This window comes from Mercenaria mercenaria, unplaced genomic scaffold (assembly GCF_021730395.1).
Source record: "Mercenaria mercenaria strain notata unplaced genomic scaffold, MADL_Memer_1 contig_149, whole genome shotgun sequence".
NCBI lineage: Eukaryota > Metazoa > Mollusca > Bivalvia > Venerida > Veneridae > Mercenaria > Mercenaria mercenaria.
Window position 1 is genome coordinate 1 of NW_026459468.1, and position 72,089 is coordinate 72,089.

The 72,089-nt window shown below is 36.4% G+C and overlaps 3 protein-coding genes across 3 annotated transcripts in view; all 3 read right to left on the minus strand.

Annotated features, from left to right (window-relative positions):
* Positions 1-28: 28 nt before the first annotated feature.
* LOC123528040 (alpha-(1,3)-fucosyltransferase fut-5-like) lies at positions 29-8,850 on the minus strand. Its single transcript, XM_045307782.2, has 2 exons — positions 7,673-8,850; positions 29-790 (listed from the first exon to the last, which is right to left on the minus strand). Exons 1-2 carry the CDS (start codon positions 8,834-8,836, stop codon positions 716-718), a joined length of 1,239 nt encoding a protein of 412 aa, XP_045163717.2. The 5' UTR covers positions 8,837-8,850; the 3' UTR covers positions 29-715.
* Positions 8,851-20,456: 11,606 nt separating this feature from the next.
* LOC128551663 (alpha-(1,3)-fucosyltransferase fut-3-like) lies at positions 20,457-27,844 on the minus strand. Its single transcript, XM_053532561.1, has 2 exons — positions 26,652-27,844; positions 20,457-20,846 (listed from the first exon to the last, which is right to left on the minus strand). The coding sequence occupies exons 1-2, from the start codon at positions 27,786-27,788 to the stop codon at positions 20,772-20,774; spliced, it is 1,212 nt and encodes a 403-aa protein (XP_053388536.1). The 5' UTR covers positions 27,789-27,844; the 3' UTR covers positions 20,457-20,771.
* Positions 27,845-63,583: 35,739 nt separating this feature from the next.
* LOC123526540 (interferon-induced protein 44-like) overlaps positions 63,584-72,089 on the minus strand; it is a gene marked incomplete at its 5' end in the record, with an annotated part of 13,906 nt that continues 5,400 nt past the window's right edge. Inside the window, 3 exons of the mRNA XM_053532560.1 lie at positions 63,584-64,320; positions 65,542-65,713; positions 66,003-66,143. Coding sequence (XP_053388535.1) covers positions 64,049-64,320; positions 65,542-65,713; positions 66,003-66,143 — 585 coding nt within the window. The remainder of the gene's footprint in view (positions 64,321-65,541; positions 65,714-66,002; positions 66,144-72,089) is intronic.

Below are 72,089 nucleotides of genomic sequence, written 5' to 3' on the forward strand. Positions count from 1 at the left end.
AATCTTTATTATGCATTAAATCTTATAAGATCTATGAGCATAGCATGATAAATACATGTATCCAGTTTATCTAAAAATCAAAAATCGTGGCAAGATTGCAAGACATTTCCTATTTAATATCCTGTAAATTCAGACTCCAAAATCAGTTAGTTTCATTTTATATCTCGGGCAGGATATACTAACATTTTATCGTAATGTCAGGAAAACAAAATCGCAATTCTCCAAAATCGGCGTTTTTCACGCTTGAGTAGTTTCGAACATGTCACTAGCGATTTCAGCATTGTTTGAACGCTGATTGCACTGGACATTAAGGTCAAGCTTATACGGCATACGTTTGCATGTAACAATAGAAAGAATTGCACAAGGAATATGAATTATTGTTACATCTATCATCATGAAATGGACGCGTCTTTGCGCAGGAATCACGTTATCATTATGGATTAGAATAAGTAACGGCAATCAAAACCAAATATTAGTATTGACTTATTCAGTCAATGAAGGAGACACTGAGAGCCCCTTTTGGCATAATTTCAGTTACGGGCGGTCAAATGGCTTCCTCAAGCATGCTGGATGGCTTCTCCATATGCCGACATGAACAAGACGTAAATGGCAAGTGCATTAAAGTCAACGATCTGAATCACTCCGCTTTAGTAAATAGGTGACCACACTATATGCTCTACATCAACTGCACGTGTATCATCTATATACCGGCTAGCTACAAGAACGATATATCTATCCCAAGTTTCTGAAACAACCACCAGTTTCCTTGTTTTTTTATATTGTTCACAACCTGAAAAGGATAATATTAAATAGTGCGAAACATATACAACCTAAATAAGATTAAATGGCATTTGTTTTACCAATATGATTTCCCGAATTATTACTGAAGCATGTTTTGCTTGAAGAAAATTACTTTATTTATGGATCTTTGCTAGGAACATGCAGGTGTTTAATGCTAATAATTTACACAAGAGGAATTGTCATTCGCTCAGGATAACAATTCGTTTAAGTGTAAGATATCTGTAACTGAGTTAACAAGAGATACACATTAAAATGGTTTAACCGTATATATTACTAGTTTTACCAGCGCAACGTAATGCTCCTGTAAAAACGAAATGTACATCTTAGTCTTAATGGAAGTATATTTTTTACCAGTAATGAGGAAACTCGAATGAAAAGTATTATTTTATATCACAATGTAGATCCACTGAAACCGCTCCGATTTAGTCGTACATTAATTTTATAAGATAATTTATGAGACCCACTCACTGGCGCCAGATCAGAAAGAAAATGCCTCTACCCTAGGTATTCTATAAGAACCATGGTCATGAACGGGAAAAATACTAACCCGTTTCAATCGTGTTTCTCAACTTAAACGCGCAGTTCGGTGAATGGGTGCCTAGTATATTGAACAAGCGATAATTTATCTTCCATCGTGCACCAGTTACCTTATCTCAATATTCCATATTGCAGAGATTATCAACATATTTTATGCTTTCGTCAACGTTACAGAAAAAACTTGCTTGACCTTCCCTAATGAACACCCGGTCTAGAGGTCACGGCAGTGTGCACATGTTTGGCGAAATGTAAACAAACAAAAACAGTATTAAAAAAAAAACAATTTTACACTAAAACTGGAAATGATGAATGAAATTCATCTTGTATATGATCTTTAATTTGAAATCGTACATTGGTCTGCATCTGTTCTTTTTATTTTACTCATTTTGAACATTTGTGCTGCATTTTCACATTTTAGCGAACACGTGTAGTAACATGACGATTGACATACATTTTCACAACAGCCAATCAGAATGGTTTTGTAATCTAGAATGGAACTTCACCAGGGAAGGTCAAGCAAGTTTATTGTATAACGTTGAAATAAATATAAACTACGCGTTGTTTTTCTAAGATAAGAAGTATTGAAGAAATGTTACCGGGACACAATGGAAGATAATTCACCACATGTTTGATATCCATAGTACACATTTACCGAACTGCTTGTTTTAAGTATGAAATGCGCGACTGAAACGGGTTAGTAAATTTTCCCCTTCATGACCATGGTTCTTTTAGAAAACCTGGGGGGTTGGAATTACATGTACAGAGGCATTTTCTTTCTGTTCTGGTGCCAGTGGACCCACTGAAACATTCTTTACTGGCGATGACAATTTATGACAATTTACTTTCAACTTTTAATATTTCAGGGCGATTATTTGTTCTTCAACATAGTATTGCATTTTGATTGACGCACAGTTACAAAAAAAACTTAATGCTTATTTTGTTTAATTTTTGCTACTTTTTATTTACATGTATTATCTTCATTAAACCCGCTAGTTTTTGTTTGTTCAAATTTACTGTAGTCTACACTGTCAGACCTTTAAAGCTATACACATATATATACACGATCTTCAAAACTGTGTGCAGGGTAAGATGGACTCAGATAAAAATGCCAATTTTGAGGTAAATGTGCCAATACACAACAAGCATATAACAGGTGTTAGTTGGGTGATACCTTTGAAAATACCTGGACAGATAGAAACAGTAGGAAAAGAAAGAAGAAAAATAAGGGCGAAGGCAGTGAAGAGTTCTTAAAACTGTCCAGATGAAAAAAAAAACTTGCAATACTTTATGAAACCATTAATCAAATTTAACAAAACTTGAGTCACTGTAGAAGAAACAAGAATCATACTTTGGAGATTATACGCCAGTATTTGGCAAATTCAGCCCATATTTATACGCGCCTTACAAAAATGAAAAGTGTCTTAAATTGCTACATAAACTAGTTTACCTAATCTTAAAGTTAAAGTATGTTAAGATTAAATATAATTACTAGTTTTTTTTGTAAATAAATACGATGCCATGGCAAAATAAAATTAACTAGAGATACTAATATGAAACATCATATTTCTACCTATATATTCGTTTTGAAATAGTTAAAATCATTTTTAAGAAAAATAAGCAAAAGTTGCAATGGCAAAATGACGAATTTTCTTGCCATGGCAAGATGGCAATAGACCGCTTTGCCATGGCCAAATCAGTTTTAAACGCGTTTAAACCCCCAGTTTCCTTTATATAGGTTACGTGCCGTTCCAAGGCCGTGCCCCTATTTTCAACTGGTTTTCTGTCTGTCTTGTATTGTCTGTTGCGTATGTTTTCTTGTTTGTTGTATGCGTTTTTTCCTCCTCCGTACATCCCTATTGCCCCCCTCCTTTCCCCTTGCATTTGCGCTATTTTTTGCATTCCTCCCCCTTTACTTTGAGTTAGTTTTCGTGGCTCCCCTTTATTCAGGCTGACGGAATCCTAAAAGAGGTACACACTTGTTTTTTCCTGCTTATATGGGTGCGTTTGTGTGATTGTGAGTCTAAGACGGTGCCCTACTGTCTTCTATGTTATTTAGTTGGGTATGATTGTGTGTTTGATAGTGGTACACGAGTGTCTGCGCTTCACGTTGTAGTGTGACTGTTATTAAGGAACGTAACATTCCTTTTGTATTTTCTTCCTTGTTCTTCTTTCCTATTCCAATTCCTCCACCCCACCCCCCCCCCCTCCACCCCACGATTTACAACTTCCTCACCCTCTATCTATATTTCACATAAAGTAATATGTACAATTGTTAGATGTTTGAAGCAACGCTGAAATATTTTTTCCATTACAGCTTCTTTTTGTTGTTGGTCTACATTGCTAATGCGTGGCTCTGAGGCTGTGTTTAGGTGCTCTGTGCTCAGAAATCTACCCTTACCTATTATCTTTTGCCATGGCAAATTCAATTTTCTCGTACTGATTTACAAAAAACTAGTATTATATTTAATAATATTTAATATTTAATTTTCAGTTTTGTAAAGCGCATATAAATATGGACTGAATTTACCAAATACCGGCGTGGCAAAAAGAAACCGGCGGCTATTATAAACAGAAACATGCACTGATATGCAAAATAAAGAATAATAAAAAAGCGTTGACATCGACGATGTCACGTGATATTTTATGGCTTGACAGATAAAATAAATTTTTATGACAAACAGGTAGTGAAGTAAAGTTTTATAAGTGATAAATTCAGATTGTATTCCACAAATGGTTACGGTATTTTTTTTGACGAGTTCCTCGATTTTAGAATTACAGAGTAGCCCGAACTTTAAAGAAAATGCAAAACGCTCAATAATTGTACGATTTATAAATTATATAGACACAGTAAATATTTGTTTGTTCTGTCTTTTTGTGGTTAAACGTCACATCGAAACAATTACAGGACTCACACTTCGACTTTACAGCTATTCGTGGTGGAGGATGAGCCCTTATGCATCTCCGGGCATTATTCCATCACTGGCGGAAACTTGGGAAGAACCCCTGACCTTCCGTAAGCCAGAAATTATACCTAGTCAAGTGTATAAGCTAAAAGATACCAACGACAGAAATTGCAGAGGCAATACAAATCGGATAAGAGAAGCAGGAGTGTCGGAAAAGCCTTTCAAGATTGAACAGAGATTTGAACGCGTAATATTGTCATAATTGCATGCTTGATATATTATCTGAAAGTTGATAAATACCACTGTCGTGAACATCCCGATAGAACCAGCACTGTTAAATTCATTTCAAGTATTAATTGACAGGTTTGTCTCTAATGGTTATAACACATTAAATAATTGTTGTTCTTTATTCTATATAAAATTGACCTATTTCCAATGACCGCAGCACACATCAGGACCCATTTTAAATGTCTGTAACCTACATTTTTTTTGGAAAAATATTGTCACTGCTAACTAAAAATAAAAAGAAAAGTGGGGGTCATGTTTGGTGCAAGAAAAATAATTTCAGTCAAACACACAAACTGTAAAATCAGCTAAAAAATGAGACCCCAAATTATACTTGTGGTGTATGATCTAAGTTTCCATGAAAAATTTTGTCATGATGTTATTTCATTATGAAAGTGCTACCTACATGTCAAGCATAGATGTGATTTTAGCGGAAAATTGCAAAGAAAATAAGGAAAATAGCTCTACAGAGCAAAAAAAAAAAAAACAAACTGAGGACTATTTGTATCCACCATTATGCGACTACCAATTTTTTTTCGCGCCAGTTTTCTATTTAGTGTCTTTATGCCTAATCTGTCAAATGCCATGCGCAAATGACACTAGTCATGACAACTGACATTCAGGTTTCTATGAAATATTGAAAACTGACGTATAATGTTATAGAGACTGTACCTAAAAAATTTCAAATTCGGTTTTTCTTTTTATTAATGAGGAAGTTAGCTAAGTGCACTAATTTTCTAAGTATGTATATTCTTATCAAAACAAAAATATCTGACACTTCAGAAATGTGCGTATAAGAGTACCTAAAGCAAAATGTGCAACTCTGTATTTCATTGATATTGCGAGTTCACTAATAGATGCTTATACATGCACAAAATATCACATTAAATCGACATAAATTAGACAAGTTAACAAAGCTGTGAAATTCTCTGTTCTGGTATCGTTGTAAAATATGTAATTTTAATATGCGGTAATGATTATGACAAGTGTCCTTATTTCTTTACTATTGTAAATGCTAATTTTGTTAGTAACCATGGTAACTATCACTACTAAATGTCCAGCCTACAATAGTTGCCTGATAAATATTGCAAAAAACAGACAAACCGGGAATTATCTATTATAGTTTTATCAAAAGTTTTCATAAATTGTAAGCCAAGTGTACTTCAAACACCTTGACAGAGTCTACATTGAAATTTATTTTGTCTTTTGGTAAAATTTCGAACACAAGACAAGCTAAGATTTTAAATCTAATAAAAGTATGAGTAAAAGAAAATCACATACATGCTCTTTACTTGGATCTTACAAAAACAACATACCAACATTAACCTGAAAGAAGTTATTAAAGATATTATAATGTATAAAAACCTGTACACCATTTTACCTTCAGTATATTTCAACATACAAGAATGCATTTTTTAACTGAAGAATGCACTCAAAGCAGCTAGCTGAAACTTGTTTAAAGGATTGTCTGCATAATGAGAGCCCCAACCCATCCCACATCTCCAAGCCACCTACCCCCGCCAAGAAAATATCTTATTTTTAAACTATGTAAATAGAGAACAAGTGCCTGGTGCTTAAGAGTTTGAATATGTTGTGATATTTATTAAACTTCCTGGCAGGAGAATCAAGACAACTGATAAAATAGCGTGTAAGTCTAAACATGATAAAACTGTGCATGTTCTGTACAGATGGCAAGCATTTTAATTTTGTATGACTGATCAGTAGCTGTGAAAAGAGTCTATTTATTTTGTTTCTTTCACCTTTGATCACTGCTGTTGGCTTCAATTTATTGATTAATTCAGAAGAGTCTTACCCCCTAAATAATATTTTTCCTACTTGGACAAAATCAAACTGTCTAACTAAACATGTTTTCCGAAATACGTTTCTTTTACGTGTTTATTCCGCCAAAAATAAACCATACTTATATTGAAGCGGCATGACTCCAGATCGTTCGACAAAAACAACATATATATTTTTAGATATCTTGAAATAAATGCTATATTTCTTAAGAAGGCTTTAAAACTTAATTACTGACAAACTTTATGTTACGGAAACACATGAGAATTTGCTGTTTTTACTACTTTTTACCATGAAAATCGAAAAGCGTTTGTCACGCCTTTACTCCAGGTAAACTGTCTCGATTATAAATATCTATATTTTGAAGTCATTATTCACTACTTCAGCTATAGCGCTATTGGTTACAACGACGGGAAAATGTCTTTATTGCCGCGGCGGTCCGGGGTTCGATTCCCGATGCGGTCATCTTTTTTTCTTGACTTGGAATTTTTAAAATATTTTAGAAACAAAAATTCATATTCTAATATTCATAATATGACCAAAACTTCAATTTGAAAGAAAAACTATTTTTAGCCAAATCTGGAGGCATGCTGCTTTAAAGCGGCCATCGTGGATTTTATCAATACCGTTACATTTGCATATTATAATTTCAGGCAGGTTTATACAGGGTTATTATTCTTGATAAGATAAAAAAGTCAAACACAGCTGACTCAGCTTGTTTTTCTGTATTTTGCATGCTAAGTACAGGACACCCAAATAAGAAAAGCTCGCGCGGGAAGGGTCGCGCAAGATCATGTAGCGTACATCACTTGAAGTCTATTCTGTTATTAATTTCCCAGCACTAGCAGTGCTTGGTCTCCAAATATTACGACACACTACGACATATTACATTGTAATGCAATAGTAATCAGTTGTATATAGAGTTGTTCCATGTTTAGCTCTATTCAATCCAGAGTAAAATGTTCAAGTGTGAGGAAGATATATCTTTTACACCCTTATTGTTTTATATAACTTATTTATCAAATATATTCTATCTGCATGTACGATTTGCACAAATGTATTATGAACATACGTTGCACAAAGGTCGCGAAGCGCATTGTCGCGCAGCTCGTAGTTGTGTAAACATTTTGCTGTACACCGTTTAAAGATCGCACAGCGCAGTCAATCTAACATGTTTGCACACCACAGTATTGTACAAAAGTAAGGCAAAACAGCTGAGAATGCTTTTCATTTCATTACAAAGGATGGTGTGTTCTGATTTGCTATTCTGAGAGTTGCTGATGTTAGTTTTGTATGACCAACATAGGAGAATTTACGTATTATGGAAAAAGTAACGTAACAATACTTACGGTTACTTTTGGACATATATCGTCCTTGATCCAGTTGGCGAAGTCAGAGTAAACCTGCCTCTGATAGCTGTTGCGACTGAGTAACTGACACAGTTGAAAGGTTATGCACGTCCCTTTGTCTTTGTATTTAGTCTTCCACTGAAAATAACTATTATATAAAGTTGCATTTGAACTCACTTTTTTCACATATTTTGTCAAAGATTTTATGTCTTTGTAGTCGTAAACATTTATATACGACTTAGGTATGACGATATTTTCACTTATATTCTTCCAGTTAACTACAGGAATCTGTTCCCGCTTTAAAGCATTCCAGTATTTTTCTGTAACATAATCTTTACACAAAGAGTTTTCAAAAGCCAGGTAGAATTTATATTGTTTTAGAATCCCATCACAACTTTTGTTCTCGGATTTCCTGACACTTTCACAAGGTCTATCATAGCATCCACCGTACATATCTACAGTTACATATTTTTGCATTTTATGAACTAGTTTATACCTTTCAGCTTGATCTTTACAATTAGATATCATCCCAGCTACTTCTCTTGTTTTCTCTTGATGAAAATTTGTGTTTCCGAATAGTTCCCTGGCATCATTGCTTTCTGAACGATTCAGTGTGTACTTGTGGCCATACAGCCACATTAGAGTAGCATCTTGTCTATACCATGCAGTCCAGTTGAACACTCCATTTAAGATCGCCGGATCCCAGAACATATTGCTTGGTGGTTCCATGTTAAAAAGAATCCAGACTTGATCAGGCCGACGATAAGTCGGAAATGATATTGTTGTTTTTGTTCCAATTTCCCAATTAACTGATCTTGGAAAAAGATCATAATTTTGAAATATAACGGCATCTGCTGTAGTAATTTCACTCTTATTTACTGTAAAAGTACACTTGCATGTATCTTTACAGTTTGACTGGCATTTTTCAAAATATTCTATAATAGTGTCCGACAAGAAAGGTGTCCAAATTAGAATTTTCTTTGAAACGTTTTTGTTAACATTTCTTTCCAAGAAATAAGTAACAGACGGCTTATTTTCATCACTGGAAAACATAAATATCCGTAATATATATAAAAAACAAAATGAGAACAGACACACAGAGATGCATTTGAAACCACTTTTATGTCTTCTGTAAGACCACATTGCAAAAACGTTTCCTATCATTTCTATGTCGTACCATTTAGAATGCATTTTATCAAACTATTACCTCTCACATTGAATATGTTACTGTGTTTTTTCTCAAGATCAATAACATTATGCAGTAGCGTAGCCGCCGTATCTTTTAAGTTGTTACAATAAGTTCCTATATGTAGATAAAGACAATAATTATCATGTAATAAAAGTTTAGAGAATTAAAGATAAAGTCAAAGTTGTTAATTTTAAAGCAGTCTTTGTGGACATGTGTCTCATCACCACAGGTAAATTTACACTATTTATAGTTAACCGGAAGGAGAAAGTAGTGACCTATTTCAGTATTACGGTAGTAGTCCTTACATGGAGGAGGTAGTTTTTAGCACAGGTTTGACACCACATCAGTGTTTCGAAGCTGTTTCTTGTGAATTTGTCATTGAGCGTATATTGTAAAATGATATGAAAAAACTTTCATACATATGCAAATATGTGCTCTGCATAAATGTATAACTATCAGTCAGTAAGTTCAAAGAAATACACATAAATCTAGTTGTATTACGACTTTAGCTTTTGATTCAGTTCAAAACTATAGGATATCTTTGAATCTTCATAATGGCTTGACCATTCAATATTTCTATCAGAAATGTAAACTACGATTATTGTAAGAGTACTTGATTTGAAAACTTGATCTCTAATGTTGAATTCGACTCTATTGGATTTTTTCAGGCCTGGATCCGCTGAGTTTCCGGTTACATATTGTCCCTGGTTCGCTGATTTTGCTTTTTTCCCGCGTTACAACCGGCACAAATATTTACCCTTGGTGGAAAATCGCGATGATTTTTTTTTTAAATTGAACCACTACTTTAGATGGTGATACATGTGAATAGCGGTGCTTTTGTAAGACCCGATCTGCTTTAGATAAAATGTCCACAGAGATTCGCGATGAAAAATCTCAGTCGGTCGCGGGGCAATGTCTTTGGTATATAATAAATTGATCTGTGTAAAGAATCTATTATACAGGTATTTTCCAGCTATATTGGGACATTTATCAGCCAGATCTGCACCTGAATCAAAGTGTTTTTGCAGGTATTCGAAATGGCTCTTTTCAGATAACAAACTTTTGAGAAACATTGGTAATCTATTTTCTCCTAAAATTTTATCATGTGCCTCATGATAACAAGAACAAACATAAATAATATGCTATAAAACCTAATTTCAGTCCGAAGAATGAAAATACTTTTGTCTAGGAATTTGTCAAGGTCTGTTTGATAATGTAAGCCGACATACTGACAACGCGTATTATATAAGTAAAAATAAATAAAACATGCTGTAATGAACATGCAAAGTATGTATGAAAATGTGCAGCACTATTTATATTGTTCATTAGACTTATTCTAAAACTGTTGAAATAGAATGTAACAGGCATCATTATTTATGTGCTTCTTAAATGTGAGTGGCATCATTTTTTGTCTTTAGAGTAATATTGGTATTAAGGAGGTAGGTTACCTTGTTACCAGGGTAAATTCAAATTAGTTGAACCGCAGCGATTTCTTGTATTTCGAGTAATTTAATGTTTTGACTACTACAATCCCAGTTCTGTTTATCTCTGCCCCTTCAAGTATAATTTTTATTCAGGTTTAAATTACATGACCCTCCAAAGGTATTTTATATTGAAATAAGAAGGAAAATACGGATATTTAACACTTTTCACTGTATTTTAGTTTCATTGTTATCCGTAGAAGTCTGTATAAATTGATAATTTTACTAGTATGCGCGTTAGCTTTCTAATATAAACTTAAAATGTATATGTCGCGGGGCTCGTGTTTCCGTGGTAACGAATTTTCTCTCATCTTTAAACAACTATGTATGAAAACGGGGTTTTCGACGGCTTCTGTGCCATTCTGTAAATGATCAACATGGAATATTTTTGGGTAATATAATTAGCAAAATATTAAGCACTTTACATGGTACCCTATTTTTCTTAAAGTTTAAAGTAACCATGGCAACAGATATGTTTAACATAGCTTATATCTTGCCTTTTATCGTAATTTCTTATAAAAAATATTAAATAAAATTATCTTAAAAAGACTAGTTAATGTAGCTTTAAAACATCTAACGTAAGTAATATTTTCATGTTATTTGCATTTATTTAACAAATTTTACAGCTTAAAATACTTACAGCAGTACCCCTCATCTGATATTTTTTATGGAAAAATCGTTCTGCATGCTGTTATTATTCTCATGAATATTATTGAAATGCAAATAAAAAGCCGAAGTTGTGTTCCTTAAATAGATCGGTGTCAACGCTTTTGAATTTTACATTTAGATATAGAGGTCACGGACTCCGTTTCCATGGTAACATGAATTTAAATCAAGGAACCACAATTTTCTACTGAAATTTGAACAATTTAGAGCTTAGTTTTAGTATATTTATAACAAATTATCAACGGAAACTGGAAAACAGGTATTACAAATCAAACTGCCCAATGTTTATTTGAAAATGGCCGTAATAAGTAACCTTTCACCCAGCTATATTCCCAATAACATCAGTAACCATTGTCCATTTTCTTACATTCCGCAAAACATTTCAATATAACTCCATAAAAGAAGCAAAATATTGATAATTATTCAGAACGAAAGACTCATAAATATATTTCAGCAAATAATGGCTGTTTAAAAATAGTTCAAAAAAGAAAATGCTCAGAATTACGTATTTTTAAAATAAAAGCTATTAATTTTGCGCGGTAACTGACACGTAACGTCATGACGTCAATGACGTCATTTTAAGGCAACAATGTTTTGAAGCGTTTCTGAGGCAAATTATTCATTATTTCTGCATTATTAAACCATTAAGCATCAGATTGGAGGCAGGTTCATGATTTTATTTCAGAGGAATGGATATACAAACACATTTAGCTTGTCGTGAACGTCGTCGTAAATCATCACGTTAGTTTCCGGTTAGACATGCGCACATACAAATATTAAGGTAACCTACCTCCTTATGTTTCCGTCAAAAACCGAAACAAAAAAGAAATAGAAAACCACAGGTCGCCCAACACCACATAAATGAAAATGTTGCCATCTTTATATCCTCAGAGTGTAAATGTAGTTATATCAAGCACGCTAAAACCGAATTTGAAAATCTTTATTCATAAATGATAATGTACCTAGCTTTCTGAACGAAGATATAGAGTATTTAACATTATATTCAGCGTTGGACGCGACTTAGAACAAGGTAATGTCTAAACAAAGGTATGTACGTATGGTTGAAATGTTTTGTGATAAGCAGGGTCTAGTCGGTTCGCGATTCCAAAGGTCTTGTTGCAAAACGGTTGAACATGCAATGTATCACATTCAAATCGGGTTAAATTCAATGCAAGTGATATCTGCCATGTCCTTGACAAGGATAAATATATTTACGACTGAAGAGAGCAAAAGCGAAAGCAAACTTTCATGATCCAAGGTCGCGTAAAGTATGTACATACCCTTGAAAATGCGCTCTTAAATACTACAATGTTAAAATGAAAGTGTACACTGGTAAGGTAATGGCAATTTCAAAACGCCTATCATAATCTAACGTAATAAAAAAAATGTTTTATCTGTTTAAAACACACCATAGATAATTTGTGGGAAAAGGGTAATACCAAATTTTATGTTTATATGAGTTACGTTTAATTTGTTTAGGCTGTAAACAAGTGGTTGCAACACTTGTACTGGCGGTTGATTTGGTCTTTTGGCATAGATATATCGTTATGATCATATATATACTGTATTTTTATAATTAAATATTGTTGGAAAGGCATGTGAAGTCATTTTATTTATTTTATTTATAGACTTCCATCTTACGCCGAGTCTTTTCATTGTCAAGTATATATATATATATATATAGTTTTACAAGGACATTTTAATCGTACATAATTTTAACCTACCGGTGACAGGTAACAGATACGCAGTAGTGTGCCATCATCACCTGTTGTCTAGTGTGTACTGTATCATTACTTGGAAGATTTCTTTAAATCATATCTTTGAAGTATTCTTAACATTACTTGCATTTTTTTGTTGTAAAAAAGGGTAGAAGAAGCAGAAAGAGGTTAAAATAGGCTAAAGGTAAAGAACAGGAATAAAACTAACGAAGGATGTGACTTGGACCATCATTGATAGAAGATGTGTAATTAATCAATTACTGTCCAAAACGTTTTGTATGGTTTATGTAATTTTGTTATCTAATAAATAGTTTTTCATTTTCATCTAGTAAAACCTCATTATTTCCGAAAATTTGTTTACGAATACCAAACTCTTTAAAACGTTGATCATTGAAATTTGAATAACCTCTTGTTCTTTCATGCTAAACGTATTTCAACAAGTAATTGATTTTTCTTTAATGCATAAGGATGATAAAATCTGAATAATACAAATTGTTTGTTTGTGCCATTTTTTCATCTTGGCTTAAAGTTAACTTGATAATGTTAGGTGATATATTCTAACATGATCCGCAGCAGCCATATAGCGAAAGCGCATATACATGAATCTACGATAAAATATAGCTGTTCCATTCCACCCTACGATTGTAACATGACTGTGAGATTCTACTCTGCTTCCGTTGTATGCCGACTAAATACTCGACTTTTTCAGTGCTTAGTAGTAGTAATAAAAAGTACATCAACTTTTCTGAAACAAACAATTTCTAGCTGATGAAATTATTTGTTTATATTTTTACCGTAAGAAAATGTTTCAGCCAGTCTACACAGTACCGGTAAGTTTCAACTGCAACATCAGTGGACCTGTATCTAGTCGTGTACGTAGTTTACAATTTCTGCGTTGTAAGCACCACAAATGTCAACTAGATTCTACTTTGACAGCAAATAAATTATAATTCATGCTCTAGTCTTCTAAGACTCAAGTATGTACGTGTTTATATGCCGCAATGTTCTGGTGTGTATGTTGCAGTGTCATCATAGCTAGGTGACGTGTACTATTTTTAGAAACTGCAAAGATAAGCTTCAAATAAAGTAATTATTTCTGATCTTTTCCGACCTAACATGTTATTGAAAATAGCATTTTCACAGCAGTAACTACTCATTAAACTATCTAAAATTAAATTTACTGAATATCGAAAGATTCCGTTATGCAACGCTTTTCAATCGTGGGGAGGTTTCTATAATAGCATATGACCAGCCGAATGACGTATCAAGCGAAAATGTAGTGCTGTAAAATGCGAAGAATTTACAAGTTCCCCAGAGTTGGTCAAACGAAGAAATAAATTTGAAAAGAAAAAAAATTAAGTTTAACGCTTCCTGCGCAGACTGAGGGTATTGTGTTTCTTCCAGCAAGCACGGACTGAGCCACCCTTCGAGTTGTTGAACTTGTGACCCTTTCCGAGACCACGAGACGACTTTCCGGCGGATGTCAGACCACGTACTTCCACGCATAATAAGTATGTTCCAATAATTTTATGCGTAAATAAAATATGGGCAGTGTCAGGATACGAGTTATATGGCCCAGGGAAGTGCCTACGTCTTAAGTATCTTGAGCAATGAAATGGATCGAATCGCTAAGGTGACTATGTCTTAGACTAGCTAACAAGCGATGTAGAATGTTCTTTGTTAAAACGTATAGTTGGTGAGATCTCGTTTATAAATTTTCCTTCTATTTACCTTGCCTAAATGATTCGTATACCAATGATTCGTAAATGATTTCAATTATGAGCTAGATAATTTCAGGGATCAGGCAAACTATTCTTGACTGGTCTTTGTGTCCAAGTTCCCGTCAGACAATGTATTTGAACAACAACGTACGTGTCCTATCGCATAGATGCTCAGCCTGTTCTCTTAATTAAAGATGCAACTCAGTTAGATTGCCCTGACTCCTGGATACTCAGCGCCTATATGCTATCACTTATAGCATTTAACTATCATATAGGTATAACCCTGATGCTTTGGCTGTACTTCGCCAATAACGCTGAACCTCGTCTATAAGCTGGAACTCTCCTATTTTCTGCAACTCTTCCTTAGTCTATGAACTTCAAACGTTTTCTTTTTAATAATTTATCCGCCCTGACAGTAGTTGCAATAACTTCCTTATCAAGGTACTGGGATAAATAATTACTTGAATCCCCGATGTGTCTTCTTCTATCGCTGGATACAGAATGATCTCTCTGTCACCCATCTGCCTATTTATACTTTAGCAGACGTGAGCTTTGATTGGTGCTATTTATAGAACTTGTTTCTGCTTGATCTAAATCTGTACATACTATTTCAGAACGGTTACTTGCTCTAACAAATATCTGATTCCCTTGAACTATTGTATATGACATAATGTGTGATGCTGGGATTATGAACCCAAATCAGCCACAAATGACCCAAATCCTATTATTAACAGCAATTCCACAATAATTATAGCAATGAAACCATGAAAAGAAAAGGGAGTCAAGCACTATCTGTGCTTATGTGTAACGTTATCAATATATCAAACATACAAATCATTCTGACAGGCAGTCGTTCGGATGCGAATATTAAATCACTCGTGCTACGCACTCGTGATTTAATTATTACGCATCCGAACTCCTGCCCATATTTTATTAACTGATAAAATCTAAGTATACAAATTGACATTTTAAATGTTTATATTTACACTTACTAAGAAAAAAGAATATATAATAATATTATATAATTCATAACACTCGTTTAATTTGAACCATATCCTAATTTACAATACATACGCCGCTATTACCTCCTGTTATTCGTTTTTCGGCTATTCTTATTGAGTTGAATATGAAATTCCGGGGGTTACATTAAATAAGAGATTATAACATACTTTTAATATTCTTAACTTTATGTTTAAAACAGATAAAGCAACTATCCAAATAGATATTACGTACAATTCCGTGTTCAGAATATCCCTACTTTCAATATTACACATGAACTTATCCAGTTAGAGCAATACAGGGAGGTAACCATAAACAATGGATTCAATAATAGTTTCTACTGTATTAGTCAGTATTCAAACCTTTTGCATTCCAATGAATGGCTATATTGGCTACTTTGAAAATTGAAATAATTTAAAAAGTGTCCAGTCAAAATGGTTTAATATCATATATCGTGATACTGACATTATCCTTGTGACATTTAAGCGGACCTACCCTGATATAAAATGCAGTGATACTGTACACGCATGAAAGATAAATCGTGGAAAACTTTATATTAGGAACACTTGTCCGATTCCTTCCCTTTCAACATTTTGTTACTGAATTTTATATTAATTCAGTTATGTTTAGTTGTGTACATTTTAAGAGTGCTTGCAAGATACAAAGGGCAGAATGAAGCTTATTGTATCACACCGTTTGCGATACTGAGCTACCACTTTATTTTAGTAAACACACAACCATCATTACATTCTGTTGTAAGTTTAGTTCGCAATATATTAGAAAATAGGTGCAAAGACTGAGATCCCGCCATTTATCTCTGCAATGGCAATGTTATACTAGACATTAGGTAAAAACGTTAAGAACGTAGAAAGGGTAGAGAAAGTTGCAAATAGAAATAACTCTTGTATTTACATTCATCTCTCAGTCACAGCATATGTTTTGTAGTTGAATATCTCCTGAAATTCAGTATGGGGCTAATTCACTGTTGGTCACAAAAATTCTTTACATTTATTTCAGCTCTAAGCACCAACAACTTAATGAATATCCATCATTTTCTTATTGTATACGTCAGATGGTCTCTAATCTCCACCGAAATGCCTTTTACTTTATACTATACATGAATAATCTATTTCATTTTATTCCATGGTCATCTGCTCAATTTGTGAACAAGCCAAATATTAACATCAGCATAATGATACGACTTTGGTCCGTGTTACATGGCTTATTTACAGTAACTTATGACCTGTTTTGTCTATCATGGTTATACCTTATTGAATAACAGCGTGTATCTCTACCAATTATATAAATATATTTATTTTGTATCTGTATCTACGTGTTTTCCTTTGCCGCCACCGGTAACTCATATTGGCGATTCTCCAAAAGAATGTTTAACTTTAGTGTGAGGCTAGTGCAAGATACAGAAGACGTACCGATTTCAGAAGTGTCCTTGATTTAAGCGTGCCGGGTATAAAGCACCCATACACAGGACCTTCGTGCTACTGTTAGAAGGAGGAGCCTTTATTTGAACTTAGACTCCTGATTTCGTAGTCCTTCATGTAACCACTGTACCACTGCGTCCAAATAGTAGATGAAATCGTTGTGTTTTTTCAGGAAAATACTACGTCTGTTGCTCGTTACTCATGCAAAACCACCCTTTTAAAATCACTAATGTATATGGTTTATTAATACTAATTATAGCTTATTCCTTCGAAATTTGGTTAACGCAAAGGAACAGAACAGGCAGTTCGCTGAACAAAAATGAAGAATACTACACTTGTGGCCGCACAAAATAAATGTTCCAAACCTAAAACAAATTAGTGAATTAGAAGCATGGATTTGTTTATGTCAACATCTGTTGCTTCTTGCTTTGTCTTTCGGGTTACTGAAAAACTGTACTTACATAAAACAACATCTTTACATTCTCTATCCTCGTACCGTCTACAAACACCAAAACCTAAGTATACAAGAACTGAACGGCGCGAAATTAATATGTTTTACTGACAATCATGTGGAAAAGCGGCGCGAAACCAATGTATGACCGGTGATACAGTTATTAAAAAGGGTTGACAGGTACTATGTAATCATTTATAAACACCCATTATGTTGCATCTGGTTAATGAATTGCAAACTGTTTATCTTGTGCGGTTGACGCGCTCTAAGTTATATAACTTTAACAACTAAGATGTAATATAGCTTAATTAAACTCCTGTATTGACTCACAATACAGATACATACTATACACAAAGTGTTAATTCCTGGGAAACGTCATAATCTCGCATCCTAACGTGGTAAACAATTAATCATGCAAAAATGTCAGTACTTTACATTGCATCTCTATGTATCTCATAACACTCTGAACATCGAGTTTACTTTTTTTCTATTTATCGTTCGAAGGTTTTGACAGAATATGAAATAAACCAAGAGCTCTCGGAGGACACCAACGCTTGACTATTCAAAAAGCCTTGTCAAATGAATAAAATAAATATGAAAAAGGGCATAATGTTGTGAAAATGCATAACAGCATAACAGCGTTATGGACCCTCCTGCATGTCCACAGTGAACAAGGTGTGGAATTTCAATCAATTCCCCTTAGTTGGTACTGCGATACCAGCTTACATACAAAAGCTGAAGCCGAAAGCAAAATTTTGTGTAACAGCAAAACAGAGTCAGGGAACCTAGGCAGTTTTAGTCAGTTTATTACAGTGAATTAATCTGTGAAGCTAGAATCCGACCCCATGGACGGTTATCAGGTTACATACAAAAACATACACAGTATGCGGTGATGGCCCTAACGGGACACCATAATTTTCTCATATAGAAGCTGGATGTACAGACTGAAAATTTAGACGCAAGATATTCCACATTCTAAATTAAGAAAATGTCACAAACAATCTTATGTTTGCAGAATTTGGTACAATAGAAATATTTCTAGAACGCAGATCTTTAGAAATCATGATGAGTTATTTGTTATACAGTCCAAAAAGTGACGAAGGATCAAAGAATCAGTGTTCTATGCCTCCATTACAGCTCAATGTCGCAATATAATGGCATTGTACTAAAAAGTCAACGTTGCTACAATGAAAAATCCTGCAGTTTATCTTTGCACCTCTTTGACACCAGTTAAAAGTTACAATGAAATATTTGTATAGTTAAGAATAAAACATTTTATTACAGACGTACCTACGGTAATGTAAAATGATGAACGGAAATTCAAATTTTTTTCGAGAAATAAGATTTAACAGCAACTGACGATTTCCCATAACCTTACAGAAATATATAGAATTTCGTTAACTGGGCTATCATCGAGCAGGATATACTAAAATTTTACAGTTATGTGACGAAAACAACATCGCAATTCTTCAACATCAGCGTTTTTCACAGCTTTAGTTTTTCGGAAATGTCACTAGCGATTTCAGCATCGTTTGAACGCTGGTTGCACTGGACATTAAGATCAAGCTTTTACGGCATAAGTTTGTATGTAACAAAAGCAAAAGGTGTCTAATACAATCAAACACTCAAATATCGTCTTGGATACTTGTTAGCATATAATTGTAGAGAGGTTGCATGCATTGTAATGTATTGTCGTTAGAAATAAAGGGACTTTGTACAAAAGAATCAGCTCGAGTGGCATTATTTGTAGTATGTACTATATAATAATGGCCCTGGAATCTCATTGTCAGCGTTCACTTCCATGAAACATTTGGTATCATATAAGTAAGAAAGGCGGATAATGGCGAGACGAGTATACCTTGGATGGATTTTACCATCTCCTTTGTTCCTATATCCGTCAGCATTGTTGGCCCCGTGAATAGTTTTGTGCATTTGCTCTGTATTTTGACACAAAAGTCAACAAGGTCTCAGCAATACCGTAGTTTTTGTCTTTTGTTACAATTAGGATTCATTCTATAACACATACGTGGTACATTTGGTCTGTAGTAGGTTTTGTAAAGAAGTTATTATAGCATTCGAATTAGTGGTCAACTTTGAGAAATTATACATAAATCAAAGTTATGTTATATTACCAATTTCCAAAATGTAAAATTTTACGAACATAGCATAATGTACCGTTTTTCAGAATACATAACTCATGTTTATATGTTAATATATAAAACAGTCTGAGAACGAATCATTTTATATGTCTATATACTTGAATGATTTGACTACGCATATACAATCACAATCAGACATAACTGAGATATATTTGCTGAACACTTTATAGTTCATATGTTATTAGTTTTTTATTTGCAATACACAAAAATACCTGCCAAAGAAATAAAATGTGCGTTTTATTTAACCTCTGGTGAATTGAATCTGCTGTTTGCTTATATGCGTTCTGTATTTCCAAAAGGATTTTCTTACAGATTATATCTTCTGTTAGTAGATCTAACACACTTTCTACAAGGTTTATATATGATAAAATATGTACAAGTTTTTCTTCCAAATAATGCATGTCGCACAGTTTACTGATAATCAGTGTCATCCATTATAAAATAAGATGATATTTTGTTTTGATGTAGGTACTAAAACATTCTCAACTTATGTTTGTATTTCATTTGATGACAAAGTAGGTCTTAAAAGCCTTAAAACTCCAGACACGATGGACTATGGACTGAGCTGAACGTGTACATTTGGTCCAGTCTCTGTATTTACAATACCAGACATTTGTAATCTTGCTCATTTCAACAAATATTTTATTGCTGATTTACGCATGAAATGCACAAAGGTAAAAATAATTAAAGACAAGTTTTAACCTGTTCTAGAGATTCAGATAAGGCATACCATGCTGACAATCATTTCACCAAAGAAAATCTATTTCGTTCATTATGCACAGAGAATGACCATGCAGCTATAGTTAAAAGTATCAACGCCATCAAACAGAATGTACAGGATTTTGTTTCACGACACCTACAGAATAGGCTTAAGTCAAAATTATTCGCATCGTATAGGTATGCTTTATTGCATTGTTTATTCAAATACAATTTATTTATTCAGTTAATGAATATTTTGTGTTGCATTTTAGGCTCACCAAAACACAATAAAAGAAATATGGCGAATCTCAAGCTTTTAATATTGGAAGGGGCATTGGTTGCACTCCTGACATAATTTCAGGCACATGCGGTCACCTGGATAGAACTACCGACTTCCTCAAGCATGCTGGATGGCTTCTCTACATGCCGACATGAACTGAGCCCGGGCAAACAGATGTAAGCGGCAAGCATATTGAAGTCATGGATCTTAATCACTCGGCCACGCAGACGCCTCTTTAATGACTAGGTGTCCACACTATATGCTCTACATCAACCGCCCATGTATCATCTACGTCAGCTACAAGAACGATATGTCTATCCCAAGTTTCTGAAATAACCACCAGTTTCCTTGTTTTTTCATGTTGTTCACAACCTGAAATGGATAGTATTAAAAAGTGCGAAACACAACCTAAATAAAATTAAAAGCATTTGTTTCTCATCAATATAATTTTCCAAATTGTTACTGTAGCACGTTTTGTTTGAAAAATATTACTTCATTGTTGGACCTTTGCCAGGAAAAAGCAGGTCGTTGACGTAAATAACTTACACATAGGAATTTTCATTCCCTGAGGACAAAAATTCGTGTAAGTGTAAGAGTGAACACGAGATACACCATTTTAATGTTTTAACCATACATTGCTAGTTTTGCCAGCGCAACATTATGTTCCAATAAAGATTAATGTACATCTTAGTCTTAACTGAAGAATATTTTATCAGTAATAAGGAAACCCAAAAAAAAAAGTGCTGTGGTTGTTCGTACACAATGTAGATCCACTGAATCAGCAGCGACATAGTTGTAATGCAATTTATTAAAACCACTTAACATTGTTTACTGGCGAAGAAATATAGTTTTAAGTTTTGATATTTCAGGTTCTTCAACATTGTCTTGTACTGTTAGGACAAGCATTAACAAAAACAACATAATGCTTACATTTGTTTAATATTTGTCACTTTTTATATGCTTTTATATATCTTCCTTATATTCACTGGACTTTTTGGCTCAAATTTACAATGTCAGACCAGTACAGGTAAACAAACGAATAGAACGTAAGATCATTATAATACTGTGTTGTTAAAATGTTTGTAAAATAGCAGATACAGGATGTGATACAGAGATGGACTCAAATAAAAGTGCAAATATTGATGTTAATGTACAATACACAACAGGTATACAACAGGTGATGGGTGGGATGATACCTTTGAAAATACCTGGAACAGTTCAAAAACGTAGGAAAAGAAAGAAGAAAAAAAGCAGCAATGAAAGCGACGAGTTCTTGAAACTGTCAACAAATAGAAAACATGCAATACTTTTTGAAACCATGAATAAAATCTTTACAAAACTTTAGTCTCTGGAGGGGAATGACGAGTCTTACTTTGGTAACCGTTAAGGTAAACAGTGCGCTCGAACGCTTGACATAGACAGAAAACTGTACTGATAAACAAGATAGAAAAATATGAAAAATGAAAATGTTGTCGTATAGGAGATTGACCTCGAGGCTAAATGCCGACGATATAGTTTGATATTTTATGGCCTGACAGAACGAATGAACAATGTATTGATATAAAAAAGAAAAAAAAGGAAATGTTGACTGTCATAATAATATAAAAAAATTGACATAGAGGCTACAACACAACGAGACGACATAATTTGATATTTTATGGCTTTACAGAAAGAATGAACTGTGAAGTTGTTATAAGTGATGAACCCAGATTAGACCCCACAAATAGTAACGGTACTGTGATTGAAAGAGCTCATCGTTTACGAACATAGAGGAGCCCGAACTATAGAAGATCCAAAACGCCAAATGGTTATATATAGACACAGACATTATTTGTTTGTTCTTTCTTTGATGGGTTTAACGTCACACCGATACAGTTACAGGTCACATGGAGACTTTCCGGCTTTTCATTGTGGAAGAAGACTCCAGGTGCCCCTCCAGGCATTATTTCGTCACGGACGGGCACCTGGGTAGAAACACCAACCTTCCGTAAATCAGAAATATACCTAGTCAAGTGTATAAACTAAAAGGTACAAACTTCGGCATTGATTCCGAATACCTGAAAGAAATTGCTGAGGCAAGAAAGACGCCGTGCAATATAGATCGCGTAAGCGAGGCACGAATGTCGAGAAAGCCGTTCCAGATCAAATAGCGATTTATTGTCAGATTGGGTATCGACCCCCTACAACTGTTAAATTCATCTCAGGGTTTGTCTCTAATCATTCAAATGACACGCTCAAATGACATCAGTCCTGGCTACTAAAATTCACGTTTCAATGAGAAACCGATAACTGTCATATTGTACCTAAAATATTTAAATTCGGTTTTTCATTGTTTTAGCGTGAAATGTAGCTGGGTACGACACTTTTCTAAATATGCATCTCCTTAAAAAACAGAGTTATCTGACCATATCGCAATATCTGAAGCATAATGTGCAAATCTGTATCAGGTTTTCATTGTTATGGCAATTCACTAATAGATGCTTATACAAGCACAAATTATCCACTTAAGCCTTCATTTTGAGGGCCATTCCTAACATAAAATGTGCTAAACATTAGATAAGTTCACAATGCTGTGAAATTCTGTTTACTGGCATTTTTGTCACATGTGTAACATTTGTAATTTTCACATGCGTTAATAATCACATGTATGACAATTAATATTACTATGCCCCCCTTTGAAGAAGGTGGGGTATATTGTGTTGCAGATGTCTGTCGGTCGGTATGTCGGTCGGTCGCTCGGTCGGTCCGTAGACCAATCCGTTTCCGGATGATAACACAAGAAAGCTTGGGCCTAGGATCATGAATGTTAATAGGGAGGTTGGTCATGACCAGCAAATGACCCCTATTTATTTTGAGGTCAGTATGACAAAGGTCAAGGTCACATTGACCCAGAATATTTAAATGGTTTCCGGATGATAACTCATGAAAGCTTGGGCCTAGAATCATGAAAGTAATAGGGAGGCTGACCATGACCTGAAGATGATCTCTATTGATTTTTAGGTCAGTATGACAAAGGTCAAGGTCACAGTGACCTAGAAAGGTTAAAATGGTTTCCGGATGATAACTCAAGAACACTTGGGACTAGGATCATGAAAGTTTATAGCAAGGTTGGTCATGACAGCAGATGACTCCTATTGATTTTGAGGTCAGTAGGTCAAAGGTCAAGGTCACTGTGACCCGAAATATTTAAACAATTTCTGAACAATAACTTGAAAACACCTGTGCCTAAGGATCATGAAAGTTGCCAGAGAGGCTAGTCATGGCCAGCAGATGACCCCTATTGATTTTGAGGTCAGTAAGTCAAAGGATTAGGTCGCAGTGACCTGGAACAATTCAACAATTTCCGGACGATAACTTGAGACCACTTGGGTCTAGGATCACGAAACTTTATAGGGATGTTGATCATGACCAGCAGATGATCTCTATTGATTTTGAGGTCAAAGGTCAAGGTCACAGTGACCCGGAACATTTAAACCATTTCTGGACGATAATTGAGAACACCTGTGCCAAAGGATCATGGAAGTTTATAGGGAGGCTAGTCATTACCAGCAGATGACCCCTATTGATTTTGAGGTCAGTATATCAAAGGTCAAGGTCACATTGACCCAGAACAGTAGAACGGTGCTCAGTGACCAAATAATTTCTGTTCTTGTGCAAGCACTGAATGCATCAAGGGGGGGGTGCATTTAGTGGCCCGGAACAGTTAAACCATTTCTGGTCATGACCAGCAGATGACCCCTATTGATTTGTAGGTAAGTAGGTCAAAGGTCAAGGTCGAAGTGACCCGGAACAGTTAAACCATTTCAATATGATAACTTGAGAACAATTGGGCCTAATATCATGAAACTTAATAGGGAGGCTGATCATGACAGCAGATGACCTCTATTGATTTTGAGGTCAGCAGGTCAAAGGTCAAGGGCACATTGATCCAGAACAGTAGAACGGTGCTCAGTGACCAAATGATTTCTGTTCTTGTGCAAGTACTGAATGCATCAAGGGGGCATTTCGTGTTCTACGAGCTATTGTTTCCTTACTATTGTTAATGCTAATTTTGTTAACTATCACCATCACTATTAGATGTCTAGACGTTTGACCCCTAAAATGGTTGGCAGATTTTCAAGGTAGATAAATATTGCAAAAAAAAAACGGGAATTATCTATTACAGTTTGTATCAAACGTTTCTAATTCAGCAGTAAATTTTAAGCTAAGTCTACTTTCAACACCTCGAAAGAGTCTACATGGAAATTTCTTGTATCATTTTTTGGTGAATTCAGAACCCAAGACAAGCCAAGAGTCCAGATCTCATAAAAATCTGAGTGAAACACATACTTGTACTTTATAATGATCTTACTAAAAACCCAAAAGTACCTGTAGCTAAAAAGCGCAAACTTATAATATTTGCTTAAGTTGTAAATTGATTAAACTACAACTGATAAGCTAAACAATGATAAAAGCTTGCATGTTTTGTATCGATGGCAAGAGGTGAGGTTTTGATATTTTTTCTTTGCTGGGAAAAGGGTCTATTTAATTTTTTCTTTCACATTTGATCAATGCTTTTATGTTGGCTTCAGTTTATTGATTAATTCAGAATTGCCGCCCTGTTAAATTCGTTATAACACCGCTTAACCATGTGTTGTAAATATATATACTGTATACTAGCTTTAACAGCAGACACAAAAGTTTATTTGTATTTACATGTACAGCGCTGATAAAATAATCACTGTAGTAGAGAGCGGAAGCGATAGAGAGAGAGGAGAGCGTGGTAACTGGGCCAACTAACTATGGAGTACCGTATCTTGCTTTCGGTCATGCTTATACCGTTCTATTAACTGACGACCGCCTCGGTAACCTAGTGGTTAAGCGCCCGCTTCGAGTGTGGGAGGTCGTGGGTTAGATCCCTGACCGCGTCATACCAAAGACGTAAAAATGGTACTGGTAGCTTCCTTGCTTGGCGCTCAGCATTAAGAGGATAGTGCTAGGACTGGTCAACCCGGTGTCAGTATAAAGTCACTGGGTGGGATAGCATGTCAGGTGTCTACGGCGTGGTAGTGAGGCAGCACTATAAAGTTGAGCATTGTGCTCACTGCTACAAGTAGACACCGTCGTTTACATGACTAAATGTTCTTGAAAAAGACGTTAAATCTGAACACACGAACGCACGCACGCACACACACTCTAATAACTGATGTTCTCGTGTGTCTATGATGATATGAACTGAAGTGATTCCTGAATTCGTTGAATGCCAAAAACATTAGTATATATACAATGTACTTATGTATTTAGCGACGTTTTAATTTTGCATTGTGACAAATGTCATTTATATAACTGTATAGATATCGTCAATAAATCGAAAACATACCGTGTCAAGGCGCCAAACTTATCTTCTAATAGTATTTCAGATGCCGATTGATCGGTTTATCAACAGAGCTATTTACCGTTTTAGACACAAATAAACTAACCATTTTTGAGACAATTGCTCAATAAAACGAAACTAAAAACTTTAAAACTTGATCAAACAACTGAGAAAGTGCTCATTTTGATTTGTGCTGTCCGTCAACATGTTGGCTCAAAATTTCACGTCAGTACCACTAATTAAAAGAAGAGAGCGAATCCTTGTAAGGACGTCTTGTTTTCTGTACCCATTTTTTTTATTTTCTTCAAGTTGAACTACGGATTTTAACAAAAACTATCTTATGAAAGGCCATACAATCGTGACTGTAGGATTTGATGTTGCAGTGAGTATATTATTGAATGATAACCTAGTAGTCACCTAAGCATTCTAGATGTTCTGGAGATGTGTTACTTTGCTAATTAGGAAAGGTCGCGAAGCGCACAGTCGCACAGCTCATAATTGCGTACAGGTTTTGTTGTACATCTTTACGCCGGGCAAAGGTCGCACAACGCACTATTACATGTTTGCACACAACCTTATTGCGCAAGAGAAAGAGATTTGATATTCTGAGAGTTGCTGATGTTGATAAAATGTAAGACAGTATCATGAGACCGATAGTATGGATTGCTGTTTTGAATGACTATTTACAAGTTTTATATGTGAATTTGTTTGAATAAAAATGCTATGCTTCAAAATAAATAAAGGATTTTGCTACTGTACTCTGTGTTGTTTTAGTTTTTTATGAGAGATCACGTAATACGGAGAAATAACGTAACAATACATACGGTTACTTTTGGACATATATCGTCCCTGATCCAGTTGCCAAAGTCAGAGTAAACCTGCCTCTGATAGCTGTTGCGACTCAGTAACCGACACAGTTCAAAAGTAACAGGCGTCCCTTTGTCTTTGTATTTTGTCTTCCACAGAAAATAACTATTATATAAAGTTGCATTTGAACTCACTTTTTTCACATAGTTTGCCAAAGATTTTATGTCTTTGAAGTCAAAAACATTTATATATGAATTTGATATTACGATGTCTTCACTAATGTTCTTCCAGTTAACTATAGGAATTTGTTCCCGCTTCAAAGCATTCCAGTATTTTTCTGTAACGTAATCTTTACACAGAGAGTTTTCCAAAGCCAGATAGAATTTATATTGTTTTAGAATCTCATCACAACTCTTCGGTTTCATGACACTTCCACAAGGTCTATCATAACATCCGCCGTACATATCTACAGTTACAAAGTTTTGCATTTTATGAACTAGTTTATACCTTTCTGCTTGATCTTTACAATTAGATATCATCCCAGCTACTTCTCTTGATTTCTCTTGATGAAAATTTGTTTTTCCGAATAGTTTCCTGGCATCATTGCTTTCTGAATGATTCAGTGTGTACTTGGAGCCATACAGCCACATTAGAGTTGCATCTTGTCTATACCATGCAGTCCAGTTGAACACTCCATTTAAGATCGCCGGATCCCAGAACATATTGCTTGGTGGTTCCATGTTAAAAAGAATCCAGACTTGATCAGGCCGACGATAAGTCGGAAATGATATTGTGGTTTTTGTTCCAATTTTCCAATTAACTGATCTTGGAAAAAGATCAAAATTTTGAAATATAACGGCATCTGCAGTAGTAATTTCACTCTTATTTACCGTGAAAGTACACTTGCATATATCGTTACAGTTCGACTTGCATTGTTCACAATATTCTATAATAGTGTCCGAAAATATAGGTGTCCAAATTAGAATTTTCTTTGAAACGTTTTTGTGGAAATTTCTTTCCGAGAAATAAGTAACATACGGCTTAATTTCATCACTGGAAGACATAAATATCCGTATTATATATATAAAACAATATGAGAACAGACACACAAAGATGCATTTGAAGCCTCTCTTATTTTTTCTGTAAAACCACATTGCAAAAATGTTTCTAACATTTCAATGTCGTATAATCTAGCAAGCATTTTACGAGTATTAAGCTATTGCTTGTCACATTGAATATCTTTCGATCGCGTATGACGGCCTGACCTCAAGATAGATATCATTATGCAGTAGCGTAGCCGTCGTTTTAAATTGTAACAATACGTCACCGGTGCTATTCCCTCTATATGTATATGATGACAAAAGTCTTAGAAATAGAGATACACTTTAAAGTGTTTATTGAGGTCACCATTTAGAAATAAAAAATGGCGGTCTTTGTGGACAGGTGTATAATAATCACAGGAAAATTTACACTATTTACAGTTAAACGAAAGGAGAAAGCAGTAGCTTTTATATTAAAGTTTTAACATAGTGTTCTTGGTTTGGTAGTAGTTTTTAGCCCAGGTTTGACACCACTTAACCTTTACCTTGCTAAATTTCTAAAATGGACTGATCCATCCGTGCAGGCTGATCTTGGTCTGTACTGGTCGCATAGGCAGAATCACTGATTTGCCGCCAGCAGGCTAAAGGTTAAGTGTTTCGAAACTGTTTCTTGCGAATTTGTAATTGTCTATTGTAAAATGGCATGAAAAAACTTTCGTACTTGTAACACTTCATAAATGTATATAAACTGATCAGTAAGTTCAAAAGAATACACATAAATCTAGTTCAGAATCTATTATGATTTTAGTTTTTGTGTCAATTTAAAACTATTGGCGATCTTTGAATCTTCATAATGTCTTGACCATTTAACATTTTCATCACACGTGTAAACTAGGATTATATTAGAGTACTTGATTTTATAACTTGATCGGCAATGTTTTATTCGCCTCGGTGGATTTTTTAGGCCTGGATCCCCTGTGGCGCTTGCGCCGTGTTTCAGTAGATCAAGGTGCTGTTTTGATGGCCCTTTTATTATATACATATACCTATTTCTAGTGTTATATCACACAAAATTATTACAATTTAAGATAAATAAGACTGAAAACGGGCTTGAAACGGTTATCTCTCTGACACCTAGAACGTTGAGATGCCATCATTACGTCACTTCAGACGTAATATTTGACGTCACATCTAAAGCAATTACTTCCACCATTGAATATTTTCCTGTCTGATGGAAATTGATTAATGGATTTTGTATTTTTTAGTAAAACATGTGCTGTATTTCAGACAGAAAATTCGTCGGTATATAATAAATACATCTGTGCAAAGCATCCATCTATTATATACTTATTTTCTAGCTTCATTGGACAAAATAAATTTTATCAGCCAGATCTGAGCCTGAATCAAAGCGTTTTGCAGGTATTTGATATAGCTTAATCATATCAATTTTCAGATAACAAACTCTTGATCAACACTTGTACTTCATTTGCTCCTCAAACTTTATCATGTGCCCAATAAAGACGCCTTTTTGCAAATAGAATGGGACAGGGCAGTAAATTAAACAGTTAAAAACAGCAATAATTAGTGTTTGCGGGGAGGGAGGGTACCTTTAAAAATATTATTCAGAAACACAAGAAACTGTAGGTTTAACACTGAGAGTGGGGAATGACGGAAAAAGAGAATAATGTACCAAAAAGTTAAAACGACATACCGGAGCGGAAAGGAGAGTTGGGGTCTGCACAATGTTGATGATAGATAACAAAATAAAATATCAGGCGGCAGATAGGGGACAGGTATGTAGAAGCGTGCTTCAGAAATTTGATGAGGAATACCGGGATTTAATATCAAGAAAGTGAACTGAAAGTAAAGAAAAAAGTACAGGAGTGGAGTGTTGGAGGAGAGGGTATGCGGCTGCGACGATATGGATAAGGGATACTGAGCTAAAATGAAATACAGGGATGGAGAATAGGGCAACAGGGGTATGTGTTGGGTTGCACTGTGGATGAGGGATATTAAACTTAGTTATCAAGAAACTGAGGTGAAAGTATAAATAAATGTAAATGAACTGAAAGTAAAAATAAATGTAAATGAACGGAAAGTATAAACAAATTTAAATGAGTGGAAAGAGGGTATGTTGGGAATGTTGAATAAGGGACATTAATATCAATAATTAGATAGTATGCAAGGACGGAGTGGGGTATGTGGGTACATTTGTGTGGGGTTAAATGCAGGATTTTCATTAAATATACTAAGTAACAAAATCACAAAACACAGATGAAAGTAAAACAAGAGGACTGTAGTGACACTAGATCGCTCACCTGAGGCTCACAACTCGAACATGTTTATATTGGTGTTATGTTGATGATTTAAGAACTTTACTTAGGGAGAGGGTCGCCAAAAAAAAAATTGTGTGAAATTGTTCTGAAATCTAATGGTTAATTCTTGTCAAAATAATCTATCAGCAACACTGTATGAACAAAAAAAAGGGCTGACCTTTATCACCCTAAGGGTATTAATCAGTGGAAGTGCAAGTCAAATCAGGTTAATTATTTTATTATCATCAGCATTTGAACTAGCCACTCAATCAATGTTCAATACAATGCACTATCAATGTATATTTTAGAGTAACACATGTGAACAGCCATGCATCTCAAGTAAAATCAAGACATGAATAGAAAAATATAAAGAAACACATAAAAATAGGAATCATATGAAAATCTAATTCATTCATGGAGGCTATCTTTTAATCAATCATATATCAATTTATAATTACAATGTTACATACACTGCTTCATGTTATATCAATCAGATATCAATTTACAATTAGATTTCAACAATCAGATATCAATTTATAATTACAATGTTACATATACTGTTTCATGTTATAACAAACTGAGGGGACCTTACCAGGATGCTACAGACAAAGTTTGGTGATGTTCATGAAAAGAAGTTGTGTAAAGGCTTTTCTAGTTTTGGCTCTGACAGTCCCTAAAATCACTCAAACCGAACCATTTGAACAAATCTAAAACAGTCACAAACAGGACCTTACTAGGATTCTACAGACCAAAGTTGGTGATGATCCATCAAGTGGTTCAGAAGGTTAAAGGTTTTTTTTAATTTTTAGCTCCGAGGGACCCTAAAATCAGTCAAGCAGAACCTTTAAACAAATCTGAGTGAGGACTTAACATGGATGGTTCAAACCAAGTTTGGTGCTGATGCTTTAAGTGGTTCATGAGAAAAAAAGTCGTGTAAAGGGTTTTTCTTCTTCAATTTTTAGCTCTGGTGGCCATTAGAATCAATCAAGGAATACCGTTTGAACAAACCTAAGAGATGACCTTGCAAGGTTGCTACAGACCAAGTTTGATGTAGTTCTGATCAGCAGTTTCAGAGGAGAAAATGTTTTAGTACAAAGTTGAGGCCGACGGACACAGGGTGATCACAAAAACTCGCCTGAGCAAAATGAGCTGAAACTGGGGTTAATCCTTGTGACCTTGACCTGTGATGCACTGACCCTAAGATCAATTAAGTATTTCATCAAGTGGTATTTACTCATTGTGTCAAGTTTTAAAGCCGTAGCTATTTAATTTCTGAAATTACGAAAAAAACTTCCTTTTTTCAATGGTTCTGTCCGGCTTGCCTTCTTATAAACAACACAAAAATAAATCTACAGGATTGAACAAATCCTTCTCAACAACAATCATGTAGTTGTAGCAGTAATGTTCAATATAGATATAAACAGTAACATCTCTCCAAATATATCCATTATAGATCAAAGGGAAACAACCCCATATGCAGATTTCGGAAATCTTAATGACAGTTACATACCTGAACCTGACCCGGAGGAGGACTGGCTCCAATTAGCATTAACTGTAATTTCTCAAACTGAGGAATTGACAGGTTATGAGGAAAGTGAAATCTCTTTTGATTCAAACTCTACAGAAAACAACATTTTATATTTAATATGCTTAGAAAAATTTAAGAAATGAAAACAAGAAAAGACCAATCCTTAGTCATATCAATATAAATAGTGTGCGATATAAATTTGTTGATCTAAAGCAGATATTAGATGACAAACTTACTGACCTATTAATAATTTCAGATGACAGTTTTAATAAATAAATAAATATGCTATTCAATGCAGGAGCCTAAAGAAAGAAATGCACGTGGCGGCGGCATAATAACTTTTGTTCGATCAGAGTTACCTTTTAAACGTAGAAAAGACCTTGAACACAAAGAACTAGAATGCATTTGTTATTGACTGTCTATGAAAAAAAGAGTGGGGTATTTCTATAAACCACCAACATTACAAAATCATCTTTCTGAAGAAACATGGACTACTTGTCTTGATGAAATGTGTCTTTTTTGACAGTATAATATGTATTAGAGACCTAAATTTTGACTTATTTGAAAGAGACAAATGTAAAAAGATTCATGAATGAATGAAAAAACAAGAGCTGTCTCCATAGGATGACACATGCCCCCGATGGCACTTTGAATGAATAGTTATGGCCGATGTTAGAGTTTAGGACCTTTGACCTACGGACCTGGGTCTTGCGCGCAACACGTCGTATTACTGTGCCACACATTCATGCGTAGTTATTTTAAAATCCATGCATGAATGACAAAGATATGGACCGGACATGCCCATCAATGCACTATCATGAAATATGACCTTTAACGTCTAAGTGTGACCTTGACTTTTGATCTACGGACCTGAGTCTTGCGCGCGACACGTCGTCTTACTGTGGTACACATTCATGCCCAATAATTTTAAAATCCATGCATGAATGACTGACAAAGATATGGACCGGACATGCCCATCATTGTACTATCATGAATATGACCTTTAACGTCTAAGTGTGACCTTGACCTTTGAGCTACAGACCTGGGTCTTGCGCGCGACACGTTGTCTTACTGTGCCACACATTTATGCGTAGTTACCTGAAAAACCATCCATGGATGACAAAGATATGGACCGGACACGCCCATCAATGCACTATCATGAAAAATGACCTTTAACGTCTAAGTATGACCTTGACCTTTGAGCTACGGACCTGGGTCTTGCGCGAGACACGTCGTCTTACTGTGGTACACATTCATGCCAAGTTATTTGAAAATCCATCCATGGATGACAAAGATATGGACCGGACACGAAAATTGCGGACAGACCTACAGACGGTTCAAAAACTGTATGCCTACCTTCCGGGACATAAAAAAACTCAAAGTGCAAGAAAAGATCAATATTAATTGAATAAAGTACCCAAAACATGTTGACAGATAGTTCTTATACCATTAAAATCAACTGTCACATATTTTCGCGACCCAGTTTTTTCCACTCGAACATACACCCACTTTGCCACTCTACTTTTTGGAAAATTCAGTTATGATTGTGGTGAAAACAAACTGTAAATAAAGGTTTTAAAGATGACAAATGAAGAGTTACTGTATTTTTGGGCAATATTGGAAAACAGTCCTAAACAAGAGCTGTCTCCATAGGATGACACATGCCCCCGATGGCACTTTGAATGAATAGTTATGGCCGATGTTAGAGTTTAGGACCTTTGACCTAGGACCTGGGTCTTGCGCGCGACACGTCGTCTTACTGTGCCACACATTCATGCGTAGTTATTTTAAAATCCATGCATGAATGACTGACAAAGATATGGACCGGACATGCCCATCATTGTACTATCATGAAATATGACCTTTAACGTCTAAGTGTGACCTTAACTTTTGAGCTACGGACCTGAGTCTTGCGCGCGACACGTCGTCTTACTGTGGTACACATTCATGCCCAATAATTTTAAAATCCATGCATGAGTGACAAAGATATGGACTGGACACGCCCATCAATGCACTATCATGAAATATGACCTTTAACGTCTAAGTGTGACCTTGACCTTTGAGCTACAGACCTGGGTCTTGCGCGCGACACGTCGTATTACTGTGCCACACATTTATGCGTAGTTACTTGAAAATCCATCCATGGATGACAAAGATATGGACCGGACACGCCCATCGATGCACTATCATGAAAAATGACCTTTAACGTCTAAGTGTGACCTTGACCTTTGAGCTACGGACCCGTCGTCTTACTGTGGTACACATTCATGCCAAGTTATTTGAAAATCCATCCATGGATGACAAAGATATGGACCGGACACGAAAATTGCGGACAGACCGACAGACCGACAGACGGTTCAAAAACTGTATGCCTCCCTTCTGGGGCATAAAAATTGAAGAAAATAGATTTAATGAAGATCTATCTTATTCCCCCTTCTATGTAACCCATGTTTTCAACGATATAGAATATGTCTATTGGGCCCTCGAACACTTGTGAAAACAAGTAATTGATAAGCATGCCCCTATAAAAGTTAAAAGCCCAAGAGAATCCCCTCACATGAATTCTCAGTATTGAAAAAATAGATATCAAAACAAGGCAGTTTTAAACTGAATGTTTACAGAAAAGATCTAATGGAAATTGGTTAAAATACACTTAGCTCCGAAATCTTTAGACTAGGTCAAAAAGGGAATCTATACAAATAAAATTTAAGGAAAGATGTGATTGGGGACCAAAAGCTAAAGATCGTTGGCCCACAATAAAACTTTTTCTGTTCTAAAAGCCAACACAGAAATCAGACAGTCAAATAATCATTAAAGACACTGAAAATGGTCTTTTTATTTCAGACCAAAACATAGTATCTAAGAAACTTAACTGCAAAAAATATAGGAAGTGAATATGGAGCACCCCAGCAAAAAGGGCAATACAAAGTAATGTCCACCCTACAAATTTTAATTTCTCCCAAGACACAGCAAAATACATAAACAAATATATCAGAAACCTAAACCCAAATAAGCAACTGGTGATGACTTTATCCCTCCAGAAATAATTAAAGCAGGTCAAACTTGCCTTGCAGCATCAATTACCAATTTAGCAAATTATATCATAGATAAAGATCAATTTCCAAACAAGTTAAAACAAGCACAGGTTACCCCCATTTATAAAAGATGAACATTTAACAAAAAAAAAAAAAGAAATACAGACATGTAAGTATTCTATTATGAAAAAAGAATTAGCGACCAATTAAATGAGCATTGTAACAAAACATTCCATCCATTTTCATCAGGTTTTAGGTCATCAAATGGTTGTCTGCCAAACTTACTCCGTCTAGTAGAAGACTGGTGAAAGCCTTTGACGAAAACAAATATGTAGGACGGTGCTAATGGACTGGTCTAAGGCGTTTGATTGTCTACCTCGCAATCTAATTATAGTTAAATAACGAGCTAATTGCATGCCAACTTATGTTGAACTATCTTTCAAACAGGTGTCAAAGGGTTAGAATATTACAAATCATTAAGGGAGAGTACAAAGGATCAATACTTGGGCAATTGCTTTTCAATAATATCTTTATAAACGACACCTAATCTAATAACCACCCATATCTCAAAACCTTTAAAGATACTATTGAATCAGAAACTGAATTCCTTATACACTGGTTCAGTATAAACCAAATGCAAACCAATCCTGAAAACTTTCAGTCCATCTGCTTAGGAGCCAAAAGAAAGAGGTCAAGTCCTTTCATACAGGAAATAATGAAATTGTGTGTGGGTCTTTTATCAGGTCCAATTTCAGTTACTGTCCACTGATTTGGCACTTATGCACTAAGTCTAATACAGAAAAATTTAAAAAAGCTACAATATAGGGCACTTAAGATTGTTTTTAATTATTATGAACCCTCTTATGATACTCTATTAATAAAAGTAAATATGTCAACACTACATCTTGACAGGTTACTTGCAACAGCACTTGAATCTTTCAAATGTATAAAGAATCTATCTCCAGAATATCTGCAATCTCTTGTATATGTTGAAAATTATTATTTCATATACACAAACATACTGGGACGACCACATGGTGTAACTAGGTATAGCAAAAACTATTTCCGTTTTGCGGTCGTCAGGGTGTCGAACAGCCTGCTAAATGACATGCGTACGATGGATAAGTAAAACGATTTTGTCAGGAGTGTCCGCACTAGGACAGGCTCCAAGTGTATGTGTGCTATGTTCAGCTAGCCAGTTTGCTTGCCTCTTGTTGTCCAGCTTGTGATTTTTTACATCTCTTGTTTCCCCTAGTTAAAATTGTGTCTTTTCTCAGTTATGTTTGTCAGTTCTTCTTACATAATATTACAGTTATGCTCTTTATGTTTTTTTCTCTTGAGCCATCTTGCATGAGTGTCAGCCTTTCAGATGCATTTTTGTCTGGTATAAATAGTTTGTGCATAGCTTAATTCTTTATCTGCATGTTAAGACAGAAACTTTATTGTAAATTAAAAGGTATCTTTAGTATGAAAACTTGTTGTCTTAAAATCTGTACTGTATATTCTGTAAAATTATATTCCTAAAAATTGTGTTTCCTTAACTTTATATGCTTGTCTTTATAGTATTGTGCCGTTTGTGTGTTTTTTTCTATTTTCCATAGAGAGCCTACCTGTTTTCAACTAGACGAGTAAACTGGTTGGACAGATAATACATTTAAACGTCGGTGAGGACCTGGAATTCTGGCCCCAATCTCATGAAAAAACTAACATAATTACTTAGTTAAGTCTGTTCTATTTTAAAATCGTACTACTGCTTAAGTTAATGTTATTTAATATTGATTATTTCTATAACAATGCATTTATAGCTGTTGTACTATGGTTAGTAGTATTTGTCTGAAGTACTTGTTTCAGTCACGTGATTATGATATTCCTAATTAAGCATGATACAACGAAATTTTTCTAAGGATGTAAACCATAAATATATCTACTTTAGTTATCAGGCTATTTTATGTCTCTATTTTATATGCACATGGTGCTATTCAAACTATTTATTATAAGTATTGGTAGTTATTATTATTTTATTTATGCTTTCATGAACTTTTTATCTAGGCTGTCTTTTGTACACTTTTAGCCTTGTCATAAATACTAGTAGCTTAATCTATTTTTTTTAATTTTACTTAACATATATGTTTTTAATATATGCACTTAATCATTTTAATGTCTTTGTTTTTAGCTTCTTTATTGATAATTTCTGCTTAATACATGTATATGTTTGTCGGAAAATAGCTCATGAGCTAAATTAAATGTTAACTTGTTTTATTGTATCCGACGAACGACGAAAAAATACAGCTACTTTTGTCCGGCAATCTATAAACTGTATTTGCGTTGATAGGAAAAAGCATTGTTTTACATTTAACCAATGAAACTACGTCAGTATTGCTGTTTTTTTATAACTTTTGATTGGTTTAGTATTTCATACTTATAACTGTTGTCTCCGATGTCTCTTTTTTGAAATTGCATATTATTTACCAGTATAGTTTGCTGAACAATGCTACAGGTCTGCGCTATTTTTTCTCTTTAGGTTAATTGAACAGTCGAACTAAAAATACGTATTTAGTGACATGACACAAGGGACGAGAAATGCAATTTACCCTTTATATGCCTATGTACATTATGCCACCTTACGCCTGAAAGCAGCAATATATTCATTAAATGCCAAGCATGAATGGGTACTGGGTAGACCCACTGACATCCGACAGCAGGCAGGTGACTAAATCACATTCATCACATGGAAGAATCAAGAATATATATATATATATATATATATATATATATATATATATATATATATATATATATAGGGGAACCACCTATATACTATTCTACGATTAAGTATACGGGCAACGCGGGCGGTAAATGACTAACGAACGACATAATCAAACTCTTCACCGCTTTCAAATCACAGGTTATTATGTGTCGATAGAAATATGTGATTTTATGGGAAAATAAGATCTGAATTATTTTTTATCATCAGCCGTATAAAAAATTACAGAAATACACAAATTTAAATTTTCATCAACTAGTAACTGTAACTGACGTTCTGTGTAACCGCTGCGGGGAGTTTGTCACAGTCTGTGTTTTGATGCTACAATGACGTGATGCTACTACGCGTTCAGCATATTTCGGGATATTCTAAAATAAATGTCGTGTTAGAATCAAAATAAGTTGACGATATCCGTTTGTTTTGAGAAGATATGCAATATATCTCGTCGAGAGTTAATGTAATTAAATTATATCAGTTCTCGATGAGATATTCCATATCCACCCAAAACAAACGAATTCTATTTATTTTTTGCTGAATGTTAATAAAAGAAATAGCAAACCAACATCACCCAGAGTGTGACTGATATGGGACTGATAAAACACAGTATTTTACTAGTTAGCATAAAATAAAAAAAATATGTTCCTATATTCTGCTGATGAATAAAATGTAGGCAATTGTTCGGATGCGAATAATTAAATCACTCGTGCTACGCACTCGTGATTTAATTACTACGCATCCGAACTTCTGATTATATTTATTCACCGATAAAATATAGGAATTTATTATTTATTAAACAGATGCACATTTCAATAATTATTCAGCTGAAAAATAGCCTGTACAGTATACACACTTCAAAATATGCATTTGTACTATGAAACAGATTTTACAGCATAGTCTAGATTTCTTTAATTAAGCAATCAATACTTTTAAACTTTAATAACCTTGAAACAGTGTTTTCAATATGCATTAGGTTCACGGTTTGTTTAGAGGCACCTTGGTGTAGGGGTAGAATTAAATCCGACCTAAGAAGTACCGTCCGACTCCTAACCCGGAGGTTGCGGGTTCGAATCCCGTTCGCGGAATTTGACCGCGACATTCACTATCCCTTCTTTCGGCGCGAGTACTGGTCAGAACTCCAGGTAGCAGTCATCGGGAGTAGTTAATATAAGTTGTAAGAACTTGACTTTAAAATCAAAGTTTAAACTAAACAGATTCTGTATGGTACCTGTCACAATATGTGCTTTGCGTAAGCTAATCCTAGACAAAATCTAAGTTTCTACATTTCACGGACGCAAAATTGTTGATTATTATAGGATAAGGCGGACCCGATGATGCCATTTTCAAATTTGGTGCCAAAATACTTAGCGCAGGGTTACAGAAGCGCTTATATTAAAATGAAAATTGCAAGCTGCTTGCTAATCAGAGCAATGTGTATTTGCTGAAATTAACAAAGTTGCGGGGCAACATTTTGCGGGGCGATGGTATACCAGCGAGAAAATAATCAAACTACTGTTATCTGTTATATATTGTTTAATCATGGAAATAGAATAAATAAGCTCCAAATATATGTTTAATATTGGTATTTTGATGATCATTAGCTCCTACAGCCTAACTATCTTGCCCTTTAATTTTTTTATTGCATATTTGGCTTTTTTTTCATTTTCTCGGATAATCTGCAGGTCCGGGCCTGCAGTGCCTAATAGAAGCTACGCCACTACATATTGAGGATATAAAAAACAATGATTTTATTCAGAAGAAAATCACTTAAAAATATTTTTTTCATTTTAATATGGTAGCAAGAATTCTTCTATCTGCATTCTTATTAATAAATACTGAGACTTTAGCTGTTAGTTGTCGTCTGTTTTGTATTCATTTTGTTTCGCACAACTATGACGTCATCAATATAACACATTACTTGTGACATACAAAGAAACAGTGATTGGCTGACTAATAACGTCACGCCCTCAGTCTTATTTGTTAATAGGAGAAACAAGTCCGGTCATTTAGAATGTATAATTATAGGTAATTAGCTTTGTATCGGGAACTATGCACGAGTTCTGCAGCGGAAAATTTATTACAATGGCATAATTATAGTTAAAATATGATATTAAAATTTCTGACATGTAAAATAAATCAAAATAATGTCTTAAAATTAGCGTGAAATGTGCGGTTCACTTTAATCATGGTCAAATATCTTGAAAATCAGCTCACGGACCTATACATTTTATTTCACCACATTATAGGCCAAATGTTTGTTTACAGTGACACGTGTCATTAAAATCTACATTGTAGAAAACTTTCTATTCGCGAAATTGTTATGACAGTTAAGATTTTCGCATAGACTCCTATTATGAAAAATTGCGTGTGTTCCATATTTTTCAAATCAGTCTAGCAAAAAAAAAGTACACGGCCCTAACTTTTTTATTTGCTGAATTTTCTAAGTATAGAAAAAATTCGATCCGAACGTGCAGAACTACCTTAAAAGCGTTGCTTTGGATAATCTGTTTCAAGAACAAAAGCATTCTCCTCCATTGATACACTGATTTACATATGTCTTCTAAAGTTTTTATGCGGTTATTTGATGCAAATTAATAATTAAAATATTCGAAACTATTCACCTACAAAAACACGAAATTATACATGTTAATCGACAAATATTTTCCTGCGTTAACGAATCCCTTTCATTTTACGTTTAAATTTAATAACTATGTCCCGTCAAATCGAATGGTATCTGATTAATATGAGATATTTAATTGTTAGAATATAATTAATATGTTTTAATATGTCATTAAGCATTCCTTTTATCTGATCCCTTTTTTTTCCAATTACGATACGGTTATATTCTAAGGATTTATGCACACAAACAAGCATTGTCCGTGTGAATTCAAAATCTTAAGCGGTCGTCGTATTTTTACATCATTCAACAGTCGTTTCCATTGTTACATTTATCAATATTAATAAAATCTGCAAAAAGATCCTTTGGAAGCATAGAATGCAACCAAGAAGAATAAAAGCAGGCTCAGTTTGATTGAGTCTGTTCATGAGAGGTAATGAATTGTGCAACACCTCTCACGCCCCCTAGCACCGGCTTAAGCGGAACTCTCTAACACATATGTTGAATGGACTCCATGATCCCAAAAGACCAGAAAATACAACAACACTGAGTAAGACATATTTAGCACATTCTTACGCGTTGTGTATACAAACAGTCATAAACGAATGTTCATGCTTAATGTGTTTTAACAAGTCATACAGCTGTCCTTTTATACTGGTCCAGTTTTTCTATCGGCAACAATGTTGCCTTCATTCTGAAAACAAAAACAGAATTAGATAAAAGTTAATTTAAAAAAAAAAACATCTGACAATACTAATTTTGTGGGCAGCGAAGCGTGCCCACAGATTGATCATATCACACATTTACTGTCGATGTGTCTTATCTGAAACCAAAGAACAAGTGGTTTTTACAAGTGCACCGGTTACGATTAAAAAATGTAAACAACTGGCTCTGTCTATGAATCTTTGGAATGAATGAATGACAGTCGATCTTAGTCCTAATACTGATTGACATAGAATGGTAATGACTCCATATGTTGCAGAAAGTTATTTAGGTTGTACCTGTAATTTCCTATCAATTGAAATCCTCTCAAAACTGGTAATATAATTGCTTATATTTGGACAAAGCTCACAGTTTTGCCGTTCGCAAGCTGCTAAAAGGGCAAATATAAAAGATTCAGTGTAAGTTATATTTCGCTGGTACTACCAGTTAGTAAGTTCATACTCTGAACAACACGTCAGACAAATTTGGGCAATTTTGACCGATTTAAACGTTGACAACATTAGATTATATATTTTTTTATATTTGTTTCGAAAATTGCCGTTAGGTAACAAAGCGAATACGCCAATAATCCGGAGTTCACCGATTATGATATGTTATTGTCACAAAATTGTTCCAGTTCACGTAATGTAATAGGTGCACTTAAACTGCATATGCTATTAGCTACTGCTGTTATAGGGGAGTGGTAGAGCGTCTGTCTTAGGTGTGAGAGGTCCTGGGTTCGAGTCCCGGTTAGAGCCAAAATAACTGCATGCTGCTACAGCATATTTTTGCTGTTTACAGACTGTTCCAGATGTTCTGAATTTTTAGCACACAGTATCATGGATCATTATTTAGCAATCCAGATCACAATTGAATGTTAAATCAAATGCACCCAATTAGAAAATATTCACTATATTAATATTCACTATAATATGTCCTTTTGATGTTTCTGCTCTCCATTTCAAGAAGAGTTACATTTCCTTGATCACAAAATTTTCTTTTACATGAAAATATCAATTGAACATAACTCTTCGCTTCTGGTTAAAATATTGTCTATATATCTATTTTTGAGAAATATATGGACACTTGCCCTCATTTCAAAGCTTTTGAACTTCAAACCTATGATTTGAAAAACTTTGGAACTATTTCTACGCAATCGTACCTTCCCCGTTGAAGAGCTGATCTCTGCAAACTCCACGGCGAGGTAGGGTTTACTGGTTCCTTGCTTTTCATCATAGCGCTCAATGTGCAGAGGAAAAACAGTTTTATATATTTCCAGGGCCCAATTTTTGATTGGTCGGTTACTTTACTGGTGGGGGTAGGTATCATTTACATAACAGCCTACTCTTCTTTAGAGCTCCGATGTGAACTTGCTCTAAGTGACACCTAAGTTCAGTCATGCAGAGCTGTCCTGAAATATGCACAGAAAGTCAACCTGATGTAGCTTTAAAAAACTCTTTGGTTAACACCTGATAAAGTACTCGAAAATCTGAATACAAACATGTACAAGGATTCGGCCTTTACAATGTTTTGTTTACATTCTGCAGGAGGTTCATGACAATAGCCATGTTTCATTTTTATCTTTTACTCAGACGGACGCTTATAAACGGCTCATTTGTAAGGATGCTTAGTTCTGTGTATATTAATGAACCGTTTTAGCGCAAACAATTTTTAGCAGGATTTGAGTAAGTGAAGTATTTTCTTCAAGAAGTCGGCTGCTGACATATTTACTGTTCTACATATTTCCAAAACAATTGTTCCTTAGATATTGTGATAGTAGATAGTAGATAGTGATTCGAATTTAGCTACCTTAAGCACTCGCCTGTAGAGGATCCCAAAATAACTAAGTCATAACAATATAACCCTATAAAGAGTAAGAGTATAAAGACCTTCCACAAAATAAAGAATATTGCCCTTTTGTTTCAGTGAAATTGCATACTACGACGTACATTTTGTATGACACAATCTTTTGCAGGGTTTATCTGTTTTCCTTTAGAAGGACAAAGGATATAGAGTTATTTGAAATATACTGCTTTTCAAGGAAATATATATAATCTGTATCGTTACGAAAAGTATAAAGTTTTGACAGTATTTAAATTAAGTTAAATACTGTTTTAAGTTCAATGGAATTGTGGGTATTTCACCTTAATTAGAATTCACAGCATTTACCACAAGAGTTAATGTCCTTCCAGAGTTTGGGACATCTTTCAAAGCAACCACATGCCTCGTGAGTTTCATCACTTGCTGTAGAAAAAAATGGAAATTAAAAATTTGCATTGTAATAATCTTTCTAGAAAGAGTTGATATTGTTACGATTATGAACAAATGTTTATTTGAAAAGAGTAGTGTCACACTAAAGGATCCTCAGTGATATTTTTAGTTTTTTTCTTAATGGTTAAACCTATAAATACCCCCGTAAGTGTGCGTAAACGCATTAATACACCTATGAAATAACTTCAAATACGCATACCTCGACCGGACTATTTTCTGTGAGCGATAACATTACAATGAGACAAAGTGAATGGTCGGAATATATTATTTCTGCAATAGCGATATTGCATAATCGCTTAACTTATTTTAATATAGCTTTGAAGTCGTTCATTATTGTTAATATTAATGACCTTAAATGAAACAAACTTTCAATTTTACGTCCTGGTTGGATTAAATATACAAAATATATGTTCATATTCTTTATTATCTATACTAGTAAAATATCAAGGGTGTTTGATTTTATTTTCTGGTTACATGTAATAATGACTGGTTTGGCAACCTGTATTCATGACTAATTTTGCACCTGAAAACGTTTTGTACTGTGAGCGCATTGTTCATATGATTTCTTTATATATGGTTCATAAATAGTTGAAACTGCATGAGATGGTGTGGCGTTCAAATGAAACAATTATGTTGCATCAACCTGCAGATGTTTTCATATCACATATAGTATTACTTTACGGATCTGGTAGATAAATGTCTGTCCTAACATCTTATAAAATAGAACAGGGCTCATTTTAAATATAGCATATACATAACAAACAGATTCATTTAATATCAACCCGCACTGCTTTACAGAAATGTAGCACTAAACTTTTGCCTAAATTCATGAAGGAAGAAAAAATTTAAAACATACGAATCGTTTATGATCATTGACAACACAATCATACACTTAGTGTTTCAATAATTCAGACAACATAACATATAGGCATACATTTATAATTTGGCTCATCTAACAGGGCTCGAAAAATTAAATACCGATTTCATTTAAGGCTATAACACCGCACACCCCCCCCCCCCCCCCCCCCCCCCCCCCACACACACACAAAAAAAAATGCCTTGCCTGATTGCAATGATCAAATTTCATTATAGTATTACAAACAGTGACACATACTATATAATGTACCGCTTTTGCAAATACAATTTTTTGCATTTACTTTCTCTCGTTGTGACAATATTGCCCTATAATTATGTTTAGATAATTGCAGTGACATGGAACTTATTTGTATGTTTAGGACATGCAATTATTTTTTTTAATTAAATTATCTCGTGTCCACGACATGTTATCTTGAGCGATCAACATCTTATCTCGTGCGCACGACATGTTATCTTGAGCGATCAACATCTTATCTCGTGCGTACGACATCTTGTCTCGAGCGATCAACATCTTATCTCGTGCGTACGACATTTTATCACGTGCGATCAACATCTTATCTGAGCGATCAACATCCTATTTTGTGCGCACGACATCTTATCTTGAGCGATTAACATCTTATCTTGTGCGCACGACATCTTATCTTGAGCGATCAACATCTTATCCCGAGCGATCAACATTTTATCTCGTGCGCACGACATCTCTTATCTTGAGCGATCAACATCTTATCTCGTGAGCACAACATCTAATCTCGAGCGATCAACATTTTATCTCGTGCGCACTTCATCTTATCTCGAGCGCTCTTATCTTGAGCGATCAACATATTATCTCGTGCGCACGACATCTTATCTCGAGCAATCAACATCTTATCTCGTGCGTACGACATCTTATCTTGAGCGATCAACATCTTATCTCGTGCTCACGACATCTTATCTCGAGCGATCAAAACTTAAAAAAGATAAATGCATGTCCTAAACATACCACCGTAGCTATGTCTGCTGAACAAGAAGTAGTAAATACGATGACCAAAATAGCATACACGAATCACTATAGTCATGTTTTTAACTGCGAAACGATACATTTTAAACTGGATTTCTGTTATAGTAAAATTGAAAAGATAAAATAAAATAAAATAAAAATTCTGCAATATATTTTTTCATGTAATTTATATTTTCATTTCCATTAGACAAGCTTACAACTTTACAATTTTAAATGATACCCAAATTATTTGACCTTACCAGGCATCAGTATTTGACATATTTAAGTAGCACTGTATATATAGAACTTGCTTGTTTAAAGGTAAAGGTAGTTTCTAGAATATCAGGTACTTAGTACTAGTTTTCTTAGAGGCAGATTTTAATTTAGACCAAATAAAATGGTCGATCCACAAGTATTTACACTCAAACTATTACCAGAATATTTTTACTGAAGCAACAAAGTTTTCGGTTTTTGTTCAAGCAGTAATTTTAACAGTGAAAATTTGCATTTCCACGACCTTTGTCTGTTGTACACATGTATATTTATTGGACATTGGATATATTGAGCAATAATTCGATCGAATGTATATATCCTGTAAGTAAGGAGTTTCTATTTAAAAAGGGCTGAGGGCTGCGTGATGTTTCTTTATTTTTATCAATAAGGCCGCTTGTCCTGTATGTAAATGCTCTTTGTGGGAAAGGTGAGTTTTGATGTAAACAACAGGCTGAATAATTTGACATTATTATATCCTCAACTAAAATGATTTAATTTATTTCTTTATTCGCAGTGATCATTATAACTTTCGAGATATATTATATTTGACGGCACTGGCGTGCTTTTTGGAAAATATCAATTTTGTTCCAAACTTTTAATTTGCCTTTATAATAGTAGCTGAGTAATTTTAAATCTAAACCACAGAGACAAGGTCCTCAGATTTTTATAAACAATCAATGCGATTATACGTCAGACGCTTCTTATCCTCAGAAAAATAATGTATATTTTATGTAAAACGTAATTATTAAAATAAGAAAATTTTCGTTTGTTGAACTCAGATCTCGTGTATCAATTCGATGACGTCAGAATCTGTGTCATTCTGTTGTAGGAAGGAATTCAAAACTGTGCTGAGAAAGATTACACTTTAATATCATATATTTAGAAAAACGTGTTAGAAAACTACAGGCGACGTGTTTAGATTGGCATTTGAAAGATGACACTGGGAATATCAATAATAAAAAGTTGCGCACAATTTACAAATGGAGTACGCAATCATTGAGACGCCACTTTATAAAAATGTCATGGAAATAAAGCGCTTAGGCCATTTCCCCAAATATTTATTAATTATTTGATGTAACCAATCACAAAGTAATCTGCCTTTGTACGATATAGATTAAGGTAGTCCTTCCATGAATCTAGTTACCTCGCCTGACCGCACATCTTAGTTGGGTTCAGATTAATGGTACATCGTTATGAAAAACACGTATTTTGGGACACTTAATCTGGTTAAATATTGGAGTGTTATATTTACCAACCTTTAGAGAGAATGAATAATTTGAGCTGAAATTCGTAAGCTTGATTTGCCATTCTTATTCCGATGTTAATGTTCTTATCTGAGAAATTCAAATCAAACGCATGTCAACATGTAGAGCTATGCTAGATACGAACATTGGTCCGGGTACGCTGACTCCTAAAATTAATAGTTTGGTATAAAAGTCATACAGTATTCTTAAACAATTAATTTCCATAATATTTTAAGCGAAAATCGCCAATAAGGTCTGTTAAAGTTTCGTAAAATTAAAGTAGTCCATGCTCGTTTTGTTACACCTTAGAAGAGAAAAAGGTTTTCAAAAATGATCAAAATCACCCCAAAATTCGAATTGACCTGGAAAAAGACGATTTTTAAGGGCAGCTTTTCTGGCCGTTTCTGTACTTATATTTGAAAGTGGGTGAGTGCTTGGTCTTCTAGGACCATCCTGGCGTGAAATGCAAGCGAAAAATCCGGGTGGCCAAAATCACCCGAAAACTCGAATTTTGACAGGTGAGAGAAATGACGATTTTTAAGGGTAGCGTTTCTGGCCGTTTCTGTACTTATATTTGAAAGTGGGTGAGTGCTTGGTCTTCTAGGACCATCCTAGCGTGAAATGCAAGCAAAAAATCCGGGTGGCCAAAATCACCCGAAACCTCGAATTTTTGACATGTTCCGACCTGGAGAGAAATGACGATTTTTAAGGGTAGCGTTTCTGGCCGTTTCAGTACTTATATTTGAAAGTGGCTGAGTGTCTGGTCTTCAAGGAGCATCCTAGCGGCCGAAAACGTTTCTGGCGGTTTCTGTACTTATATTTGAAAGTGGGTGAGTGTTTGGTCTTCTAGGACCATCCGGGTGGCCAAAATCATCCGAAAACTCGAATTTTTGACAGTTCCCGACCTGGAGAGAAATGCCGAATTTTAAGGGTAGCGTTTCTGGCAGTTTCTATACTTAAAAATCCCTTAAAAATCGTCATTTCTCTCCAGGTAGGACCTGTCAAAAATTTGAGTTTTCGGGTGAATTTGCCACCCGATTTTTTGCTTGCATTTTCATGCTAGGAGGCCTAGAAACACAAGCCTACCCACACTTTTCAAATAATAAATCACAGAAACTGGCCAGAACGCAACCCTAAATTCAGGCATTATCTCCATGTGGGGCCCTTTCAAAATTCCGAGATGTCGGTGATTTAGGCCACCCAGATATTTTCCTTCAATTTCACGCTAGGACGGTCCTAGAAGACCAAGTCCTCACCCACTTACAAATATAAGTACAGAAACGGCCAGAAACGCTTTCGGCCGCTAGGATGCTCCTAGAAGAACAAACACTCACCCACTTTCAAATATAAGTACAGAAACTGCCAGAAACGCTATCCTTAAAAATCGTCATTTATCTCCAGGTCGGGACCTGTCAAAATTCGAGTTTCCGGGTGATTTTGGTCACCCGGATATTTTTCTTCCACTTCACGCTAGGACGGTCCTAGAAGACCAAACACTCACCCACTTTCAAATATAAGTACAGAAAAGGGATGAAACATTTCGGCGCTAGGATGCTCCTTGAGACCAAACACTCACACCACTTTCAAATATAAGCACAGAAACGGCCAGAAACGCTAACCTCGAAATCGTCACTTTCACTCATCCAATTCGGCCCTGTCAAAAATGCGAGTTTTCGGGTGATTTTGGATTTCGGTCACCGGAATTTTTTCCTTGCATTTCACGCTAGGATGTCCCTAGAACACTCAGGCACTCACCCACTTTCAAATATAAGTACAGAAACTGCAGGAACCTACCCCTTAAAAATCGTAATTTCTTTCCCAGGTGGAACTGTACAAAAGTTCGAGTTATTCGGGTGATTTACTACCCCCTGGATTTTTTCTTGCATTCCACGCTAGGACCTCCTAAAAGCCCAAGCACTCAACACCACTTTCAGATATCAAGTACATAAACTGCCAGAAACGCTAACCCTTAAAAATCGGCATTTTCTCTCTTTGGTCGGGACTGTCAAAATTCGAGTTTTCGGGTGATTTTGCCATCCGGATATTTTTCTTCATTTCGCAAGGGCCGGTCCTAGAAGACCAAGCACTCGACCCACTATCTTATAAAGTACAGAAAACGGGCCAGAAACGCTTTCGGCCGCTAGGATGCTCCTAGAAGAACAAACACTCACCCACTTCAAATATAAGTACAGAAACAGCCAGAAACGTTACCCTTAAAAATCATCATTTCTCTCCAGTTCGGGACCTGTCAAAATTCGAGTTTCCGGGTGATTTTGGCCACCCGGATATTTTTCTTGCATTTCACACTAGGACGGTCCTAGAAGTCCAAACACTCACTCACTTTCAAATATAAGTAAAGAAACGGCCAGAAACGTTTTCGGCCGCTAGGATGCTCCTAGAAGACCAAACACTCACCCACTTTCAAATATAAGTACAGAAACGGCCAGAAACGCTACCCTTGAAAATCATTATTTCTCTCCAATCGGGACCTGTCAAAAATTCAATTTTTCGGGTGATTTTGGATTTTTGTTACCGGATTGTTTTCCTTGCATTTCACGCTAGGGCAGAAGACCAGGCACTCCCCCACTTTCAAATATAAGTACAGAAACGGCCAGAAACACTACCCTTAAAAATCGTCATTTCTCTCGAAGTCAAAAATTCGACTTTTTTATTTCCCCCGGGTTTTGTTTTTTGGCCACCCGGAATTTGTGCTTGCATTTCACGCTAGGATGTTCCTAAGAAGACCAAGCACACACCCATTTTCAAATATAAGTACAGAAACGGCCAGAAACGCTACCCTAAAAAATCGTCATTTCTCTTCCAGGTCGGACCTGTCAAAATTCGAGTTTTCCGGGTGATTTTGACCACCCGGATTTTTTGCTTGCATTTCACGCTAGGAAGGTCCTAGAAAGCCAAGCACTCACCCACTTTCAAATATAAGTACAGAAACGGCCAGAAACGCTACCCTTAAAATCGTCATTTCTCTCCAGTCGACCTGTCAAAATTCCATTTTTCGGGTGGTTTTGGCCACCCAGATTTTTTGCTTGCATTTCACGCAAGGATGGTCCTAGGAAGACCAAGCACTTATTCCACTTTCAAATATAATTATCAGAAACACTACCCTTAAAAATCGTCATTTCTCTCCAGTCGGACCTGTCAAAAATTCGAGTTTTCGGGTGATTTATGCCGCCCGGATTTTTTGCTTGCATTTCACGCTAGGATTGTCCTAAGACGAGTGAAATGGCAAGCAAAAAATCAGGTTGCCAAATCACCCGAAATAACGAATTTTGACAGTTCCGAAACTGGAGGGAGAAATGACAATTTTTAAGGTAGCGTTTCTGCCGTTTCTGTACTTAATTTGAAAGTGGGGTGAGTGTTTGGTCTTCTAGAGAATCCCTCGCGGCGTAAAACTTTTCTGGTCCGTTTTCAGACTTCTATACGAAAGTGGCGATGTTTGGTCTTCTAGGACCAACCTAGCGTGAAATGCAAGAAAAAATCAGGTCGGGGCCAAAATCACCCCGAAAACGACGAATTTTTTACTAGTTCCGACCGTGGAGAGAATGCCGAATTTTAAGGTAGCGTTTTCTGGCCGTATTTCTGAACTTATAATTGAAAGTGGGTGAGTGCTTGTCTTTCTAGTGACAATCCTCGTGTGAAATGCAAGCCAAAAATCGGCGTCCAAAATCACCCGAAAAACCTCGATTTTTGACATTCCGACCTGGAGAGAAATGACGATTTTTAAGGTAAGCGTTTCTGTACTTATATTTGAAAGTGGATAAGTGCTAGGTCTTCTAGGACCATCCTAGCGTGAAATGCAGCAAAAATCAGGTGGCCAAAACCTCCCGAAAATTGGAAATTTTGACAGTCCGACCTGAGAGAAATGACCGATTTTTAAGGGTAGCGTTTCTGGCCGTTTCTGTACTTATATTTGAAAGTGGGTGAGTGCCGTTTCTGTACTTATATTTGAAAGTGGGTGAGAATTTTGACAGGTCCTGACAAGAGAGAAATGCCGATTTTTAAGGGAAGCGTTTCGGCAAAGTTTACTGTACCTATATTTGAAATGGTTGAGGAGGAGCTTGGGCTTCTAGAGCGTCCTAGCGTGAAATCAAGCAAAAAATCCGCGTGCCAAAAATCACCCAAAAACTCGAACTTTTGACAGGGTCCAACCTGGAAAGAAATGACGATTTTTAAGGGTAGTGTTCCTGGCAGTTTCTGTACTTATATTTGAAAGTGTGTGAGTGCCTGGTCTTCTAGGGACATCCTAGCGTGAAATGCAAGGAAAAAAATCCGGTGACCAAAATCCAAAATCACCCGAAAACTCGATTTTTTGACAGGTCCCGACTTGGAGTGAAGTGACGATTTTTGACGGTAGCGTTTATGGCCGTTTCTGTACTTATATTTGAAAGTGGGTGAGTGTTTGGTCATCAAGGAGCATCCTAGCGGCCGAAAATGTTTCTGGCCGTTTCTGTACTTATATTTGAAAGTGGGTGAGTGTTTGGACTTCTAGGACCGTCCTAGCTTGAAATGGAAGAAAAATATCCGGGTGACCAAAATCACCCGGAAACTCGAATTTTGACAGGTCCCGACCTGGAGATAAATGACGATTTTTAAGGGTAGCGTTTCTGGCAGTTTCTGTACTTATATTTGAAAGTGGGTGAGTGTTTGTTCTTCTAGGAGCATCCTAGCGGCCGAAAGCGTTTCTGGCCGTTTCTGTACTTATATTTGAAAGTGGGTGAGTGCTTGGTCTTCTAGGACCGTCCTAGCGTGAAATGGAAGAAAAATATCTGGGTGGCCAAAATCATCAACCCGACAACTCCGAAATTGACAGGCCCGAATGGGAGAAAAATGCACGAATTATTAAGGGTAGCGTTTCTGGCCGTTTCAGTACTTATATTTTGACAGTGGGGTGAGTGCTGGATCTGCTAGACCATCCTAAGCATGAAATCAAGGCAAAAAATCCGGCGGCCAAAATCACCCGAAAAACTCAAATTTTTAGACAAGTCCTACCTGGAGAGAAATGACGATTTTTAAGGTATCGTTTTCTGGCCGTTTCTGTACTTATATTTTGAAAGTGTACAGGACTTTTTCTTCTAGAGCATCCTAGCGGCCGAAAGTGTTACTGCCGTTTCTGTACTTATACTTGAAAGTGGGTGAGTGCTTGGTCATCTAGGACCTTCCTAGCGTGAAATGGAAGAAAAATATCTGGGTGGCCAAAATCACCCGACAACTCGAATTTTGACAGGGCCCGACATGGAGAAAAATGCCGAATTATAAGGGTAGCGTTTCTGGCCGTTTCTGTACTTATATTTTCAAAAGTGGTGAGGTGGCTTGTCTTCTAGACCATCCTAGCGTGAAATCAAGCAAAAAATCCGGGTGGCCAAACTCCCCAAAACCGAATTTTTGACATGTCCCCCTGGGGAGAAATCGATTTAAGGGGTTGTTTTTTTTCCGTTTCTTACTTTTTTTTGAAAAAGGGGGAGTGCTTGGCTTCTAGGACCCTCTAACCAAAAAGCAAGCAAAAAAATCGGGGGGGCCAAAATCACCCCCAAAAAAATCAAATTTTTGACAGGTCCCGGGCCGGAAGAAAACGATTTTTAGGAGCGTTTTGGCCGTTTTTATTTTATTTGGTGGGGGGGGGCTTTTGGCTTCTAGGCCCTCCAGGTGAAAAGCACAAAAAAACCGGGAACCAAAATCACCGAAACTCAATTTTTGACCCGGGGAAAAAATGACATTTTTAGGGAGGTTTCTGGCCGTTTTTCTTCTTTTTTTGAAAGGTGAGTGTTTTTTTTCTAGACATCCAGCGTGAAAAGCAAGCAAAAAAACCCGGGGGGCCCAAAAACCCCAAAACTGAATTTTTGACGGCCGACCCGGAGAGAAAAAACCATTTTTAAGGGTAGCGTTTCTGGGCCTTTCTTACTTATTTTGAAGTGGGGGAGTGTTTTTCTAGGCCACCTAGTGAAAAGGAACAAAAAACCACCCCAAACTCGTTTCCCGGTCCCCACCTGGGAAAAATGCGATTTTAAAAAATTCCCTTTCTGCCGTTTCTTCTTATATTTGAAGTGGGTGATGCTTGGTTCTTGGACCTCCTAACGGAAAGAAACCAAAAAACCGGGTGGCCAAAAAACCGAAAAAATCGATTTTTGACAGGCCGACCTGGAGAGAAATACGATTTAAAAAGGGTTTTTTTTTCTGGCCGTTTTTTATTTAATTTTAAAGGGGGTGAGATTGGTCTTTTGGACATCCAAGCTGAAATGAAGCAAAAAATCCGGGTGGCCCAAAAACCCAAACTCGAAATTTTGACGGTCCACCTGGAGAGAAATACAATTTTTAAGGGTAAGTTTTTGCCGTTTCTGACTTATATTTGAAAGTGGGGGAGGCTTTGTTTTAACCATCCTTAGTGGGGGAAAAGGAAGCAAAAAACCGGGGGGGGCCAATACCCAAAACTCGAATTTTTTTTCAGTTTTCCCCACCTGGGGAGAAATGCGATTTTTGGGGAGTTTCTGGGGTTTCTGTACTTATATTGAAAGTGGTGAAGGGGTTGTCTTTTGGACATCCAGGGTAAAAGCACAAAAATCCGGGGTTTCCAAATCACGAAAACCAATTTTTGACAGTTTCCCACCTGGGAAAAGACATTTTTAAAGGGAGCGTTTTCGGCCTTTCTAAAATTTTTTTGAAAGGGGGGCCCAAATGAAAAGCAAAAAAATCCGGGGGGCCAAAATCACCCGAAAATCGAATTTTAATTTCCCCCCCTGGAGGGGAAAGACGATTTTTAAAAAGGTAGCGTTTTTGGCCTTTTTTTGTACTATTTTGAAAAGGGTGGTCTTTTTTTTCAAGGACCATCCAAACGTGAAATGCAAACAAAAAATCCCGGGGGGCAAAATCCCGAAAAACAATTTTGACAGGCCCCCCGGGGGAGAAGAAATTTTTAAGGTAGCTTTCTGGCCTTTCGTACTTTTTTGAAAAGGGTTTGGTGCTTTGGGCTTTTAGGACCCTCCTGGGGGAAAGAAGCAAAAAATTTGGTGGCCCAAAAAAACCCCAAAATTTAAATTTTTTACGTTCCCGACTGGAGAAAAGACGTTTTTTGGGGGCTTTCTGGCCGTTTCTTACTTTTATTTGAAAATGAGAAGCTTGGTCTTTTAGGACCACCAGGTGAAATGCAACAAAAAATCGGTGCCCAAAAAACCCCCAAAACAAAAATTTTTTACAGCCGAAAATGGAGAGAAAAAGATTTTTAAAGGAGCTTTTTGGCCGTTTCTTTCTTATTTTGAATGGGGGAGTGTTTTCTTTTAGGGGAAAAAGGGGGGCCCCCCCCCTGCCCCCCGGGGGAAAACAAAAATTTTTTTGGGGTTTTGACTTAAAATTTTTAAGTGGGTGTGTGTTTTTCTAGACATCCCAGCAAAAAGAAGAAAAAATCCGGGTTGCCAAAAACACCCGAAAACTCGAATTTTTTACAGGGCCCGACCTGGGAGAAAAGAAATTTTTAAGGGCAGGTTTTGCGTTTTTTTACTTATATTTGAAAGTGGGTGTGAGGGTTTTTTGGGGGTTCCTTTTTTTTCCCAGGAAGCATCCCCAGGGCCCGAAGGTTTTCTGGCCCTTTCTGCCCTTTTATTTTAAAGTGGTGAGGTTGTCTTCAGGGCCTCCTTTTGCGGAAAGAAAAAAAATCCGGTGCCAAATCACCCAAAAAATAATTTTTTTTAAACCCCCCCCGGGAAAAATGCGTTTTAGGAGCGTTTTTTGGGGTTTCTTACTTTTATTTTAAAGTGGGAGTTCTCTTTTAACCCCCCTACGGGAAAAGCAAGCAAAAATCCCGGGTGCAAAAAACACCAAAAAACCCAATTTTTTAAAATTTTCCACGGAGAGAAAAGCGATTTTTTAAAGGGGGCGTTTCGGGGTTTTTGACTTATTTTTGAAAGTGGGTGAGTGCTTTGGGGCTTCAGGCTCCTAAAGTGAAATGAAACAAAAAAACGGTGGGCCAAATACCCCCAAATGAATTTTGAAGGTCCCCACCCCGGGGAAATAACGATTTTTAAAGGGTAGCGTTCTGGCCTTTCTTTTCTTATATTAATGGTGAGGTTGGCTCTAGGGCCACTAGCGGAAAGCAACAAAAAACGGGGGGCAAAATCCGAAAATCGAATTTTTTGACAGTCCCGAAATGGAGAAATTGAAATTTTTTTAAGGGGATTTTTGGCCTTTTCTAAATTATATTTGAATGGTGGTGTTTTCTTCTGGACCCTCCAAATGAAAAGCAAGCAAAAAATTTGGGGGCCAAATCACCGAAAAAAAAATTTTTACAGTCCCCCACCGGGAAAAAAGACGATTTTAGGGGAGCGTTTTTTGCCCTTTTTTATTTTGAAAAATGGATGCTTGGTCTTCAGGACCACCTAGCGTGAAAAGCAAGCAAAAATCCGGGGCCAAAAACATCGAAACTCAAAATTTTTTACCCCGAGGAGAAATGACGAAATTTTTTTAAGGTAGGTTTTGGCCCTTTTTTGTTCTTTTTTTGAAAGGGGTGATGCTTGGGCTTCTAGGGGCTCCTACCCGGAAAAACAGCAAAAACCGGGTGGCCAAAAACACCCAAAAAACTCGAATTTTGACGGCCCGACCTGGAAAAATGACATTTTTAAAGGGGGGCTTTCTGGGGCCCTTTCTTACTTTATTTTGAGTGGGTTAATGCTGGTTTTCTGGGCCACCACTGAAATGGAAAAAGCGAAAACACCCGAAAACTCTTTTTTACAGGCCCGACCTGGGGAAAAAATGACATTTTAAAAGGCGTTTCTGGGGTTTCTTACTTATAAAATTTAAGTGGGTGATGCTGGCCTCTGGACCACCTACGTGAAAAAAAAGCAAAAAAAACGGGTGGCCAAAACACCCAAAATGGGGAAATTTTTTACAGGCCCACCTGGAGAGAAAAAAATTTTTAAAGGGTTTTCTTTTTCGGGGGCCCTTTCTGTATTATATTAAAAAGGGGGATGTTGGCTTTTAGAATCCTGCGGAAATTAACAAAAAATCCGGGGGGGGCCCCCAACACCCGAAAATCAATTTTTTACAGGGCCCCCCCTGAAGAAATGACAATTTTTTTGGAGGTTTTGGCCGTTTTTGATTTAAAATTTTAAAGTGGGTTGGGGTTTTTCTTTAGACCATCCAAAGGGGGAAAAGAAGCAAAATCCGGGGGCCAAAAACACCCGAAAAATCGAATTTTTTTCGGTCCGCCCCGGGGGAAAAAAGAGATTTTTGGGCAGCGTTTTCGGCGTTTCTGTACTTAATTTTTAAAGGGTGAGGCTTGGCTTCTAGGCCCCCAGGGTTTTAAAACAAGAAAAAATCCGGGTGCCAAAAACACCCGAAAACTCGAAATTTTGACAGGTCTCGCCGGAGAGAAAGCGATTTTTTTAAAGGGGAGCGTTTTTGGCGTTCTTCTTTTTTTAAATTTGGAAAAGCTTGGGCTTAGACCTCTACGTGAAGCAACAAAAAATCCGGGCCAAAACCCCAAAATTTGAATTTTCCCTCCGACCGAAGGGGAAAAGAGTTTTTTGGGAGCGTTTCGGCCTTTTTGTACTATATTTTAAATGGGTGAGTGCTTGGTATTAGGGCCTCCAAACGTAAATGCCAAAAAAACCGGTGGGTAAAATCCCCGAAAATCGAAAATTTTTTTTTTTTCAGTCCGATTGAGGGAAAATAAAATTTTTTTAAGGGGTTTTCCCCCTTTTTTGTACTTTTTGAAAGTGGGTGGTGCTTGGTCTTCTAGGACATCCAAAGGGGAAATGCAAGCAAAAATCCCGGTGGCCCCAAATCCCCGAAAAATAATTTTTTACAGGGCCCCACCTGGAGAGAAATGCAAAAATTTTTTGGGACTTTCTGGGCCTTTCCTTTTTATTTGAATGTGGGTGAGGCTTGTCTTTTAGGACCCCCTAGCGTAAAAGCAAGCAAAAAATTGGGTTCCAAAAACCCAAAAAAATTTTTGACAGGTCCGACCCGGAGGGAAAAAAGAAATTTAAGGAGGTTTGGCCGTTTCTGTCTTATTTTGAAAGGGGTGAGTGCTTTGGGCTTCTAGGGCTCCTACGTGAAAAGAAGAAAAATGGGTGGCCAAAAAACACCCAAAACCGAATCCCTTACAGATCCCCGACCGGGGAGAAAGCGATTTTTTAGGTAGCGTTTTCTGGGCCCTTTCTGTTTTTTATATTTTTTAAGTGGGGGCTTGGTTTTTAGGACCATCCTAGGTGGGCCCAAACAAAAAATCCGGGGGGCCAAAATCCCCGAAAAACCGATTTTTTTACAGTCCCACCCGGAGAGAAAAGGGTTTTTTAAGGTTTTTTGGCCGTTCTTCTTTTATTTGAAAGTGGGTATGCTGTTTTTCCAGACCCCCTACTTTAAAACCCCGCAAAAAAAACCGGGGGGCCCAAAACACCCAACCGAATTTTTGCAGGGCCCACCCGGAGAATGACATTTTAAGGGAGGGTTTTTGCCGTTTTTTTTACTATATTTGAAGTGGGGAAAATTTTGGGCTTCTAGGACCACCAAAGCGTGAAAAAAGCAAAAAAACCGGGGGGCCAAAATCACCCGAAAACTGAAATTTTTGACAGGTCCACCCGGGGGAAAAGAGGGTTTTTTGGGGGCGTTTTTTTGGGGTTTCTGTCTTATTTTGAAAATGGGTGAGGCTTGTCTTCTGACCCTCCTACGTTAAAAGCAAGAAAAATCCGGGGGGAAAAACACCCAAAACTCGAATTTTTGACAGGTCCGACCCGGAAGAAAGACGATTTTTTTAAGGGGAGCGTTTTTTGGCTTTTTTGGACTTATTTTGAAAGTGGGTGGGGTTTTTCTTTAGGGGTTTCCCACGGAAAAAGCAAAAAAATCCGGGGGCCAAAAACCCGAAACTCGATTTTTGAAGGTCCCGACCCGGAGAAATGAGTTTTAAGGGGAGCGTTTTTTTGGGCCTTTCTGTATTAATTTTAAATTGGGGTTGTCGGTCTTCCGGACCTCCCCCTGAATCCCCTCAAAAAATTGGGGGGGCAAATCCCCCGGAAACTCGAATTTTTGCAGTCCCGGGAGAGAATGAATTTTAAGGGCCTTTTTGCCTTTTTTTACAAAATTTTGAAGGGTATGCTTGGGCTTCTGGACCACCTAGGTGAAATCAACAAAAATCCGGGTGGCCAAAACCCCGAAAAAATCAAATTTTTTACAGGGCCGACCCCGGAGAGAAATGAGGTTTTTAATGGGCAAACGTTTCTGGGGTTTTTGTACTTATATTTTAAAGTGGGTGAGGCTTGGTCTTTCTAGGGCCATCCACGGAAAAAAAGAAAAACCGGGGGGCCAAAACCCCCCCAAACTCAATTTTGACATTTTTCGACCTGGAAAAATGACGATTTTTAAGGTAGGTTTTGGCGTTTCTGTCTTATTTTGAATTGGAAAGTGCTGGGCTTTAGGGCCTCCACGGAAAGCGCAAAAAATCCGGGTGGCCAAAAGTCAAAAACCGAATTTTGACCCCCGACCCGAGAGAAATGAAGATTTTTAAAAGGGGGCCTTTTGGCGTTTTGTACTTTATTTTTAAAATGGGTGATGCTTTGGGGGTTTTTGGACCATCCCACTGAAATGCAAAAAAAAATCCGGGGGGCAAAACACCCAAAAAATGAATTTGACGGGCCGACCTTTAGAAAAAATGAATTTTTAAAAGGACTTTCTCCCCCCCTTTTTCTTATTTTTGAAGTGGGTGAGTTGCTTGGTCTTTTAGGACATCCTAGGTGAAAGCAACAAAAATCCGGGGCCAAAATCACCCGAAAACTAATTTTTGACAGCCCGACCTGGAGAGAAATGACAAATTTAAGGGACGTTTTGCCGTTTTTACTTTATTTTAAAGGGGGGGTGGATCTTCTGACCCCCTAGCGGAAAACAACAAAAAAAAACGGGTGCCCAAAACACCCAAAAGAAATTTTTTTCAGGGCCGACCCGAAAATAGAATTTTAAGGGAGGTTTCTGGGCCTTTTTGACTTATATTGAAATGGGTAGGCTTGGGCTCTAGACAAACCTAGCTGAAATGCAACAAAAATCCCGGGGGGCAAATCACCCCAAAACTCGATTTTTTTCTCCCACCCCAGAGAAATGAGAATTTTTAAGGGAGGTTTCTGGGTTTCTGAAATTAATTTTAAAAATGGTGATTTTTTCTTCGGCCTCCTAGCGTTTAAAAACAAAAAAAAATCCGGGTGGCCAAAATCCCGAACCCCGATTTTTTGACAGTCCCGACCGGAGAAAGACGGTTTTTAAAAATAGCGTTTTTCTGGCCTTTCTGTCTTATTTTTGAAATTGGGATGCTTGGTCTTTAGGGGCCATCCCCGCTGATATCCAAACAAAAAACCCGGGGGGCCAATCACCCGAAATCGAATTTTGCGGCCCGACTGAAGGGAAAAGACGATTTTAAGGACGTTTCGGCCTTTTTTACTTAATTTGAAAATGGGGGAGTGCTTGGTTTTAGGCCCCAGGGAAATCAAACAAAAAACCCGGGGGGGAAAATTTACCCGAAAAAAGAATTTTGCAGGGGCCCCGGGGGAAAATGAAAATTTTTAAGGGAGCGTTTTTTCCCCCTTTCGTACTTTAATTTTTTTGAAGGGTGAGTGCTTGGGTTTTTAGGCCACCTAGCGTGAAATGCAAGCAAAAAATTTTTGGTGCCAAAATCACCCGAAACTGAATTTTGACAGTCCCGACCCGGGGAGAAATCCATTTTTAAAAAGGACCCTTTCGCCGTTTTTACTTATATTTATGTGGGGGTGCTGTCTTCTAGGCCATCCACGTGAATCAACAAAAACCGGGTGGCCAAAAAACCCCCAAAAAGAATTTTTGACAGTTTGCCTGGAGAAAATGAAATTTTTAAAGGGTTGGGGTTTCTGGGGCGTTTCTGTACTTTAAAATTTTAAGTGGTGAGTGTTGGTTTCTAGGGCCCTCCTAGGGGGAAATGCAAGCAAAAAACCGGGGGGCCAAAATCACCCGAAAACTCGAATTTTGACAGTCCCGACCCGGGAAAAAACGATTTTTAAAGGGGGGCGTTTTTTTGGCCGTTTCTGTATTATATTTGAAGGGGGGAAGCTTGGTCTTTAGGGCCATCCCCAGCGTGAATCAACAAAAAAATGGTGGCAAAAACACCCGAAACTCAAAAATTTTTTAATTTTCCCCACCCCGGGGAGAAAAAAAATTTTTTAAGGTACTTTCTGGCCTTTCTTCTTATTTTTTAAGGGGTGGTGCTTGGTTTTTAGGGCCACTAGGATATCAAGCAAAAAAATCCGGGTGGCCAAAATTTCCGAAAACTCGAATTTTTTACGGGAGAAAATGACGATTTTTAAGGGAGCGTTTCTGCCGTTTTTGGGGACTATTTTGAAAGTGGTAATTTTTGGGCTTCTAGGACCATCCTAGCGGAAATGCAAGCAAAAATCCGGGGGCCAAAAAACACCCCAAAACTCAAATTTTTTTACGGGCCCCCCTTGAAGAAAAGAATTTTTAAGGGACGTTTCGGCCTTTTTTTGTCTTATTTTGAAAGTGGGTGATGTTTTTCTTCTAGGGCCATAAAACAAACAATCAAATTTCCCGGGGCCAAAAAAACCCGAAAACTCGAAATTTTTGAAGGGCCCCCACCTGGAAAAGACGATTTTAAAAGGGGACGTTTCTGGCGTTTCTGTATTATATTTGAAGTGGGTTCTTTGGGTTTTAGGACCTCCAAAACTGAAATGCAAGAAAAAATCCGGGGGTTTCCAAAAACCCCCAAAACCTTTTTGACAGGTCCCGACCGGAGAGAATGGAGTTTTAAGGGGAGCGTTTCTGGTCGTTTGTCAGGATACTGGTTATATGACCAGGGGAGTGCCTACGCCTTAAGTATCTTGAACAACGGTTTGGATCCAATCGCTAATGTGACTATGTCTTAGACTAGCTGACAAACCTTGTAGAGTGTCCTTTCTTTAAACGTAGAGCTGGTGAGACCAAATATCTGATATATAGAATTTTCCTCTGGCTACCTTGCCTAAATGATTCGTGTACCAATGATTCGTAAATGATTTCTAATAATAAGGCAAATCACTAAATGTTTCAAACTAACAATCTTCAATTAAAAATGATTAGCTCAAACTCCTATAGGCTGGAGGCTCTATACTTGACTGGTCTTTTTGTTGAAGTTCCCGTCAGACAATGTCTTTGAATCAACAACATACGAGTCCTATCGCATAGATGCTCGGCCTCTGTCCTCTCAATCTCTATATGATTGCCCTGACTCCTGGATGCACAGCGCCTATATGCTATCATATGTAGCATTCAACTACCATATAGGTATATCCCCGACGCCTTGGCTGTACTTCGCCAGTAATGCTGAACCTTCTATAAGCTGGAACTCTCTTACTATCTCAATAGATTACCAAACTCTGGGTCTCTGTCGCAGCTTCCCGATGCTCAGCCTATATATGCCTTCGTATATAGCATTCAACTACCCTCAAGGTAAAACTTCTATGCGCTGGCCCTATAGCTCGAAACCTGGTTGAAATTCTGCAACTCTTCTTTAGTCTACGAACTTCCAAAGTCTTCTTTTTAATAATTTATCCGCCCTGACAGGGTAACTGCAATAGTCTCCTTATCAAGGTACTCGGATAAATTATTAGTTGAATCCTCGATATGTCTTCTTCTACCGCTTGATACCGAATGAGCTCTCTGTCATCCATCTACCTATTTATACCCAAGCAGACGTGCTATTTTAAGAACTTGTTTCTGATTGGTCAAAATTTAAACATAAAGTTTTACAAAGAGTACTTGCAATATCAAATATTCGGTTCCCTTTAACTTTTGTATATGACATAATGTGCAAAGCTGGGACCCAACCGTCCACATTATAAACCCAAATCAGTCACAAATGACCCAAATTCTATTATTCACAGCAATTCAACAATAATTATAGCAATGCCAACCTGAAAAGGGAGTCAAGCAGTATCTGTGCTTATGTGATACGTTATCAATATATCAAACATACAAATTATTCTGACACCGTTTCTGTACTTATATTTGAAAGTTGAGGAGTGCTTGGTCTTCTAGGACCATCCCAGCGTGAAATGCAAGCAAAAAATCCGGGTGACCGAAATCACCCGAAGACTCGAATTTTTGACAGGTCCCGACCTGGAGAGAAATGACGATTTTCAAGGGTAGCGTTTCTGGCCGTTTCTGTACTTATATTTGAAAGTGGGTGAGTGCTTGGTCTTCTAGGACCATCCTAGCGTGAAATGCAAGCAAAAAATCCGGGTGGCCAAAATCACCCGAAAACTCGAATTTCTTACAGGTCCCGACCTGGAGAGAAATGACGATTTTTAAGGGTAGCGTTTCTGGCCGTTTCTGTACTTATATTTGAAAGTGGGTGAGTGCTTGGTCTTCTAGGACCATCTTAGCGTGAAATGCAAGCAAAAAGTCCGGGTGGCCAAAATCACCCGAAAACTCGAATTTTTGACAGGTCCCGACCTGGAGAGAAATGACGATTTTTAAGGGTAGCGGTATTTATATTTGACTTAAGTTTTGAAAACGAGTTCATGATGAACGTAACTGATATTAAAGCTTAGTGTATGGGTGAATAAAAGATAATAGGTAAGGGTAGATTTCTCAGAAGCACAGAACACCAAAAACACAGCCTGGGAGCCACGCATTTGCAAAGCAGGCCCACAATATAAAGAAGCCGTAATGGAAAAATATTACAGACGGGTTGCTTCAAAAATCTATCAAGTACATATAAATTTATGCCCAATATAGATAGAGGGGGGGGGGAGTGGTAAGGGGTAAAACAGGGATGGGGGTTTGGGAGGAAGTTGAAGGGGAAAGTAGAACAAGGGTGTTGTATGCTCAATATGATAGTTTGTATCATGGAGATACATACACAATTTCATGTTTTATGGACTGATCTAATATGCGCCAATTATCTTTCTTTTTAAAGATAGTCCTTTCTGAAGCATTTTTAAATGAATTATATATCGTTTTTTTTTCTTGTATAGAGTGTATATTCATTTTAGAAAAACTTAGTTGAGGATATACTAATAAGTTGAAACAAAGCCTCATATTAAATGTATTTTCCTCGCTTCCTGAAGTCTACGCACTGTTTCAGACGCACTGTTTCAGAACTTGTGGGAAACTATTAGTTGATTAAACATAATAGACAATAAGTTGGTGACGATTCGAACACGAAATTAAAAGCTCGCTGAATGAATCATGTGACTGAACAGTGGTCTAAAGATATTGTCAACATTCGGAAAAATACTGTCGGCCTAGGATCTGCTTCGATTGACAAATACATTATACTCATTCTCCTCATTTGACCATATATCGTCGCCGTAGGATAGTTGTTTCTGCTTCTAAGGACCTTTTAATTATATGGTTGACTGTTTATTGTATCACTTGATTTCTGTTATATATAGTGTAGTATAGATCTAGAAGTGTGTGATAAGTAAGTTTAACTTGCATACTGAGATAATTGTGACTTGACCATTTTTTTAATATTTTTTTTGTGTTTGTATACTTTCCAATTATGAGGGACACTTGTCTAAATATGAAATGGTTTATAAGTAACATATCTTCAGTATCTAAATTGCAAGGCAATGCCTGCATATATGTGTATTGTGCACTCCACTGAAAATGTAAGCGAAGTAAATCAGAATCTACAGAATAATATTTGTTGTAATATCATTAGAAAATATGACTAAGAGCGGATGAGATATTAATGTGTGTGTATGCATATGTATAAACGTCTGCTAAATTATTCGAACAGCGGGCTACTTATATCACTACATGGGTTCGAACGGGAAACATTCATTTTACATGTGTTTTATGAATCAATGTAAATAGGTATAAATCTGGTTAAAATTGCCCTTTAAAGGTAAATATGAAGTTCACTGATATATTTAATGACTGTAAATGTGTCCATAGACACCCATTTATCAAAGTCTGCATGGTTATTGTCACAAACACTCTAGACCCCCTCCCACCCCACCACACATACACACACACACACACCTTTAATCCGTCTCTTCCAACTGTAAGCCAGTATCTTTTAGCTTTTCAAAACGGACAGAGCGTAGGTGAAAATCATAGACCATATTTGTTACAATTTCAGCATATTTTATTTAACTTGCACTGGATATCCGCTCTATATCGCGCACGCCTAGGGTACCAAAAAAGAGTGTTATATTAAACAGTCATCGTGTAGCACAAAATGTAATTATCCGCCGCCCTATGACATATACGTATAAAGCAGGTATCTTTCCACAGAGGAAAAATGATTGATTTTTATAAGTTATAGATTTCTCATCGAAAAATATCGCAATGTCAATATTATTTAATGGAAAGATTGCAGACCCGTCGATTGATACCAAAGATATATAAGTAGGTTCTAATCTAAAATTTGAATCGAATATTGTCTCTCTTTCCTATCTTATGATATGAAAGGTCACTGATGGTAAGGAGCGTTTTAAATACAAAAACATGCTGAAAATGTACAAAAACCTTTTCTATGCTCTCCACATAAATGCTCAATCGTTTTAAATTTAACAGAAAGTTGACAGAACCAAATGAGATGTAGGGAGCGGGTTCATGACCACAAGTATTTTTGTTCATCGTAAACAGCAAATGACCACTAGATTGTAGGTGCTTTCAAACAGCTTTAAAATGGAGTGAATGCTGTTTATTCTGAATTATCTAACTAAGAGATGATTTTATATATGTGTATAAATTTATCATGTAATATATTCTTTCTCTACTGAAAAGCAGTTAAATTGTTTTTCTATATTCACTCATTTAAACGAAACTTAATGTGATCAGACGCGTAGTGAAGGATTTGTTTCAGCGCAAGTAAGATAGGAATGCATTTAACTGGTTCCACCTCCGTATCATCAGTGAAATTGACGACTGGATGTATGTTCTTCTTTTGAATTCCTAAAATATGTTCTGCTTTCGTCACAGCAGTATCGACTATGCTGCTGTGAAATAGGTATTTGATGTCCTTCCGGAGATATGGGTATATCTTGTCGATCTTTGTAAGAATAAGAACAATAGGAACTCCTAAAATTAAAGAAAAATAAAATCTTTCACTGTAAGTTGACATATGCCCCTGAAGTGTTTCTGTGATACAGAATATGCAAACCTTCACTGTCTAAAGTCCAACATATATAATACAAAATACCCTTATTTTTGTTTTAATTGGACATTGTAGGCTACGTACACACTACTCTTTTAGCGCAGTTAGGTTAGCTCTACTTCAAATTGCCCTTAATCCAAAAGTTTCTAAAATAGAAATAGTGGAAACTGAACAGGTCGCTCAACACAAAAAATAAAAATGTTAAAGGCTCGGTATGACTGAGTCTGTTCATAGATTGTAGTGGAAATGCATGTTACCGTCCTCACCCTCTAGCCCCAGTTTGAGCAAAACTCAACATTTACACATGTTCCAGTGCAGAAAATTTAGATCTAGGAAGACAGTTCAAAAAGTTCTTGTTCTGGAGTTTTGCTTCCTGGCATTGCACTTCGTCTAATAATCCTCTAATTTTAATAAAAGTTTTGTTGCATTATCTTCTCTTATAACTGAGAAAATGCACAAACATGGAAACATGAAAAGAGTGAAAATAATTGGAGCAAGAGTAGTGTGTACTTTATTCCTCCTCATTTATCAATACTCAATGTTGATGTCAATTCTTTACATAGTTTTTAAGTTATGCTCTGGACAAGCAAATGGTATGGGTATACATGCATACGAACGACATACAGGCGGAAGGACGGTTCGATTACTATATGCCGCCTTTCGCTCTTCTTTATTGTAATACTAAGTAATCTATTTTTTCTTATCCTTAATAATATCTCTCTGTGTAAATGCTTGTTGAGATGAAAAGCTTACAACTTGCCGCAGAATAATCTCAATTTTCAATCATTATTCATCTTAGATTAGCATAGATATCAGATAAAATATATATTAACTCTTGTTCAGTTCTGTACGTGTTGAGAATAAAGATAAAGAATGTAAACCAATGTTTCGAATAGCGATTTTCTAAAACTAAGGCATACCTTTCAAGAGCTATATATAATATCTGTCATCAAGGCTGTAGATTTGTATTAACAAGAAATGAGGCTGAGTTAACAAGCAAAGAGGTTGAGAAGCGTTTAAAATATCACAACAATATCTGGACATTTAAAGATTTTGTTGCACGAAAGGCTGGTTGCATTTTTTTCTTTTTAATTTCATTGTTTGCTTCTATAAGATTTGATGAAGTTCTTCAACTGTATTTTTACCTTTACTAATCGTTTCTCTCACGACTTGCCTAAACTTGTTAGAAATTCTGTCTGTAATCAAATCTAAGAGTCTAACGTCTAGTACAATAACCAAACAATGGGATTTGTCTTCTTTGGACGGAGAATCTGCGAAATACGGATCTGTTTCCTGTATTGGCACTCCACCTTTAAACTAGAAAATAAAAGTTGTACTATTTAAAATTGATTTTAATGTGTGCACAGAAAACTAACAATTGTGTTTTTGTTATGATACTGGCTTTGTCATTGACTTAGTTTACGAAGTATTACCTAAACAAATATTAAATGAATAGAAAAATCGCTTTGTTGTAGAAATGTGCTTGTCTTAATGAAAATCACAATAAGTAAATTTGCAGAAAGTAGTGCGTATCAGTTCAAAGTTCGTGTATATCAACTGCATTTATATTCATAAATGAAAGTTCTGTATGTAGTTACAAGATTACCTCATAACCTGCTTTGATGTTTCCATTCAAGGCGTACTCTAAATCCTCAATGTTGAAACCTAGTCCTTGCCCTTCCGATAATCCAGCTGTGTCTCTGATTTCAAAATTCTTAAAAGCACAATCGTCAGGGGCTTTTATATACTGAAACAATAAAGAGACAATATGACCATTTCAAAAGTTTGAAATGAAAAAGGAAAACAAGGATTAAATTCCAACTGTAAAAGCCACTTTTAAAGACCATAGACACACTTACATGAAGTAGTTATTAAATTGAATGGAACAGTATCGAGGCCAAATTTGGATCTTGTTTTAAAAATGACTGGCTACGACAACAAAGTAAAACGAAACATGTACGAGATCAGGTACCGCTTTATTTCTAAAGAAGGCTTGAAACTTAGTTACAGGCAAATTCTACATTGTAGAAAAACATGAGAATTATTTGTTTTATTCTGTACTTTTTACTATAAAGCTTTAAATAAACGGCCGTTACGTACACATTCCTCTGTGGTCTATTTGTCTAGCAATAAGGAAAGTTTTTGTTTCCGAGGCAATCTGGATTCGGTTCCCGACTCAGACATGTGTGTTCTTGATTTTACCATTTTGTGAGATAGACTAGAATTAAAACATTGTGCTCCAATGTCATAATATAAATAAACTTCAATTTTAAAGACAAATCACTTTAGCTAAAGTTCGCAGATTAGTCGCTTAAATATATATTTATGTCAGTAAGTAGCAGCTGCAATATTATATTTAGTCAAATTCCTGCATCTTTATGCAACGGTATTTAGGTAAAAATAGTATCTTGCACTGTGTTTTAAATATAACGTAATGTAACATGCTATATTCTTTTTTATTTAAAAAACGTGCCACCTGAGGGAGGGAGGAGAGAGAGTCTTTCCCACCAAAGTTGATTAATGTAGAAATAGGTCTGTCCTGAACAGCATTGTTCAGCCGTCGTTATATCATCATTTTTTATACTCTGTGAAAGTCTGAGAAAATATCTTAGCCGGTTCAAAATCGGAGCTCAAAATACAGCTGTTCATCGATCCGTCCGACAGAACGTTTGCTACATACGATATTCAAATCATCGATTATTTTACATATACATATATGTTTTAAATAAGGTAAAACAAAACAGATGGGACTATAACGGCTTTACTTAGAAAACCCAAAGTATGCGGTTTTAAGGCAAGAAGTTGTTATGCACATGAAAATAAACACTGGCAGGAAAATGCCACTCTAAAAGGTCAAGATATGCCTGGTGGCTGTATTAATGTTGTTGGAAAGTGGAGTATCCATTATGGCTCATTCAGTCAGCAGACGATTTTCCGGCGCGTCGACGTACGTAACGTCATTGTATTGACATTGTATTACCTCCGCCTATAGAAGATTTGAAAACACATCTAGGTATTAGGATTCACCAGAGATGGCTACCATAAATGTGATCAACATATTAAGGCGAAAACAGCCGCTCTATAATAAATCAACTACTGTGCAGTCATAGCAGGCTGTAAAATCACTGGTCAAAAACAAAAATAAACTCATCAAAGACTTGTCAAATGTAACACCTAAGAAACTTTTGAGCATTATGTCTTTCAATGTCCAACTTTCAGAAAGCAGAGAGAAACATTTGAAAAAATAGTGGATGACATTCTTTATAATTGTAAAATTGCAAACATGTATCCCTGGCTACACTTGTGGGTGAAATTGAGGAAGCATCAGACTCTGCAAAAGAAGAATCTGTCAAAACTTTTGTTACATTTATTTAAAAACGGGCAGATTCTATTACAGACATTAAAACTCTCCCCTCAAAGCAGATTGCAATAATGAACAAGTACACTGCACCAAGCTATATGTGATGCCAGCAAGTACGAAAATGATCTATACACAAAAATGTATTCTTCACTCCTCTTAACATTGTTGGTGCCGTGACAAAAACTGAAATGAATCTGCAAACACTTAAGCAGGCATGAGATGACCAAAAAGCTGTTACTGTTCGCTATTTGTAAAAAAGTAAGGCCGCCGAAGAAAATGCTGAAAATATCGAGGAGTTTAAAACAATACTTCCGGCGAAAGAGGCAAAGCATAAGATGTTGGAAGCGATAAATGAGAAGATTTAGATACAAACAGACGGTAGAGATTTAGAGAGCGAGATGTTCGATACTGATGTTAAACCTGCAACTTCAGGTACGGAACTTACATTCGCACATAAAACAGAGTACCAGGCCGCCACTGCCGGATGATGCCCATGCGTATGATCTGAAAAGGAACGTACGGGACAGAAATTCAGTTTCATAACTTAGTTTAATTTTCCTACATTCAGTGGTAATATACCAGACTGTCAGGCGTTTTGGGGATTCTGTCGAGTCTACAGTGCATTGCAACTTGTCACCTTCCGAAGTACAGACATTTAGCTATTTCTGCTCACTGACGGTGCTGACGGTGCTGCACAAGCTATCGAGGGTTTCCAGTTATGCATGCTATCTCAAGGCTGTAGACCTGCTACAAGAACGTTTCGGACTATTAAAGTGATATATCAAATGTATTGCATCACTCTGTCAATGCTAGCCTACTAGTTCCGTACATCAAAGTAAAATTCCGGTGGAACTTAGATGCAACATTACTCGTGACCAAAGACATTGCAGCTACTTACCTTGTGGGCAGCGATGAAAAAAAGAGAGTTGTCCTGCCTATCCACACCTCAGAAGTTCATACGTTCCATACAGGTACAAAGTCAAAGCTAGACGGTGTCCAGAGAAAAAAAGAAACAACATGATTGCAAAAATGTACGAACGTCCTATCCACTTTTTGGTGATGATCGCAGTGCCACTTTCTGCACCAAGATAAGTTCTTTTGCAGATAGAATAGACAGTGTTAAAAGAAAATACTTATGTTTTAATTCTGTAGGAAGTTACCAGGAGTCATCTTGCCATTCAAACTTCCAGTGCCGCCACTGTCGAAGGAAGCATCATCCAAGCATCTGTATTAAGAGTTCGAGTGAGAAGTATATCAATGATCCAACAATACCGGTATCACCCTTCAAACCTGCCCAGTACCAGTTCAACAGAACAGTGGGCTATCTTACATTCACACCTAGTGTCCTAATGACCATTATTACGAAAAACAGTTGTGGGAGACGTATCCCCGATGCAAATATCTTGTATTACGAGGGCGTATATAGGTAACTCATTAAGGAAGAATTTGCAAATAAGCAACAGCGTATCGGAAATGAAGTAATACATGTTTCTTCCTCACAGACTGTCAGACACAGTAAACCTGCTAACCGAATGCAGTGCCAAGATACCAATCAACGTCCTAGTAGTCCCTACAATGACTGTTTTATTGCAAAACCTGCAGCGTTTCGTGTCTATATCTACAAGGTGTGAAGCTAGCTGACACAGTAACAGAGGATGGTGCATTTGATACTTCACTTTTGATTGGAGCTGATAAGTACTGGGACATCGTTCAAAACAATGTTGTTACAGATAGCGGACCGCCAGCTGTGAAATCTAAGACAGAATACCTCCTGTACAGTCCATTTTCGGTCGCCGGTAGTGAGCAACACAGTACATCATGAATGTCATCACAGGTTCACCCATTCTTTTCAGCCTATAGTGGTTCTGGAAACTTGAGTCTGTACTTCAGACTTACTTGAAACTTGCCAGAAGAACATCATTGATTTCAAAGATGAACGATACGTTGCAAAACTACCATGGAAAGAAGATCACCAACTACCCCGGACAATTATGATTGAGTGAGACGTACACAAAACAACAAATATATGGTCGAAGTTGGTGATATCGTACAAATTCAGGACGACGCCCCGAGAAACCAGTGGAAGCTTGGTATTATCACGGACCTAATCACCAGATATGATGTCATTACACGAGCAGCAATGTTGCGTACCAGGAACGGAAATGTGACTTCAAGACTACAGTGAAGTTGTACCAATTACAATTAATTTGACACGATATACCCTTACAGTATATAAAGGAAATTCTATGCATTCATACAATAAAACTTTTCGCGGCCATCGTAAGTGTCCATTATGGCGCGTTCCTGCAGCAGATGCCTTACCGGCGCGTCGACGCACGTTACGTCATTGTATAGAAATACAAGGCAATATTCTTCACTCCTCTAAACAGACCTTTTTGTCTTTGCTTCTTGTTTGGTTTATCGTCACACCAGCACAATTATAGAGAAACCCTCTCAAGAACAGACTCTATCTAACTGTGTCTGATATTATTCTGCTTGGTTGTATTTTCAGCTTTTCGTCTTTTCACTGTGGAAGAATGTTCCACTCTGATCAATATTTTAAGCTACAGGCGAGTACCTGTGTAGAACCGCTGGCTGGATGGCTTCTTTCAATGATACGAGGGTCCTGCAAAATGTTATGTCATTTGGTTCGAATTTCTTAATTGCTATGTTTTTATTAAAATTTATTTCTGTTTCAAACCTTCAAAATTATTCCCCCTTTACCGAAACATATTTTTGTAACTATTTTACCCAACCGCGAAAAGCAGATAAATCGACGCCTTAGAAAAATAAGGTCGTTACGACCTTATATGACCCATACATATTCGGAAGCTGCATAAAAAGACGCATGTAATAGACCTTGTATTAGGCCAATAGTAATAGATTATGTTGACCAAATTTGAATCAGAAAAAGGTCTTAAATAAAAAGTGATATAGCGAGTTCGTAAAAGAAGGTCGTAACTGCTACTTACGGCCATTTCTTTTCAATCATACTTAAAGGGAATGTCGAAGAAGAAGGTCGTATCTGCTACTTATGACCTTTTCATTGTAACCATAAAGAAGAGGTATTTCGTAAAAGAAGGTCGTATCAGCAAATAAATTCCATTCTAGCCTCTAAATGCGCTGCTTGCAAGTCTTACTATTTTTTGTGAAAGAAACAAACGTGATATGTTTTATATAAATCAATATGGATATACATAAAGGAACAGCTGAGCTGGCATGCTGCACCAAATGATATCTATCCGAATATTTTGAATCTTGAAAAATCTCTTTGCTTCATTTTGAAATTAAAATCACATGTTTACAACTTTTCCTTCAACATTTCTTAAGTAAGTAGATCTAAAAGATATTTGATACTTATAGGTGTGTATGTGTGTGTGGGGTGGGGGGCGTGGATGGGGCGGGGGGACGGGCAATAAGGTCTACCATACACCCCCTAGACCTTTTTTTCAAAAGTTCCAAATTGTTTGACAGGACCAGTTCTTTCAAAATGAAAAATGTTCCCATGAAAAATTCTTTTGAACTATACCTGATTTCACTATTTCCATGGCAACTGTTCATTTTTGAAAAGGACAACCATATAGATGATAATCAGCCATATCTTGGTCAGTTTTGGTAATAAAACAATAAAAATGGTTTCAAAATGTAGCAGAATTTTTATTTTAATTAACTAATTTGCTTATTCCTAAATATGAATGAGAATGTTACAAAATGACAAAATTTTATTAGAAAATAATATTTTCTAAGTTTTAAATCAGTTAGTTCAAAAGAGTTTTTTTTTTCATGGGAGTATGTTTCATTTTGAGAGTTGGTCCGGTGACACAAATGGAGGGTGACACAGTGCAAGCTCAGATTGAACGTTACACGAAACTGCAAGATATTTTCACTCCTGATGGATGGATCCATACTTTACGGAACAGTAAACAAACAAAACCAAAGTTTAATGTCAAGGACGTAGTTCAGTCGGATATAATCGACTTCAAACTTTTGTCTGATGATACTATTTTGAACAGAAGCATAACATCTGATGGATCGCCGGTTGAGTGGAATAAAATACATAGTTTTCAGTAGCGAAAGGATGAGCCAAATTGTATACATTATAAATACGAGTTAGACTCTAAATGAAAAATGTTTGACATCACTGCCTCTGGAAGTAGAAGAAGTGTTGTAAAACCTATATATTAAGTTACCGACTGTAAATTTGTACAAATCCTTCCTTCCAAATTCTGAGCAGAAATACAAAGATCTTATAAAATATCTGTTTTCAAAAACTTTCACTTTTTTTTCTATTGATTTAAATATTGTGAGAAAGGTGTTTTACTGTAATCACAA

Bases quoted from the DNA above. Each gene is read 5' to 3' on its own strand.
- LOC128551663 (XM_053532561.1), bottom strand. From the start codon at position 27,788: ATGTGGTTTTACAGAAAAAATAAGAGAGGCTTCAAATGCATCTTTGTG. The intron at 20,847-26,651 runs GTATGTATTGTT...TATCCATTTCAG, and splicing joins ATATATGTCCAAAAGTAACC to GTTGTGAACAACATGAAAAA.
- LOC123528040 (XM_045307782.2), bottom strand. From the start codon at position 8,836: ATGATAGGAAACGTTTTTGCAATGTGGTCTTACAGAAGACATAAAAGT. The intron at 791-7,672 runs GTAAGTATTGTT...TATCCTTTTCAG, and splicing joins ATATATGTCCAAAAGTAACC to GTTGTGAACAATATAAAAAA.